At 31.3% G+C, this 72089-nt stretch overlaps 2 protein-coding genes across 2 annotated transcripts; both read right to left on the reverse strand.

Moving 5' to 3' along the window:
• Positions 1–18257: 18257 nt before the first annotated feature.
• LOC129315028 (leucine-rich repeat extensin-like protein 5) lies at positions 18258–20116 on the reverse strand. Its single transcript, XM_054958527.1, has one exon. The coding sequence runs from the start codon at positions 19487–19489 to the stop codon at positions 18380–18382; it is 1110 nt and encodes a 369-aa protein (XP_054814502.1). The 5' UTR covers positions 19490–20116; the 3' UTR covers positions 18258–18379.
• Positions 19671–20534, reverse strand: LOC129316541 (extensin-like). The gene has a single exon (XM_054960961.1). It carries the CDS (start codon positions 20532–20534, stop codon positions 19671–19673), a length of 864 nt encoding a protein of 287 aa, XP_054816936.1.
• Between the last annotated feature and the right edge of the window lie 51555 nt (positions 20535–72089).

Consider the following 72089-nt stretch of genomic DNA (forward strand, 5'->3'; position numbering starts at 1 on the left):
TGAAACTTTTTCAGGAATTTTTCCCTCATTTCAATCACGATAACAACATCATCAATAATAACAATATGTATTATTATTTATCCAACAAGAATTTCAAACCTACCTATCACAATAATATATTCTTTATAATCCAAAATTCATATATATATATATATATATATATAAGTATGAATTTCAAGTAAGCACAAACTACTCATAAACAATTCCAATCACTACGAATTTTCATACATTACTCAACCATCAATCAAATAATCAAATGATAAACAATTTTCAATCAAATGCGTTCAACATTGTTCATCCCAAAAAATGCACAAAAAATAGGCAATAAATTCAGATAAAAAAAAAATCTCATCTAATTAGAGCAGCATTTGCATATCAGAATTATGGATGATATTTCAGCCTAATGCAACTTAGTTCAAATATTGTTATCAAATATTCAACTTAATATGCCAAAGTTGATGAACTAACTTGGAGGTAGCCATAACATTTGATAGAACAAATCCACAATCAAACGAGCTGTAGGTAAGTGATGTCTTGTGGACTTGACAATTTCTTGTTAGTTGGCAGCGACACATTGCAACACTATGAGGTTGAATAGCGACAAGGTAGCGTCGACCAAGCATGAGGGCTCGATTCGGTACTGATTTGGGGGGTTTTAAGAGAAGGAGGGATCACAAATTCAACTAGGTTGTCAAATTATGGGGGTTTCACTATAGATAATAGCCTCGGCAGTGCAAAACACTATGGAGGTAGAGAGAGAACATAGAGGACGAAGAGGAAGAGGAAGAATACAATGACATGGTAGGGATTATGCTGTCTGTTAGAGATTTAAAAGCTATCTATATTGGATGGTTGTCTCAAACAATCGTCCAATATATAATTAAATTTATTAAAAAATAATTTCAAACACATATTGGACAGTTTTAGATTAACCATCTAGTATACAGTACTTGAAAAAAAAAATTTCGTGAGGACGAATTCCTCACTAAATGGCACAAATCACACGGTAATCATAGCAAAAAAAGAAAAAAAAAACAGACTTCGTAGTTTTAGCAATAAAAATATTAAAAATGTAAAAGCAAATGGTTTTTACATTTTCTATATGCATAAAAACACAATACGGCAACAGCTATTAAATGTTGCAAAAAAAAATTTAAAGGGAACAATATTTATGTTATTGTTGCTTGTTAGAAAAATGAAATTCAATAGTTTAAAATTGTTGCTTATTCCAATGATTTGAAACCTGGATAGGACTGGATGGTTGAATTGGTCCAACCATCGACCAAATGTCCAAACAACTCGTACTAATAGTTTAAATTGTTTTGAGAGTTAGACCAAGTTGAGCCATTTTAGATCAGATTTTGAGCCAAGAACCGAATTTGATATGGGAACTAGGGACGATTTTTGAAGAACTGGATGGGTCATGAATTAAGTTTCACCAACATTTTTTAACCCAAAAATTAGTTGTTCTATAATTTTGAAGTCAATAGAGAAAGAAGGAGTAGAAGAAAAGGAGTGGGAGGAGGAGAAAGAAAGAAGGAAAATAAAAAACTCCATATGTACACTGATTAACGTTTTGCTCATGCGAATAAGACACTTCACTACTATAAAATTTTTTATTTAAGATGCCAAAAAAAATACGTCATATATGAGAGAGACAGGTGATGGTCGGGAAATAAATGACAGATTTTTTAAATACCCGTCATTTATTAAAGTTTAAAATTCAGTTTATTACAAAAAATTTAAACAATAAATGACAGGAGGTGGGTGAAGGTCATGAAATAAATGAAAGATTTTTAAATATCAATCATTTATTAAGATCTAAAATTCAGTTTATACAAAAAAATTGAACAATAAATTGAAACACCCATCATTTATTGTGAAGGCTTTAAAGGATAGACGTTTTGGAAAGCCCATCATTTAAATTTAATAACGTTTTAGATTTCTATTAATAAAAAAAGAAAAAAAATTAAAATTAAAATAATGAGTGTTTTAAACATTTTTCATTTAAATCCTTCACAATATATAGCTATCATATATTGTTGAATAAATGATGGTCTTTTAGAAAACCATCATTTATTCCTTTTTATACTCTGTTCAAATTCATTTTTGTCTTCGTGCCTGTTCATCTTCCTCTTCTCCTCTCTTTTCTCTTCTCCACTTGCAAACAAAATCGATAAAACTCTCACAAACTTCCTCCATTGTTGTCGTTGGCCATCATGGATTGCTCTAATGTGAAGTTGCCACCTCCTACACCATCATTCACTATCATTTGCCATCTTGAGTTCTTCCTCTTCGGTTTCAATCCTCTTTGCTTAAATGTGTGATTTCTTTGTTTTTTTCTTCATTTTCTTTCAATGTCCATTGATTTCTAAGTTATGGGAATGATTTATTTAATGATGTGGATTGTTTTACTAGTTCATTTTTCTTGTGTAAGTTTTTGTTCATTTGTTGCCTATTTTGGAATTGTGGGGTGTCAAAAATTGATAATATTTGAGTGTTTATTGACTTGAGAATGCTAATAGATGATATAGGTAGCCTTAAGATGATTGCTAGAATGAAAATGAGTGATTAAAATGGGATATTTATGATGATTGTATTTTTCTAAAAATTTTAAATGATCTTTTTGAATAATTTTTAATTTGAATTATGTGCCTTGTTTGATCAGAGTAGTTTTATTGTTTAAAACTACATATTGAAATGTACTAGTGTACCAAATTTTATTAGAATTGAAGTTGATTTAGGTGATTAAAACTAACGCGAGATTTCTCTAAAAATCATTGCTATTTTGTTAAGATTCTAACATTTGCTAAAGAATAATATCTTCTTGGCTTGGGATTACTAATGTAGGATATATGAAACCTTAGAATGATCAATGAATAAAAAAACATTGATTGAAAATGATGTTTATAGTATTTTTCTTTTTTTTTGTGATTTTTAAATGAATTTTGGATGTAATTTTATGATAATTAGAGTCAATTTAAAAATTCTATTGTGTGAGAATTTTGTTGCCACTGAGATTGTATATGGTTGAAATTAGTTAGTTGAGTGAGATGCTAGTTTTAAAAAAGAGGGTTGGATATGTGACACAGTGAGGGACATCCTCACAGTATTTACACGATTCTTCTAATCTAACATATTCATTCAACATACCAATGAGTCAAAACACTAAACTGCCACCCAAAATTCTAATCACTCACTAATTTATTAATACACCCTAAATTAGCAATTAGTTTTAGAATTAGGAAATTAAAATCAAGATAATATAGTTGGCACAACAAGAGAAGGGAAGTCGCACATTTCTTCGTGCAGTGGCTCATACACTATTTAGAAAAGATAAGAAGACTTTTTATGAGTCACTTGCTACTGTTAAATTTCTAGAGGGGTACTCTACAAACATTAGAAACCTTGTGTCATTGAAGGATTTTAAGTTGAGGTGTTTAAAATTGCATGATTGCCATGTGTTAATGAAAAATTTTATTTCAGTAGCTATACATTCTATTTTTCTTGATCTAGCTCAAGCCATGATCATAAAATTACGTTTCTTCTTCAAGTCTATATGTAGTAGAGTAATTGACCTAACAAAATTCCCAAGATTGCAAAGCTGAATTGTGTTAATATTATGTAAACTTGATATGTATTTTTCACTTGTATTCTTCGACATAATAATGCATCTAACTATTCATTTGGTTAAAGAGATACAAATATGTAGCCTAGTTTTCTTAAGATGGATGCACCCATTTGAGCATTACATGAAAATACTAAAAGGCTATGTAAAAAATCAAAGTTGACTTGAAGGTTGCATTGTTGAATGATACATTTATGAGGAGGTAGTTGAATTTTATACTGAGTACTTATCAAATGTCAACCATATTAGGCTTCTGACTTCTCAGCATATTGGTAGAACTAATGGGGAAGGAATTATGGAAAAAAAAGTAGTTACAATGTCCAACTTACAATAGGAACAAGAACATTTATGTGTACTACACAACTCTATAAAGGTTGAGGAGTATGTACAGATGCACATGGCCAAGCTTAAGAAGGATAACCCTAATTGATAGGATATTTGGTATGCAAACAAGCATAATTAGAGTTTTAAGTTTGGCTGAAATAGCACATTCTCGAGAAGTTGGTTGCCAATTCTAATTTAGTTTCTGAAAAATTAAAATGGTTGGCAAGATGTCCAAATAAACAAGTTCTTTCCTTCATGGGCTATCTCATTAATGGGTACATGTTGCCTCGAATGTTAACAAAAACACTCCACAACCAAATAATCTAAGTGTGGTTAAGGAGTTGATTCTAAAACCAACTTAAGAAATAAACCATTTAAATTGCCAAATAATCTATATAACAATAAAACAAACATTTAAAACCTCTTAGAAAATTTTGAAGGATTACTATATAGCGCACGGAAGCAAAATGGACAAATGGAGGCAATTAGTTGCTGTCATGACAGCATTAGACAGCCCTCCTGGGCAAACTTTTTAGAGGTGTTGATTCACTATTTGACATCTGATTAAAGTAATTTCAAAGCTCATGTCACTTTTAATAAGTACTAGTAGTATTCTAAATTTTGTAAAAAATCCAACGAACAACTTAAAATTTGAACATGTTGCAAGTTTGGCATTTTTTGTTATCATGATAGCACATTCGGACCAACTTCTAGAATGCAACATTTTGTCATCTGACTTCTTATTGGAGCGATTCCAGAGCCTACACATCACATTCAAAGAGTAATACAATTGTACCAAATTTCAAAAATATCCAACGATCAAATCAAAATTTGTGTGCATCCCAACCTCAACAATTGTTGCTATCATGACAGCATGATATTATCGTAATGACAGCATCTCTGGACTAATTTTCGGAGCGCATTGTTTCTTTGTTCGACACTGATTGAGGTGATTCCAAAGTCCACATGAAGATTATAAAAAATTTTACTTGTGACCTAAATTTTAGAAAAATCTAACGGTCAGATTGAAATTTGAACACCTAGTGGCAAAAGTGTAGCTTTTTGGTAAAAACCATTTTCAAAATTATTCAAATCTTATCCTAAGGGTCACAAATTTACGTGAACACTTTGGACACATCAAATATGATTAAAAGTACTTGATAGAAAATTTAAATGATAGAAAACATCATATATCAAAATTTGACTACCTAGGTGCCATTTCCCAAAATGGACCCTAAACTCTTAAAATTTACAAATCCCACAAGAGTGATCAAATACCATTTCAAATACTATATACTCATATAAATACACACTACTACAAAAAAAATACTTTTTACACATGTTAAAAAAGGCTTTTTACACCATTTCTCTAAAATTGATGTAAAAAGAAAGGGTGCTAGAACCGGTGTAAAAAGAGAGGGTGTAGAAAGTCCTAACTTTTTACACTAGTTTTTCAACCGGTGTAGTAAGTAGGCTTTCTACATCGGTTGTAAGTAGAACCGGTGTAGAAAGTCATTTTAAATATTATTAAAATTATGTAATGATTAGAATTTATTAAATTTACTATTTATGAGGACATTTATTAGAATATCTGAAATGTTAAAAATTGCCCCCATTTTTTTTTTTAAAAAAATTATCACTTTCTACACCGGTTCTTAGAACCGGTATAGAAAGTAGAACCCTATCAACTACTTAAATCACCACACATGCTTGATCTTGTAATGAAAGAATACATATATAAGTGAATGTTAGAAGAATATATAAACAAATTCCAGATCATTAAGAATAACAATAATATCAAAACATAAAAACTAGCTAATGGCAGGTAAATATCAATAAAAGTTTAAAAATGTTAATCTGTAAATATAAATAGTAAGAAATCTAGGTTGTTCCTTAAAAGAGCATAGAGATATTTCAGGGATAAAATGAGGAGCATGATTCAGAGTATATCGACTGATAAAAAATCAACTATATGATCAACCCAATATACAGTGAGCATGTTTCCATGAAACTTATCTCAAATATGGGGATCAATTAAACAAACGAACTTAACCTTCATCATTACATGTCGAAATTCAGTCAGGAATAACCTTTCCATTCCATATAATTAAAAATCTTACTAAGACGTCCAATTTATTCCCAATACCTTCTAAAAGTCACCTACATTAATCAAAGCGTAGTTGTTCAAGCAGAAAAAATTAATTTCTCCATACCTTCATCATCTCTTGAAGTTTGTAGAACAAGTTTTTTCTTCCCAACAGAAATACTTGACAACCACTACCCAGCACCTGAAGTTCATGTAACAAATGTCAAACATTCTCCCTAATAGAGAGGTCTACTTGAAAACACAATAAGATCTACCTTGCTTCAAAGAACAGATAATGCCCCTAATAGAGAGGTATACTTGTTTTTTGGACTTGCAGACATTAGGAGATACGAAACCGATATTGGAAACTGCTTTTGATCATCTAAAACCAAACATCAAAACCGATAATGCCTAATCTTTCACGCTTAGGGGTTATGTGTACACATCAAAACCAAACATCTATGTGACCGGCAAAGTAAATGAAATATGCAAAATGCAATGATGAACATGATGCAAATGCACAACCAAAAAAAATACAAAAGTCGCAAGGGACTATACACTAGGCGTCAAAATTTAACTGAATTATTTAGTTAGCAAATAAATATTTGGGAACAAAAAATGAACCTGATTTGAACATGTGAAGCATCTTCGTAGGGCAGAAACAGAGGCATTCCATCATACACCTAATTGGCACCCCCATCAGCACAGTGATAGGTACATGAATCTAACCTCAAACACAAAACAAGGACTATAATCTTTTATTTTTAAATCAAACACAAAACAAGGACTATAAATCTTTTATTTTTATCTCAAACACAAAACAAGGACTATAAATCTTTTATTTTTATTTCAAACACGAAATAAGGACTATAAAATCTGGAAATCAAGATGAATAAAACATCCATGACATCACTAAAATAATACAAGCAATATGGCTTTTCTATCATGTAAGATCTATGAAAGAAAAGTGGAAAACATAAAAGCTACAGTTATTTTAACTTGCTACAATAGGTATTCTTTACAAATATCCACAGGTCAAAGTGAAAATTAGAAACACCAAAGAAATTAACCTCCCATTTTGTAGAAATATACTATGTGTTTTATCTTTAACTTTAAAAAACATAGAAGCCTAACAGATAATGTTGAAATAAATTTACTTCTATCTTATTTGCTGCACATTTAAAAAAATATTAAAATAATTGCCAATATCCTAATGTCTTAATTGGACAGTTCCCAATACTCCATTTGCATAAAAAGCACTCCGCATGATTACCATCTCCAGTGGATTGCAGCTGCACTGCTGCACAAATAAAAGTCAAAGTATCGCACAAATCATAATGTAAGTGCATGCTCTCCACACTATTCATTCCATTTCTTTCTTCCCCATATTATATTCCATGCAAGCCGTTAGCTTTATTACTAACCCCATCAAACACAATATGCAAAATTGCCAATTACTAGAAAATCATTAACGTATAGTTGGGCATTTCACAAACAACTGCAAGAGAAAAGAGTTTAAAATAAGCAAGCTTGAGACACAATCAGGTGATCAATTTTTAGTTCAAATAATTCTATCAATTAATAGAAATATGATTCTAAGCACAATGTTTCTAAACTTAATTTAATTTAATGCTAAGTTTACCTTTGCTTGCTTCCCAGGGAGAAACATCAGTTTAGATAACTCTAACAGCAAATATAACCTTATTTTCCACAACAATCCAGTCCCTAAACAAGTAAAGCAATATCAAAACAGCATATATGATCAAAAGGGCAAAAGCAAAACACGATGTAAGCTACGCCCTATTCTCTAGCATAAGATTTCACAGTAAAAACACCCAACCACTTCAAAAATTAGAACTCTAACTTAGAATACTATAAATAAATGTAGAAAAATAGAGGGGATTTAACCATTGCCATAAAACCATAGAACTGTACAGCATATTTAAAGCATTTAAGGAATGAGAAATTATTGGGTATGGAAGAATGGAACGTTACCTCTATCACCACTAATCATGAGCGACAGCGAGATCCGTGAAGGACGAGAACAACATCTGCATATATATATATATATATCTCTACAGACACAGGCACACACAAATATTTAGATAATATTGATGGATGATGAAACCTGGTGTTTGCATATTCACGGAGCTTTCTAGTGCCAGAGAATACGACGAGTCCAACTTTTCTCTCTGCTCCATACCATCGCACACAAAGAACACACAAACACTGACAAATTAAAGTTCTCTGTGTATGTGAGTGTAAAGGGAGTGGGGACGACGGGAGCAAAGGGGGGTGGGGGTTGGGGGTCCGAGATGGTGGGGCAACAGGGAGTGGGGCGAGGGAGCTGGGGGCCGAGATGAGGGTTCAGGGATGGGCAGGATTTTTCTAAAAAAGAACAGATACACCACCCGATGTAGAAACTAACATTTTATTTTTTAATTACTTTCCACCCGGTATAAAAATTGATGTTTTTTTTTAAAAATATTTCATTTACTTTTTACATTGGGCGAGGTTTATCTGATGAAGAAACTAAAAAAAAAAAATTCATATACTTTTTACACTAGGTATTATTTCACTCGTATAGAAACATTTTGATTTTATATATATATATATATATATAAAATATAACTATTTCCAACATTGGGCCATTTTACCCAGTTTAGAAACATCTTTATTTTTTATACAATTTTTTAAAAAATAAATTTTCAAACCTTCTACAGCGATTATAGGTACAACTGATGTAAAATACTTTTTATACCAATTATATGCAGAATTTGTGTAAAAAGTATTCTATCAAATCTTTTTATTTACAAAAGTGTCACCGTTCACACTTTTTACACTAGTTCCTTTTTAACCAATACAAAAAGTAGGTGTAAAAAGTATTTTTTGTAGTAGTGACACAGGCTAAACATTTTAACTTAGCTAAAAGATCCCTGTGGGGTTCATGCACCCACTCTCTCTATCCAAAGTGTATGTTTGCTCGCAACACACCATTCGTAATGCAACTACTTTTCATTTACTTGTACAATCACATATATATCAAAACAAATATTTGCTTGTAGTGGAAATATGGTTTACCAAATAAATCCATCAAAACCACACACCATAACCAAATTTTCTAGTCATAAGTCTACAAGTAGACAAAAATTAATACAAAGGTATACAATGCACACATATTCACACACATATACATAATCACATTTTACTGACACCCTAATGCTAAATATACTATAATAGATTTGCTCACAAGAAAGGGGCTGTAGTTCTTTACAATCCACAAACAACCCCTAGCTCTGCTTCTTTTTCTATCCACCACTGGATCCTTTGCCTGGATATGAAAATATTGAAAAGAAAGGGTGAAAATAAAGGGGTGAGACAACCACAGTCTCAGTAATAGAGAAATTGATATTTCTTATTATAAGAAAAGCTATAGTCAAGTAAATAAATAATAAATTCAAAATAACATATAATTAATCAATTAAAATGTTAGAATGCATGAGATAGGCCAATATGGCCTTTCCTAACCAACAAAATACTTGTTGGCACTCTTTAGCTTGTAAGTAAACTTTATACCCATTGTACCTCCACATACACAAAATACAAACAAGGCATGATCTGATCCACTGAACTACCTATGCCCCTTTGACGTGAATCCTAAGCAATCGAAGTTAACTCCCTTCCAGAGCCAGCCTAATTTACTCTCCATGTGAGGGCTACCTTGGCCTAGGCACTCAACCTTACACTTTATATGCCAGATTCCCTCCCCCACTAAGAGGTGTCGAACACTTAATCTACTAACCACTTTAGTATACTGAGCCCACATTATGAAAGGCAACACTGAATACTGACAGTGAGCCATAGAATATCACAAGACCACATCTTCCCATTGGTGAACTCCTACCAAGATCATGCCTCTTACCCTTTTCTACCTTTCTCGATATTGATCACTTCAATACTTTAAGATAGTATAACACTCATAATTCATCTCTTAAGGGGTTCCTTAGCCTATCCAAGGTCTCAAAGACAGCTAAACAAAGCCAAGATTTGAACCCTTTACCTCTCCCACTTCCAAGCCCTAAGCCTCCCTTCTTTGTTTGTTGAATTGAAATGCACCTATATTTATCATATGCAAAATTAAATATATATTATGTAACTGCATATACATATATCAAATAATATATTATTAAAAAGATATAGATATATTTTATTTTATTTTCAATTATTAATATGACAAAATGATTTATATGAATATTTAATTTATAATTTTAATAAAATATTATTTTTTACTAGTAAATATTATTTTTGTTAGGAAAATGAACTTAAAATAAACAATTTTTAAATATTGAATAATATTCTTATATACATTGTAACCAATTTTTAAATTTTATTTTTATTTTTTAAATGGAAATTATTAAGTATATAATTTATTTATAAATATATATTATATTATTTTATGTTAAATATCTTTTAGTTTTTTCTTCTCCAGATTTTTCTCAAAAATTAATAAACTAAATGATTAAATTTTTATCGTATCTCAAAATAGCTAAATGTTTCCCTCTCTTTTATTAAAAATGTATTTTATCAATAAGTTTTCAATATCTTAAAAAATTATTTTAATAACAAATTAATTTTAACCATATAAATTTTGTTAATAGTCATTTTGAATAATTTTGAAAATGAATACTGATAACTTTTACAATATATGATAATTACAAGAATCTCATATGTGATCAATCTAGTTAACATCTAATCATCCTCAATCTCATAACAAGGTAGATTTGAATAGTTATTCATATTATTTTTAGTAATAATTAGTTATAAAAATGTTTTTAGTAACTTCTTTTTTATAACAATGGAAACCTAAATATACTAGGAGAAATTATATAGAATCCTTGTCCAAAAGCCATGACAGCTTAATGGAAGAAGTAGACACCATATGTATATCAAGCATAGTATCAAATAAACAATATACCAAGTAGTCTACAATATCATTTGCATCTTGCGACATTTATACGACTGTAATATTTGTACAACTGTAACGTCCCAATGCCATTTATATATTTGTATGTAAGTAATAATTTATGTATAGCTTAACCTAATTATAATTGAAAGTAATAAGCCATCAAGATTTTAATTTATCATGTTAAAATACTAGCTTAATAACATAATTCTTAACAAAATATGAGCTATATATGTCTGAAAAATAGATTATGAATAATATAAAATTAGAAATAATTCAATAATCAAACTTAGCACATCTTGACTATTATTTTTTGTTTCACGATCCTATATATCATTTATTTCTAATTCTATACATAAAATAAGAAATTTAATTTTATAAATATATTTTGAATGATTTTATTTAATTTCAAAATTTTAAAACAATTCATAAATTTTTTTTCAAAGGTTAAATTATAATTTTACAAATGTCACCGTCAAAGGTAAATTATATAAATTACTTTTTATAAAAATTTGTCACTGCCAAAAGTCCAATTTTGGCAGCAACATTTAATTCTCACCACTAAAAGTATAGTTTTAGTGATGACTTTTGGCTGTGACAATTTGTCACCACCAAAAGTTCACTTTTAGTGGCAACTTTAATTTGTCACCTTCTAAAAGTTTACGTTTAGTGGTGATTTTTTTAGTTGCTACTCAAAGTCAATATCAAAATTTATATTTTTTGTAGTGTGTGCACTTGATCAACTTGGTGTGGCTTCGACACTTCAAGAAACTGCCCTACAAATGTATGGGTGCACGTCATTTGTTTTTAGCATTTTGGTACATTATTTTTGTCTCAATTCTGTCCCTAAAATCTTCTTCATTCATATTTTTATATCTCAATTCAGTTCCTCACACACCTCTTCAGTTACTAGGACATTAAGAAAATCACTTTTAACGTCCACTTGAAAAAAATTAAAATCTTTGATACATATAAATGTAAGTAATGGCCAAATGGCTTCAATCCTTGTAACTAAAACAAATGTTTCATTATAATCAATATCCTATTCTTGATTATAACATTTTGCAACCAACCCAGCTTTATTTTTTACCATTATACCAGTTTCGTCAAACTTGTTTCTAAAGACTAATTTAGTGCCAATCACTGGATGGTCACTAGGCTTTGGAAAGAAGTCCCAAACTTGGCTTATCTCAAGTAGATTAAGCTCTTCTTGGATCAGGCAAGGCTTCTTCAATATGTGGAGTAGTGATGGACCTCAAAGCTGAAGCATGTGGGGGCAATTTTTTTTTTTTTCAGTGAAACACAAATGATATATAATCCAGTGATAGAAACATTTAATTTGATCCATGTATTCAATGCGTGAATATAGAGGCATATGAACCTGGTTTCTTTTTAACATGTGCAACAATTGATATTCAAACCCCAACAACTTGGTTAAATAACAATGAGACCCCTAGTACATATGTATACCAACTTGATTTGCTAAAAAAAAAAAAAGTTAAACAAGAAATTAAACATATAAAGGTCAAAATTATTTAAAACTATAATAAATGATTCCACTAAAAACGTAAGAATTATACCATTTGAAATACAAGTTTTTTTTTAAAAAAAAAAAGATTCATAATACTTAAATTATTCTAAAATCTCAATTATCTCTCATTACCCATTGTTCTAAATTTTAATAATCCTATCATCAACTTCACTTGTCCCAATATTTTTAATCTAAAGTAGTTCTATATTATCTAACTAAAGTGTGATCCTTCTAACAAAATTGCACCCCAAACCCCCACCTAGATCGAGGCGACTAACATCTCTTTCCCTCTTTTCTTTCTCTTCTCTTGATTTTCTTTTAATTAGTGGGTTCAAAATTGACATATCAGTGGGGGCAAATTAAAACATAATCCATATTTATATGGGGCCAGTATCACAAAATTGAGAGGGGGCAATCGGCCACCCTTAACTATACGAAGGACTATCCCTGATCAAAAGATTATATCTCATTATATTCAAATAGCACAATTATAGTTAAATCAATAGGCTTAAACTATTAAAGAGCAAAACTCAATCCCTTAAGGTTTAATTTTTGGCCTAAAACTCTCTTTTTCATCTAATTACCCACTCAAAATATTACAGCACCATATAGAAACTTAAAACAACCTCCCTTAGACCCAAATAAACCAAAGCTTATAAGAATAGAGCCTTTGAAATCAAAATCCAAAATTTACCTCTTCTAGAAACTCTAAAAAACTAAGAGGGAAGGAAGAAGATTGAAATAGGGAGTTTACCTATCATATAATTGAGGTCGCACCAGCCACAAAGCCTCCCAGATCCCCTCTCTTCCTTCTCTCTTCTCCTTCTCTTTTCTCTCGTTTCCTTGCTCTGGCATTTCTTTTCCTTTGCTTTCTTGTTTCATTTTCATTTTTCCATGCTGTTTTGCTCTTTAAAAACTGATCATAATGCTTTAGGAAAAATTACAAAGAATGGCTCAATATTTTTTATTATAGCACAAAAATCCAAGTCAACTTTAGTAATTTTTTCCTCTCATTAAAAAAAAAAATAACATCATGTGTAGGACATTGTGTTGTTATTTGTTAATACATGAAAATTAGAGCACACAAAATATGTATAATAAACGGACATTATATTGTTAATGTCTAGACCTTGTCATGTTATGTAAGAACATTTTGGTACTCATATACCTGTGAAACTTGTAAATTATGATTTAACTAAACCATATAGATTATGCATGATAAACAAACATTATGTTATTAATGTATGGATATTGTCATCTTATATATGAAAATTTTGTTGTACATATATCTGAGAAACTTGTACATTTCAAATGAGGGGCGAATGAATCCTTTCACTTGAAAACATATCTGCATATAAGGCCTTTGAGCCAACAAAATAAATTCAAAATGTATGGGGTTTTATGTGCAAATTACTTTGATTTGGGGCCTTAGTTACCATTCTCCGTAAATTATTTTTCTTCAAATAATTATCTGGTAAATTTAAATTACCATGCAATGATTTTGTTAAATTCGAATCAATATTAATAAATATTAAAATTTACCAAGGAGGTTAGGTCTAATAGAAGGAGACACTAGGAGAGATGCCCACATTTAGTGTTTAATCATGCCTCGAACATGATTTCTTTCAATAGGAGGTAACTTGTGAGCAATAAAAAAAATATTTACTACAATTATTTTTTAAAAAAAGAGACAATTTCTAACACCACTTAAATTTAAAATCAAATATCTTTACCCATAACCTATTTAAGCGAGTTAAATTTTAGAACTTATTAAGCAGAAGACTGACCCATGATTATAAAATTCCTTAAAGATATTTTTACAATTCACCTATATGAACGAATCCCTTATATATATGATAAGAATAAGAATTAAATTTATGCTAGCTTTTGTCAAAAATGGGACAAGACAAGTTCTTACCCAGTCCGATCAACCAAACGATGCAATGTTAGTTAACAAGTTATAATTAGTTATAAGCTATTTGACCATTAACAAAAAATTCAAAGTGCTTTTATTGCTGTGAATTGTTGATAAACCAGCCCTAATATCACCCCCCCCGGGGTGTCGGTTCATTAATTACCTGCAAATTATTCTTGGTGTATAATGAATAGACTCACTCCAGTACCCTAAATCTCAATTCCATTGAGAACCAGGGACCCTCAAGTTTGGAAAATTTTAACGGTGAAACCCACTGAGAACTAGAGATCTCTCTTTAATTTTTTTTAATACTCTACTTTTTCTTTTTTCTTTTGGGAAAAAAATTCCATTTTGCATTTTATATTTATATATTCTTTTAAAAGTTTAAGACAACGTTAATTATTATATTCTAATGACATTATTTTCTTTTCCAACTATAAATCAAATAATTATGGAGAGAATATATAAAAAGAATGACATATTAAAATTAATGGGGTATTTTGTTCATCATCAACGCCATAGTACTTACATTTGAACCTTAAACACAATAGTTAAATTACCGGTGTCCTACCATGAAGATTATTACACCTTAAAGGACAAATGAACCGCAACAATGGTGATCGGATGTTGTTGCTGGCAAAAGTGATTAGATAATCAATGAGTAGCCAGTTAAAGTGGCTAGTTAAACTTGTATTTTGATCTTTTACATGAGAAAGAGAAAAAATGTCTCTTGATATTTATTTGTAATTTAGGAAATTTAATCAGTATTAATTTTTTTATAGTGTACTTATTTGTGATTTTGTAAGTTATTTTTTATCAAATGTAGTAGACAAACTATGCGAGGCGCACAAATATATATTATTTTATTATTTTTAGAACTGTATAAATAGAGCTAGATTTTTTATTTGTATTATTTTTTGAGCATTATTGAATGGAGTTTCCAAAAGTTTGGGTATTCTCCCTCCTTCTTTCTCTTTCTTTCTCTTCCCCTCTCCCCTTCTTGTTTTACATCACTCCCCCCTCCCCCGCTCTCCCCTTCTCTCTTTAAGACCTCATCCAATAGAAAAGACCGAATGGATACTAGTTTAGTAAAGCGAACACCTGGATTAGCTAGCACGCAAACCACCTCCTGAATATTTAGAGAGCTTAGGAGGAGTGAAGCTGGTTTGCAATCAAGATGGCCATAATTAGAAAGAATGTCTAAAGCAAATTTATGTAAGCAAACAAATATATCAGATGATGTTTGAGCTATTTTCAAACCAAAAAAACAGCAGAGTTGACCAAAATCCTTGATTCTAATAGATTTATCAAGACTTTTAGTATTAGCAATTTAATAGAATCTTTATCAATCAAAATAATGTCATCAATATAAACCCATAACACTATAAATGAAGAACCAATCTTCTTGACAAATAAAGAACAGTAGCTTTAGACTGGAGATAACCATATAAAGTAAAAACAATTGTAAGCTTAAAAAACCATTGGTGACTAGCTTGTTTCAAGCCATAAAGAGGTTTTTGAAGTTTGCAAACAATGTTGGGTGATGGAGAAAAAATAAATTCGGTCTCATAAAAAATGACAACATTAAAAGTATTTTTAAATTTATCTAGTTAATAATTTAACAAATTAATTATTCAATTAACGAAAATATAATCAAAATATTAAAAATGTAAAAGCAAAGGGTTTTTACTTTTTATGTATAAATAAAAACACGATACGACAACAGTTATTAAATGTTGCAAAAAACTTTAAAGGCAAAAATATATATGTAATTGTTGCTTGTTAGAAAAATGGAATTCAATAGTTTAAAATTGTTGCTTATTCCAATTATTTGAAACCCAGACTGAACTGAATTGTTGAATTGGTCCAACCGTTGGCCAAATGTCCAAATAACTCATACTAATAGTTTAAACCGTTTTGAGAGTTAGATTGGGTTGAGTTGTTTTAGGTCGGATTTTGAGCCAAGAACTGATATGATCTAGGAATTGGGGACTATTTTTGAAGAACTAGATGGGTCATGAATTGAGTTTCACCAACATCTTTTTAACCCAAAAATCAGTTGATCCAGAATTTTAAACTCAATAGAGAAAGAAGGAGAAGAAAAAAAAAAGGGGGAACGAGAAGAATGAAAGAAGGAAGATAAAAATTTCCACATCTACAATAATTAACGTTTTGCTCATGTGAACAAGACACCTTGTTGTAGCGTCATGAACTAACCATGAAGAGTAGTAGACTGTAGACTTGAAGGAGATGAAAAAGAGCAGGGAGGAGCGACTTGAAAATAAAAGAAACTAGAGGTTGTGGATCATTGAAGTGCAGACATACAACTGTGAGAGGTGGAAGTGGAAAAGACATGCTCGCAATGTCGCATAAAAGGAGAGAAGAAAGGAACTGTTATATTAAATATTAAATGTCATTTTGAAAATATAATTTCACATGCCACATCTCCCAATGTGAATTTCACATCATCCACGCAACCACATCTGCTATGTTGTGCTTTCTCATGTCTCTATTTCGAGAAATTTCATGCCAGCCATATCAATATTAATGTAAAAAAAATAAAAAAGATAAAAGTGTACGAAATTTTAAATATGTTCATATATAAAAATTTAAAAATAATGTCATATAATTTTTCTACATTTATGAAGGATAATTTTAAAAATATATTTTAACTATTATTTAAAAATCACACCATGACTTATAAATAAAATCAAATAGATATTTTAAAATTTCTCTTATAAATAGGACCCAAAGGAGTGTAATAAAAAAAATCAAATGCAATTTCTTTTATGTGAACTTGATAAAATTTCATTTATTGTTGTTACTTAATTTAAAATATTTTTTTATTTTTATTGTTATTTTGTTTTAATCTATTTTTATTAATACAAATTGAAGATTTAATATTTTAATAAAGATTTGTATGACCATGTTTCAACCTCACTTTGACCATTAAATGGTGAATCGATGTCTTATCTTGTTCAATGTCTAGTTTGGTTCTAAAACATCGATTTATACTATGTTGGGCAACATTTGTAATGTAATGTCAAATATTCGTTGCTTCAAGTAGTGATCAATTAGATGTGGGCCAAAAATAAGAAAGTAGTGATCAATTGGTTCACTTAGAAAATGTTGTTTGCTTACATATATTAGGCAATATGTTTAGAACTGTTGTAAAGTGAAGTGTTGCCAAAGCAAAATGTAAGGTAGTAAAATAAACTTAAGGATCAAAAGTAGTTTTATTATCTATTTTTTGTTTCACGTATCCACCCATGAGATGCAATCTTGTTTGAAATGCTGTTGGGCATTAAACGTGAGCACTTTTTCTAACAAAAATTTGAATCTTGCTAATTTTTGTGTGTCATAAAATTAACAATGATAGTTTATGTTAATATCAAAGCGCATATAACTTTCTTTCGATAACGCTACGCTAGTACTAGAAACCTCTAATAATGTGGGGCCAATATGTAAGTGAAATCTTTCTCTCTTATTTTGGCCAAATAGTAAAAGCTAATTTCTTTTAATTATAAGCGAAAAAAATCCCCATTTAATCTGGGCCGCTATTGTGATATAAAATGTAGGAATATTATAAGCATTAAGAAAGGCTAAAAAGTATTAAAAGCAAAATACTTATGCTTTAATGATGGAGGTATTATTCATATTCATATTACATACAGCAAACATGGCATAAAATAAAAACTTTATTTGATCATGCTATTACATTGTTCCACATGAACATATTATTGTATGATAACATTGTTGTACGATAATACATTATTGTAAATGACCATTGAGATGCAAATATGCCTCATGGGATACAGCGATTACATGTTTGGTAGGCCAAAGAGGAAGGAGAATTATTATGCAGCGAAAAAAGTGGTACAACGAAATCAAGACTCTGAGTTTATAGGATGGAGTAAGGTGGTGGGATTTGATCATATGCAGATACGCTTTCTTAAAACAGTGACGCATACACTTGACGGAGGTGGCGGAGAATGAGCATTTGGTGAAGGGCGTGTAGAAGTTGATGGGGGTGGTGGGGGACTTTTTTGGCTCAGTGGTGGAGGAGGTGTGGATGTTGATGGGGGAGGAGGTGAACTTCCAAGGCCAAGTGGAGGTGACAGATGTTGGGAAGAAGGAGGAGAAGTTGGTGGTACTAAAGAGCATGGTGGCTTTGAGGGTGAATAAGGAGAAGGATATGGAGTTTTTGTTGGAGTAGGAGGAGGCGGAGAGTTGATTGTAGTTGAAGGTGTAGGAGAAGGTGAATGAGGAGAAGGATATGGAGTTTTTGTTGGAGTAGGAGGAGGTAGAGTGTTGATTGTAGTTGAAGGTGTAAGAGAAGGAGGAGAAGTTGGTGGCATGGAAGGGCGTGGTGGCTTTGAGGGTGAATAAGGGGAAGGATATGGAGTTTTTGTTAGAGTAAGAGGAGGCAAAGACTTGATTGTAGTTGAAGGCATAGGAGAAGGAGGAGAAGTTGGTGGCATGGAGGGTGAATAAGGAGAAGGATATGGAGTTTTTGTTAGAGTAAGAGAAGGCAGAGACTTAATTGTAGTTGAAGGTGTAGGAGAAGGAGGAGAAGTTGGTGGCATGGAAGGGCATGGTGGCTTTAAGGGTGAATAAGGGGAAGGATATGGAGTTTTTGTTCGAGTAAGAGGAGGCGGAGACTTGATTGTAGTTGAAGGCATAGGAGAAGGAGGAGAAGTTGGTGGCATGGAGGGTGAATAGGGAGAAGGATATGGAGTTTTTGTTGGAGTAAGAGAAGGCGGAGACTTAATTGTAGTTGAAAGTGCAGGAGAAGGAGGAGAAGTTGCTGGCATGGAAGGGCGTGGTGGCTTTGAGGGTGAATAAGGGGAAGGATATGGAGTTTTTGTTGGAGTAAGAGGAGGTGGAGACTTAACTGTAGTTGAACGTGTAGGAGAAGGAGGAGAAGTTGGTGGCATGGAGGGTGAATAAGGAGAAGGATATGGAGTTTTTGTTGAAGTCAGAGAAGGCGAAGACTTAATTTTAGTTGAAGGTGTAGGAGAAGGAAGAGAAGTTAGTGGCATGGAAGGGCGTGGCGGCTTTTAGGGTGAATAAGAGGAAGGATATGGAGTTTTTATTGGAGTAAGAGAAGGTGGAGACTTGATTGTAGTTGAAGGCATAGGAGAAGGAGGAGAAGTTGGTGGCATAGAAGGTGAATAGGGAGAAGGATATGGAGTTTTTGTTGGAGTAAGAAAAGGTGGAGACTTAATTGTAGTTGAAGGTGTAGGAGAAGGAGGAGAAGTTGGTGGCATGGAAGGGCGTGGTGGCTCTGAGAGTGAATGAGGAGAAGGATATAGAGTTTTCGTTGGAGTAGGAGGAGGCGGAGAGTTGATTGTAGTTGAAGGTGCAAGAGAAGGAGGAGAAGTTGGTGGTATGGAAGGGCGTGGTGGCTTTGAGGGTGAATAAGGGGAAGGATATAGAGTTTTTTGTTGGAGTAAGAGGAGGCGGAGACTTGATTGTAGTTGAAGGCGTAGGAGAAGGAGGAGAAGTTGGTGGTATGGAGGGTGAATAAGGAGAAGGATATGGAGTTTTTGTTGGAGTAAGAGAAGGCAGAGACTTAATTGTAGTTGAAGGTATAGGAGAAGGAGGAGAAGTTGGTGGCATGGAAGGGCGTGGTCGCTTTGAGGGTGAATGAGGAGAAGGATATGGAGTTTTTGTTAGAGTAGGAGGAGGCGGAGACTTGATTGTAGTTAAAGGCGTAGGAGAAGGAGGAGAAGTTGGTGGCATGGAAGGGTGTGGTGGCTTTGAGGTTGAATAAGGAGAAGGACATGGAGTTTTTGTTAGAGTAAGAGGAGGCGGAGACTTAATCGTAATTGAAGGCGTAGGTGAATAAGAAGTTGGTGATATAAAAGGGCGTGGTGCTAAGGGTCGTGAATGTGGTGGTGGTTGCGGCAGCTTTAAAGGTGATGGTGGTGGTGGTGGTGGTGATTTATCTTTAGGTCTCCCAGGATGATCAGGTGTTTGTGGCAGCCGCTGATTTGGCCGAGGTTGGTTTTCTTGAGCAGCCACCCCACTTATAATCAAGCATAATATGATAAGGTAGTAACATAGAGGCAAAAACCTCTCCATTTTTGATCCTTTCACCATATTATGCAGAATACTTTGGTAAGGGAGAGCAATGCAACAAACCCTTTTATACTTGTGCTTGGACCTAAATGTTTAAAAGTTAGGTATTGAAAGATTGAACAAGTAAATTTAACATTAATGTTTTCTTTTATTTTTCTGTCTATCATTAAGTACATATACTTCTCTTGTAAAGAAATGGCGGAAGTAAACTTTTCTTAATTAGCACAGCTGGATATTCCAAAACAATAAAGCTTGTATTTATGCATACGCAGTATTTTTCGGACTAATTAGTTACTGCTTGAACGAACAATATTTTTGCGCTTTATTAGATTATGAAATAAGAAATATTTTATAATTAAATGAAAACTTTCTATTGTGCCTTTACCGGACGTAATCATGCGTCCTTATACTCTCATATTCTTTGTGGGAAAATAACAGTGAGGTGTTAAGGAAATCAATTAATACAAGTTAAGTCTTAATTAATTCATGTAGAGTGCCAACACAGTTCGTTGTGATCCTTCAATGATAAATATCAAGTCTAACTCTAAAGATTTACAAGTTTAATTCTCAATTTTGCAACTTAATTATGAAAAATTTGGAACTTATTTTTTCAAACTTTAACAGGGTTGAAGAATAATTAATTTTTATTAAGGCTTTTATTTTTTAAAATTAAAGGTGAAAATTTGTGTTCTTTTTTAAAATTTAAAAAATAAGTTACAAATGCATCACAATAAAGTTTTAAAATTAGAAGCCAAATTTGCAAATCTCTAGAATTGTTAGACTTAATATTTTGGTAAAATAATAATCAAGGACCTCTATATAAAATTTATATCAATCAAGGATAAGTTATTATCAAAATCTGACTAGAAAACAAGTCCGAATAGACTATTATTAATTTAAAATTAGTTGTTGTTAAAAACTCAAATAGATACTTATTGATAAAAGATTAACCCAAATTGATAAGTATTCATTTAGGGTTTCGACAACAACTGATCCTTGCCTGATATAAATTTCATACAAAAGTCTTTGATTTCTATTTTCCCTAATATTTTTCAATATTAAAGATGAATATTTGTGTTCTCTATTAAAATTTGGAAAAAAATTTCAAATGCATCACAATAAAGTTGCAAATTTGGGAACCAAACTTACAAATCCCTAGAGGCTGTTAAATTTAATATTTATAATTGAGGACCAAGTAACTTTGAAATTTGATGGGATTTAATTTAAATTAATTGATTCCCTTAAGACTTAATTATCATTCTCCCATTCTTTACACCTGTTAATAGTAACAAATGAGTGATTACCATTTGTGAATATTCACTGCACAAAAAAAATGTCTTTCAGTGGCGACACTAAAAAGTCACCGCTGATTTTCAACTTTTAGCTGCGACAGAAAAAGTTGCTGCTGAAAGTGTGACTTTCAGTGGTGACTTTCCAGTGTCACCGCTGATTGTCAATATTTTTATAATTTTTTTAAAAAAATTATGTTGTAAGTTTTGGCGGCAACATATAAATCGCCGCTGAAAGTTGAGAATCAGCAGCGACTTTTTAGTGTCGCCGCTGATTTTCAACATTTTAAAATTTTTTTTAAGGAAATTATGTTGTAACTTTTGACGGCAACATACAAGTCACTATTGAAAGTTGAGAATCAGCAGTGACTTTTTAGTGTTGCCGCTGAAAATGAAACTTTTATCGGCAACTTTGAATGTTGCAGCTGAAAGTTTGATTTTGTATTATCATCATAATTTGTTATTTTTATTTATCTAATATTTAACATTTTAAGACATTAATTTTGTTGTATTATTGTAATTTTATAATGAATATATAGACTTTTAGCGACAACGTTGAATGTTGCCGCTAAAAGTTTGATTTTGTATTATCATCGTAATTTGTTATTTTTATTTATCTAATATTTAACATTTTAAGACATTAATTTTGTTGTATTATTGTAATTTTATAATGTATATATAAAATATCATAATGAGTTTTCATTTAATATATTCTATGGTTAAATTGTAACTTTAATATAAGTTTAAAGTATTATTTAATGCTAATGAGCTAAAGTAAATAATTAAACCAAACCATATTATTTTACATGTGTGTTTGTATTAAAAAATGTACAATTAAGGTTAAGATTCAACCGAGTTTATCAAACTAAGATTAGAAGAAAAGTCAGTAAATGTAATATAATTTATGTTTGGATATGTTTTTTTTTTAGAAATCTGTTAGATAAACTAAAATTTATTTGGATAATTTTATTCAAAAGTCGGTTAAGATGTTTAATGGCCAAAAGAAGCATGAAATTTTTAATATATATTTTTTGACTAATTAATAACTAAAACAAATTAAATTTAAAATTATAACTAATAAGTAAAAAATCTTAAATATTCAAGATAGAAGAGAAGAGAGAGAAAGTATAAGTCATCATATCAATATAGATGTTAATAACACTACTTGTTTATAATAATTAAACATGTAATACTTAAATTTATTCATTCATAGAATGATATTTCATCTAATCTAATTTTTCAATTTAAATTCTACATTTAACACCAGTAAATTTAAAGCTTAATGCTAGTTTATAAACATAAATAATTATAAACTAATATATAATCATAAGTGTTTTTACTATTAATTCTTAGATATTTTTTATATTATAATTATAAATATGAATATTAAAATAAACAATATAACAACCTCAAGAAGTAAAAAAAATTAAAATAAATAATACAAATGATATTGTATCAATTACATTTATTGTTTACTGTAAACAAAATAAATAATATAATTTGTAATTTTATAAATTAAAAGAATTAAATTGAAGTATTTAAGATAGTAATGATATTTTATAATATTTAATATTTAATATATATGTGTGTTTGTATAGTTTAATAATATGTGTGTGTGTGTGTTTGTATATTTAATTATGTAATAATAGACTACAAGTTCATTCTAGCTCAATGGTAAAATGGTTGGACATAAAAAGAGAGGTCACAGGTTCAAACCTTGAAGGAGACAACTTTTAAAATAAAAATATAAATTGGTGACATGATGACACTTGGCGTGTGGTGAGAGCGACACATGAAGAGTGACATGGTGCCACGTGGAGTGAGATGGGGGGACATGTGGAGGATGATATGGCACCACATGGTGCGAGGTGGGGCCCTACGTAGAGGGTGACATGGTGCCACATGGCGTGAGGTGGTGCCATGTGGACGGTGACATGGTGCCATGTGTGTAAGTGAACCAAATTACTTTTCAGCAGCGACATTGATACTTAACATTCAGCGACGACAAAAATAGTTTTCGCTGATGTGTGGTTTTTGCGGCGACAAAATGTCACCGTTGATTTTTAACTTTCAGTGACGACTATCATTTAGTTGCAACAAATTTTCTATTTTGCGGTGACATTTATCACCGCCAATTCTCAACTTTCAGCGATGACTTTTATTGTCATTGTAAATTAAATTAGCGACAGGAGCTCTCGTGGCGACATTGTGCCGACTATTTGTTTTTTGACTTTCGGCAGCAACAAATGTCGCCGCAAATTCTTAACTTTTAGCGACAAATTTTATTATCACTGCAGATTGAATCAGCGACAGGAACTCTCGCGGCGACATTGTGGCGTTCAATGACAACTTTGACTTTTAGCGGCGACATTGAAAGTCAATTTTTTTTTAGTGATTATACCAATTGTGAATAACTTGGACTGGTAACCATTTCATTCGACGGATATTGATTTTAGACGGATATTATTAAATTTATCTTTCAGTCGTATTGGTTTTTTAAGCTAATTTAACTTGTATTTCAATTGTTTGTAAGCGTACCGTAAAGTTTCATCCCTATTATGGCGCTGGGATATGAGATCCATGTTGTTTGTTGTATCAACTTTTCGAGAAAGGAGTTGTGTGTCCTGATTCAGGTGATCCATCTTTGGAGAAGGTGATTCGTCTTTGGAGAATCTAGAAGTGGTGATAGGGGGACCAATAGGAGTGATGGCCCCTTAAATTTAAAATTTTTTCTTAATAAAATGTGGGGGTTATATATTTTTGGCCTCCTAATTAGCATATTATGAAAGCCTTAAGACACTAGATAGAATTATTATTTCAATTTTATATGTAGCCTTTTACACGATCTACTTATTTTTAATGAAATAATGTTACAATTTCTCTTAAAGCATTAATGTTATTTGATTTTGCTTTCATTTTATATTTGATGAAAAAAATTATGAGAATTATTACTAACAACTTTGTCAAGCTTTGCCAAAAAAAAAAATCTCAAGATATATTAAATGTTGTGTGCTAGATATCTATAAGAGGTTATAATTAAGATATGTTCTTTTAGGAAAAAATTGTTCATTTTTTTTTGTAATAACCAAACTATTGAAAGTGAAAGAATTCAATAATAAATTCAGTAAGCAAATAATAGAGTTGTTTAAATTAAACAGAATTTTAAATCTCAATAATGCATTTAAATCATTCAATGTTTATGGGGGAAGATAAAATTAAATTTTTACTGATTTAATGATAGTTTATATTGAGAAAAAATTGCTAAAAAGTTTATTGTAGATATAATAATTAATTATTTTTATATCATAAAAAATTAATGAGAAAACTTAAAAAATGAAATTATATATTTATTTTTTTATATATTTGTAAAATTGAATATAATATATATATATATATATATTATATGTTGAAATATTTATGTTATGTTAGAGATATGAATAAATCTAACTTTCCTTATATTATCTTAGATGCTTTGTCATACTCTCTTAATAAAATTTTATGGCTCCGTCTTTGATTGAATTGGTGTTTCAAGATGCTGATGCAAGTCTTTGCAACTATTGTCATTTGCAACTATTGTCATGCATGAAGTGTTGCCAAGTTCGACTATCTGCAACTACAGGCTCCATCCATCGACATGGCCTTCATTTTGTCAATATTCCAATATATGAGTGCAACTCATGGTAATTACTTTGTAAATATGCCATGAAAAATCTTTCACCCCATTTAATGACATTCTCTTTCATCTACTACTTAAAATAGCTTATCACAAAATAATTAGAAAGTAACGTCTTAAAATAATTACAACTCTTTTTTTACCAAGAAAAAAATATAGGTCTGAAATTTAATTGGATTCACGTGTAATTTTTTTCATATTTTAATAAAATTATGTACTGAGCAATGATTTTTTATTTAGTCATTTACTAAATAAAATCTATAAAATAGGGTTTTAATAAAATAGATAAAATATGTTTTATATACAATTTATTAAATTCTTAGCGTGCATTTTTGTTGGACTATCGTAATCACATTGACTTACTTTTTTCAAGAATGATGTGATTGAAAGGCTAAGAATTTGGAAGAGCCTATTAAAGTTGTACAATAATAAAAATAGATTAAAATTCTCCTTGAGGATGAAGATCAGAGTAATCTATAAACAAAGTCTATATAAGTTTCTTCTTTGACCAAATATAATTTTCGTAATATTTAAATCATTATAAACTCTTAACTTACGAAATAATTTACATAATTTAATTTACTCCACTTAATCATATTAATTTTTCTTTTATGTAAAAATTATGGCTTGGTACTATATCCTTAAAACATATTGGGTAAATTATTGGGAGAAGGGCACATAAGGCTCCTAGATCAAATAAATTAACATTTAAGGCCTAATACATTTTGAATTTATTCTGCAGGCCCAAAGACCTTACATGCAAATATGTCTTCTAGTAAAAAGCCTCGTTTTTCCCTCATTTTAAAAAAATAACATCATGTGTAGGATATTGTGTTGTTATCTGTTAATACATGGAAATTAGACCACACAAATTATGTATAATGAAAAGACATTATGTTGTTAACGTACAGACTTTGTCATGTTATATACGAACATTTTTTGTTCATATACCTATGAAACTTGTATTAATTGTTTAATTAAACTATATGAACTATGCATAATAAATGGATATTATGTTATTAATATATAGACATTGTCATGTTATATATAGACATTTTGTTTTACATAAATTTGGGAAACTTGTACATTTCAAATGAAGGACAAATGAATTTTTTCGCTCAAAAACAAATTTGCATATAAGGCATTTGGGCCTGTAGAATTAATTCAGAATGTATTAGGCTTTATGTGCTAATTTCTTTAATTTTGGGCCTTAAGTACCATTCTTCCTAAATTATTTTTCTTCAAAAAATTATTTGGTAAATTTCAATCACCACGCAATGATTTTGTTAAATTTAAATCAATATTAATAAATATTACAATTTACCAAGGGGGGTTGGGTTAGATTTAATGGAAGGGGCCACTGGGAGAGATGCTGACATTTAGTACTCGACTGTGTCTCAAATAGAATTGCTTTTAATTGGTGGTAACTTGTGTGAGCAATAAAAAAAAATATTTACCACAATTTTTTTAAAAGTCAGTTTCTAACCTCACTTAAATTTTAAAATCAAATATCTTTACCCATAACCTATTTAAGCAAGTTAAATTTTAGAACTTATTAAGCACAAGACTGACCCATGATTCTAAAATTCCTTAAGGTTGTCTTTGGATGGGTGGATTTAAATTTAGAATTTGAATTTAAAATCTCATATTGGAAATCTCACTTTTGAAATTTATAGATTCTAAATTTTTTGTTTGAATGATATAAAAAATTTCAAATTACAATATTAAAATCATTTATTTGGATCTAACATAAAATTTTAAATTTTAAATTCTATATTTGAATTTAAAAAAGACTTGAAAGATTGGTCAAACTTGATAATTCAAATGGCCAACTTCCAACAAAATTAAACAAACAAAGCCAATTGGGACAGTTGCATCGATGGCGATCGAGATGGGACCTTTGACTTTCACTAAGATCTAACCATCATGATGACGGGATGGGATGGCCAACTTCCATAGGAACCAGACTGACAGCAAAAATCGAGATTGGATTACAGATATTAGACGGACAAGACGATAGGGACCGAACAGAGGGGAATGATGGGGACCGAACGGCCAATTTCCACCAGGACCTAACTGAGGCAACAACAAGGATAGGATGGTCGAATTCTACCACGATAGGAATGACAATGATGATGGTGACTAAGGGGGATGATGGTGACCTGACAGTCAACTTCTAACGGCACCAAACCAACAGTGACGAACGGGATTAGACAACCGACTTTCACTGAGACTAAACCGATGACAGTGATGAGGACTGAAAGTCAACTTCTACTGGGTGAGGACTAGACTGCGACCATTGCTTTCAATCTAGTCGGCATTGCCGTCAGTCCAGTCCTGTGCCAATAGAAATTAGCCATTCGATCCCTATCATTGCCATTGATCCGGTCCCAATGGAAGTTGACTATTCGATCCCTATCATCCCCCTCAGTCCGTTCCCTATCATCACCACTAATTCAATCTCGATGGAAGTTAGTCATCAGTCCCCATTGACCCCTTCAGTCTAGTACCCATCATCCCTGTCGATTCGATCCCAGTGAAATTTGACCATCTGGTCCTCATCGTCCACCTCTGTTCTATCCCTTTCATCGTCATCAGTCCAATCCTAGTAGAAGTTAGCTGTCCAATCCCCACCGTCCTCCTCAGTCAGTTTCCTGTCCTCACCGTCAATCTGATCCTAATAGAAGTCAGCCATCCAGTCCCCATCGTCCCCCTCGATCCAGTCCCGGTCATCCCCATCGATTCGATCTTGGTAGAATTCCACTATTCAATCCCCATTGTAACTGTCAATCAAGTCCCGATGGAAGTTGGCCGTCTGATCCCTATTATTGCCATCAATCCAATCCCATTGGAAGTCAATCCTCAGTCAGTTTTCGTTGTTGCTGTCGGTTCGATCCCGGTGAAAGTTGGCTGTCCCATCCCAATCAACGGCGATAACTTGTTTCTATAAACTTTGGCAGTTTGGTCCAATTACCATTGGTAGGTTGATCAAGCCTTCATGTATTTGGGTCAAATTACAAAAGAGTTTGAGTTAGGATTTGAAATAATAGGGTTTAGAAAGAATTTCAAATTACAAAAAAATTAAAAGAGAACTTGGATTTAGATTTGGGTCAAATCCAAATCTTTACATTTTTAATTATCTAAAAAATGAATTTAACTCAAATTTAAATCTAAATTCAAATCTATGTGTATCCAAGCATAGCATAAAAGATATTTTTACAATTCACGTATCTTAACCAAGCCCTTATATCTATAATAAGAATTAAATTTATGCTAGATTTAATTTGTAAAAAATGTGACAAGACAAGTTTTTACCCAATCAGATCAACCAAACGATGCATGTTAGTTAATAAGTTATAATTAGTTATAAGCTATTTGACCATTAACAAAAAATTCAAAGTGCTTTTTTTGTTTTGAATTGTTGATAAACCAGCCCTAATATCTCTCTCTCTCCCTGCCCCGATGTGAGTTCATTAATTACCTCCAAATTCTTCTTGCTATTTATGAAGCACCGATATTTTAAATTGACTCACGTGTCCGTATCGGTATCGTGTCTGATATTGATACTTACTAATACTTTTTTAATACACATTCATAGTATATCAAAATAATATTTTTTGTAATTTTAAAATTTTAATTTTTGATACGTATTCAATACTTTAGAACTGATAATTCAGTGTTATTTTTAAGAAATTAAATTTTATTAAATGTTACATTATTAATTTTTTTAATATATTTCTGTGATTTTCTTTAAATTCGAAGGTTAGATTTTCTCTAAAAAGATAAGTTTTAGACATAATAAAAGGATAAAAATAATTATTTTTATTATAAAAATGTAGGAACACAATATTTTGGCATATAAACCCTAAATATGAACCTATTAGCAGAAACTAGGCCATAGGAAATTAGATAGAGTTGAAATAAAAGTGATTATGTTTTGATTGGTATTACTATAAAGAATTATATATGTATGCTAAGTTGGATATTTTCTAAATTGAAATTATATTTTTAATATTTTTATGATTTTTTTATAAATATATTTGTGCATATAGAAACATATCGTATCTTATATTTTAAAAATAAAAGTATTAATGTATCATAAAAGTATCATATTTGATAAGCTTATTAGTATCTATACAACATAGCTGGTATATAATGAATGGTCTCACACCAGTATCCTAAATCTCAATTCCATTGAGAACCAGGGACCGTCAAGTTTGGACAATTTTAACGGTGAAACCCACTAAGAAGTAGACATCTTTCTTTAATTTTTTTTAATACTCTACTTTTTTATTTTTTTGGAAAAAAAAATCCGTTTTGAATTTTATATTTTATATTCTTTTAAAAGTTTAAGACAACTTTAATTATTATATTCTAATCACATTATTTTCTTTTCCAACTGATTATGGAGAGAATATATAAAAAGAATGACATATTAGAAAATTTAAAAAGATTTTCAAAATATTTTGTTCACATATCAATGCGATGGTACTTACATTTGAACCTTGAACGCAATAGTTAAATTACCCGTGTCCTACCATGAAGATTTTTACACCCTAATGGAAAAATGAACTGCAACAATGGTGATCAGATGTTGTTGCTAGCAACAGTGATCAGATAATCAATCAGTGACGAGTTAAAGTGGCTTGTTAAAATTGTATTTTGATCTTTTACATGAGGAAAAAGATGTCTCTTAATATTTATTTATAATTTAGGAAAATTAATTAGTATTAATTTTCTTACAGCGTACTTACTTATAATTTTTTAGGTCATTTTTTATCATTTTTAATGTCATTCTTTATAATGGTTTGGCCAATCCACAAAAGGTAAAATTCAACTTTGTTTAGGGGAAACAACAAGTGGTGGAGCTAGGATCTTGGCTTAGGGGTGTAATATAATTAAAAATGAAAAATTTAAAAAAATTAAATTATTAAAATTTAATTTTATATCTTATAATTGTGATTTCATGTTCTAAAAAACACTGAATATTAAATTAAAATAAATAATTTTAAAAAACTGTGAAAATTTTTATTTCATATATGAAAAATAAAAATAATAATGTCATATTCAATATAAAGTTTATTAGGAAGTAGGTTATAACACACATCTATATAGTATATGTTAAAAAAAACATATTAAAATCAAATATATTTAGATATAAATCAACATTAGGTGGGTTTAATATAATTAGATATAAATCAAGATTAGATGGGTTCAATTATAATAAGTGTAAGGTCAGCAAAAAATCAAAAATAGGAGATGTAGAATTTTAAATCTTACAAAATCTAATTGTAAAATGAAGTATTTGTATTTTTAATATAAAATAAAGAGTGTTTTGTAAAATAAATAGAAAGGATGTGATTATTGTAAGTGGCTTTCCTGTCAAACATAGTAGACAAACTATGCGAGGTGCACAAATGGAGACTTCTTTCCTACGTGGCTTGACTTTTAGCGTTTGAAAACTCTTTCAAATTTCTCTCCTCCTCATTACCCCCAAATGAGGGGTGCAGTTATCCTTTTTAATGTGGCTCTGCTATCAAGGGCACTGCACCGTTTTTAAATATTGAATAGAAAGTTGAACCCAAAAAAATAAAGTTTATAATTTTTTTTATATACTGTTGGGTATATTGTTTAAAAATAAAATTACTCTTTACCTCATTAATCAATGTAGGAACACGAGTACCTCCATTAATAAGGGCATTTTTTGTTGGAAAAAAATGAGGGCATTTTTATTAAAAACTAAAAAATACAATAGACAATTCTAATAAATGGGGTATCATAAATAGGAATAAATCAAACTTGTCAAAATGGTTCTATTATAGGAACATAGGTGGTACATAGGTTGGTTATGTTTTTCCTTCCATTAGTTTGTATAATTTGAAAATTCAAATATACTGTTCACTACTTTGAAAAGTGGGGCGTGTTATAAGAGAATTTTTGGGGAATTGAACAGGAAAGGGATCAAAAGTTTGGTGTTAGAAAGATTAAAAGAAAATCAAGAGCCATAGTAGCATCCATCATCATTCAAACTAATGGGTGGCGTGCACTTGATCAGCTTGGTGTGGCTTCGAACTTTCGAGAAACTGCCCTGCAAATGTATGGGTGCGCGTTATTTGTTTCTAGCATTTTGGTCCATTATTTTTTATGTCTCAATTCAGTCCCTAAAATCCTTTTCATTCATATTTTTTTATATCTCAATTCAGTTCCACATACACCTCTTTACGTACTAGGACATTAAGAAAATCACTTTTAACGTCCACTTGAAAAAATTTAAAATCTTTAACACATAAATGTAAGTAATAGCCAAATGGCCTCAATCCTTGTTACTGAAACAAATGTTTCATTATAATCAATATCTTACTCTTAATTATAACATTTTGCAACCAACTCAGCTTTATTTCTGACCATTATACCAGTTTTATCAAACTTGTTTACAAAGACTAATTTAGCGCCAATCACTGGATGTTCACTGGGCTTTGGAAAGAAGTCCCAAACTGATTAAACTTTTTTTACATTGCTATAGACCAATATTCATCAAATAAGGCTTCTTCAACGTCTAGAGTAGTGATGGACCTTAGAGTTGAAGCATGTGGGGGCAATTTTTTTTTTTTTAAGTGAAACACAAATGATATATAATCCACTAATAGAAAAATTTAATTTGACCCATGTATTCAATGCGTGAATATAGAACCATATGAACGTGGTTTCTTTTTAACATGTGCAAGAATTGATATTCAAACCCCAACAATTTGTTTAAATAACAATGAGACCCCTACTACGTATGCCAACTTGATTTGCTAAAAAAAATTAAACAAAAAATTAAATATATAAAGGTCAAAATTATTTAGAACTATAATAAATGATTCCACTAAAAACATAAGAATTATACCATTTGAAATACAAGTTTTTTTTTTTAAAAAAATCATTCATAAAGCTTAAATTATTTTAAAATCCCAATTATCTCTCATTGCCCATTGTCCTAGATTTTAATAATCATATCATCAACTTCACTTGTCCCAATATTTTAAATCTAAAGTAGCTCTATATTATCTAACTAAACGGTGATCCTCTAACAAACTTTGCACCCGAAATCCTCACCTAGATCGAGAACGACTAACATCTCTCCCCCTCTTTTCTTTCTCTTCTCTTGATTTTCTTTTAGTTAGTGATTCAAAATTGACATATCAGTGGGGGAAAATTAAAACATAATCCATATTTACATGGGGCTAGGATCACAAAATCAAGAGGGAACAATTGCCCACCCTCAACTATACGCAGGATCATCCCTGGTCAAAAGATTATATCTCAAAGAAATGCACTGAAATAACATATTTTTCTTAAAGAACTTTTGATCTTTACTCTATCTCCAACTTTCCCTATAACTTAATCAAGAGGATGAGTCTTATTGTATTTCCGATCTTTTGGAATTGAAGAGTCTTGGTATGATCATATTCTATCTCAATTTCAGGATCCTTGTTGGATTGATTTTCCTCATTGTCATCAAATGAAAGATCACCAAGAGGGATATTGACAATTTCCTCTTTGCTTTTAGTTGGAAAGGATTCCTCAAATTTGACATGTATTGACTCTTCAATAATTAAAGTTCTTTTGTCAAAAATTCTAAAGGCTTTTAGCCAATTTGAATATTCAAGAAAAACATCTTCATCAGATTTTGAATCCAATTTGTTAAAATTCTCTTTTCCATTATTTAAAACAAAACATTTACACCCAAAAATATGCAAATGATAGAGAATGCGTTTGTGCCCCTTACAAGGCTCATAGGAAGTTTTACCCAAGAGTGGTCTTATATAGGCTCTATTAGTAATGCAGCATGATGTACTCATTGCATTAGTCTAAAAACACTTTGGGAGCCCCATTTGATTCAACATTTCTCTAACCATCCCCTTTAGAGTTTTATTCTTTCTTTCAACCACCTCCATTTTGTTGGGAAGTCCTTGGTGAAAAGTTGAGTTTGGAAAAGTTGTGCTTTATTAAGATATTTTGTGTGAAATGTATAACAGTCTTGCTAGACTAAGTGGAAATATATTAGCTTAGCTTATGTGTTGGCCACGACTCCGATTCTGGGTCATGACATTGGCCTTAAATTGCTTATTATATTTGATTATTTGTATTTGAGCAAAAATTAGACTTATTTTGGATATTTGACTTTTGAGTTTATCCATTTCATTGAACTAAGTCTTTGTAATTTTATAGGCTAGAATTAATTCATTTTGAGTATTAAAATTTATGTTTCCTAGATAATTAAGTCAGATTTTGAATGTATTACTTAAGATACATTGCACCCTTATTCTATAATCAGACTTGAAGACTTGACTATTGAATGAATTTCATCGTTTTGTAATTTCAAGAGTTGTGAGTGGATTATCTCTAAAGTTCTTCATTGAACTAATAGACTTATCAAGGGTTGATCAACCTTGTGGTGTCTTCCAGTGTTGAACCATGTATTGTGATGATTATAAAAACAAAAAAAAAAAGGAGTTTGTTACTTGTGTAGATCAAATGTTGAATCATGAAGTGATAAAACCTCTAAGAGCATAAAGATCAAGAGAAGAATTAGTTTTTATAAGTGTAATCTTTTTATTTCTTCTCTTAGATTCAATGCTTTTGTTTTTTACTTTTGGTCACGTTTGCTCTAACTTTAGAAAAGTATGTACGCATATTTTGATGTGTCATCCTATAATAATTAATGTGCTCTCCTCCCTTCATCTATAAAAGGGAGCCTCAATTGTCTTGTAAGGTAGAACTTGTTTTAGAACTTGTTTGACAAATAAAATCATTGTGTTCTCTATCATGTTCCTATTCTAAAATTCTCTCATCTCTCTTGAAAGCTTGATTTCAACAATACCTTATATAACACTTGCCCCAAGTTTTATCTAAAAATCACACAATTCAAATAAACTATGTGGTTAAGGAGTTGATTTTAAAACTAACTTAGGAAACAAATCATTTAAATCACTAAACAAATACACCATGGAAAAATAAAAATTAAAACCTTTAGAAAAATTTATAGTTTCTATCTATAGCATGGAAGCAAGTTTGGCAAAAGCAGGGTAAAAAAATGCTGCATGATAGCATTAAATTGCTGCCATAACAGCCCTCTCAGGCCAACTTCTGGGAGGCACCGTTCCGCCCTTCGACCTCCAATTGAAATAATTTTAAACTTACACGTCATTTTATCAAATTTCAAAAATATCTAACGATCGGATGAAAATTTGGACACATTGCAAGTTTGTCATTTTTGCTATCATGACAGCACATTTAAACCAACTTCCGAAGCATACCATTTCATCATTCGATCTCTTATCAGAACGATTCCAAAGCCCAAATGTTAAATTCAAAGAGTACTAGAAGTGTACCAAATTTCAAAAAGATCCAACATTCGGATCAAAATTCATGCGCATCCCAACCTCAGCAATGGTTGTTGTCATTGCTGTCATGACAACATCTCCGGATCAACTTTTAGAGAGTGTCGTTACTTCATTTGCTGTCCGATCGAGGTGATTTCAAAGCCCATACAAAGAATATAAAAATTTTACTTGTGACCCAAATTTCAAGGAAATCCAATGATCGGATTAAAATTTGGACACCTGGATACGAAAGTATAACTTTTTGGTAAAAATCAATTTCAAAATTGTCCAAATCTCATCCTAATAGTCATAAACTTGTATAAACACTTTAGATGCATCAAATAAGACTAGGAGTGCCTGATAGACCATTTAAATAATGAAAAAGCCCCTTATATTAAATTTGCCACATGGGTGCCATTTTTCAAAATAGATCCTAATCCCCCCAAAATTTACAAATCACACAAAACCATTTCAAAGACTATATACACATATGAATACACATGCTAAATATTTTCACTTAGTTCAGAGATCCCCAAGGGACCCACGCACCCACTCTCTCTATCCAAAGTGTATTTTTGCCCATAGCACACCATTTGCAATACAACCACTTTGTATTTGGTTGTATAATCACATATATACCAAAATATATATTTGCTTGTAGTGAAAACTTGGTCTAACAATAAATCCATCAAAATCACACACCATAACCAAGTTTCCTAGTCACAAGTCTACAGGCAGACAAAAATTCATACAAAGCCATACAATCCACACATTCATACACACATATATATGATCACATTCTACTAGCACCTGGCCTAATCCTAAATATATTACAATAGATTTCCTCAAAAGAAAGGGGTTGTAGTTCTTTACAATTTACAAACAACCCTTAGCTCTACTTCTTTCCCTATCTACTACTGGATCTTTTACCTAGACCTGAAAATATTAAAAGAAAGGAGTGAGATAACCACAGTCTCAGTAACAAAGAAATCTACATTTATTATTACAAAATAAGCCTTAGTCAAGTGAATCAATAATAGATTAAACATAACATATAATTTAATCATTTAAAAAGCTTGAATGCATGACATAGGCTGGTATAACCTTTCCTAACTGATAGAATGCCCCCTAACACTCTTTAGCTCACAGATAAACTTTATACCCACTTGTTTCTCCATAGGCACAAAACATAATGAAAGGCATGATTGAATCCACCTAACCACCTGTGCTCCTTCGACATTAATCCTAAGCAACTGAAGCTAACTCCTTCCTAAAGCTAGCTTGACTTACTCTTCATGTGAGGGCTACCTTGGTCAAGGTACTCAACCTCACACTTCATATATTGGATTTCTTCCCCTACTAAGAGGTGTCGAACACTCAATTCACTAACCACTTTAGTGTACTAAGCCTACAATATGAAAGGGAACACTGAGTACTGGCAATATGCTATAGAAAATCACAAGTCCACACCTCCCTATTGGTGAACTCCTACTAAGATCATGCCTTTTACTCTTGTCTACCTTTTCCCGAGTATTAACCACTTTAACACTCTAAGATAGTATAACAAATATCACTCCTCCCTTAAGCAATTCTTTAGCCTATCTAAGGTACTTAACCCAGTTGTACTTTCTTAAGTGCAACTTTCATTCTCTATATTTACAATGCATGCAAACAACATTGTTTCTATAAAAACATTGTTGTTAAACAAATAGAAAACATATAAGCACTATTATCCAACTAGTATCCCATAAGTCTTTATAAAATAGAATTAATTGCATTTAATCATTTCAAACATGTAATGTATGATGTCTAGTTATATTTATTCAAAAATAGCTAAACAAAGCAATAAGAAATATAAATTTCCTTGTTATCTCAAACTTTTTATACCAAAAGGATTTTCCCTTGTACAAAATGAAACTTGTCTTCTTCTTTATCCTCCAATTAAGTTTCACTAATAATTTCCTACAACATATCACTTTTTATGGCAAATAGCATTAATGAAGATTATAACTCATGCCACACAACTTGGGTCAATGAGCTATAATCCATCCTAATAGTCTATATATTAAACTAACCATTCACATAGTATCATTTTACCATCAAAATCATTTATTAGCCACCACTAGGCCAATTTCCAATTCATATAATTTTTAATCAATTAAAAACCTTTACTTTGTGTCACCAACTTTCAAAATTAGCCCTTCTAATGAAAACCAAAGCTTAATTTAAATCTTATTGAATTCAAATAGCTGTGCTACAACTAAATCAATAGGTTTAAACTATTGAAGAGTGAAATCCAATCTCTTTTGATTTTTACCTTAAAACTCTCTTTTTCATTCAATTTTCCACTCAAAATATTAGAGCACCATATAAAAACTCAAAACAACCTCCATAAGACCCGAGAAAATTAAAAGTTTACAAGAACAAAGCCTTTGGGATCAAAATCAAGAATTTCTCTCTTCTAAAAACTCAAGAAAACCAAGAGGAAAGTAAGAGGGTTGACGTAAAGAGTTTACCTATTGTGTAACTGAACTTGCAACGGTTGCAAAGCCTCTCAGATCTGAGTCTTAGTTCCCTCTCTTCCTTTTCTCTCCTCCTCTCTCTCTCGTCCTCTTTGTCCCATTTCTTGCTCTTTTGTTTTTGGTTTCTCCATGTTTTTCCCTTTAAAAAACTGACTCAAACATTTTGGAAAAAATTACAAAGAAGGGCCTAACATTTCTTTATTATAGCACAAAAGCTCAAGTCAATTTTGATAATTTTTTTCATAGTTAAAAATTAAATAAAACCAAACTTTTGCTTAACAAAATTTAAACTCTAGACTTCTATCAAATTGTTCATAATTTTAATTTAATTATAAATATTTTATATTAAATTAAATTTAGCTCTTAAAAATTTTCAGGATGTTATACCTTATATTTGTCATACTAAGATTCAAGTATGCTCTGCACTTGCCTCTCTGAGAAACCTATGCATGAAAATGAATTTGACCATGATCTATGAGTGTGAGCTCATGTCACTACACTTGGAGATCCATTGGGTTGAAGTATCAAGGGATTGAGGATCCTAAAGTGGCTCGAGTTTGCCCAAGAGAGATGTTAAGCATCCTTACCTGAATCAATATACCCTAAAATTGAGTCTGATCGAGTATGAGATCCACCCCCTTGTACTAATTTAATTAGAACACAATGATTGATTTGGGTATCATTGAAGTCCTAATGGTTTCTTTAGCAAAGAAGTTCTAGCGGTTTAGTTTTGGGGTTTAAGCTTGAAATTAGAAGTTAGAACTTTAGTGAAACCTTAGATTTGAGAATTCGGGAATTTTCTAAAGTTAATTATTACTAGTAACTTGGATAATTAATTATAGATAAGTTATAAATATTTGTTAGAAATTGATTGTGGGATTGAATCACAAGTTTGCGTGGATTTTCTATTTATGGAAGAATTAACATGAATTTTTTCAGGCATTTTTTATATGAGTAATTTGGAAATTGTTTGGTTGAGAATTTTTTTTTTTCGGTTGAGAACTTTAGGTCATAGGGTTATTATGTTTAAATTTTCATGGCAACTGGATTTAATTTGAGTTATCATTAAATACTCAAGATTCGCTCAGAAAAAAAGAATATTTTGGCATAACTTTGAAAAGTGTTGGCCTTCTAATAGTTTTTAGAAGTGATTTGAGAATGAATAAAAGGTCAAGGGAAGTTTACAATTGTGAAATTCATTTGGTATTCGTGTATTAAAAATTCTAAAAGAATAATTGGGAATTTGAGGATGAATTTGAAGGTGAATATATTGGGCCTTGAATCTCAATTTGAGAAATTGAGGACTTTGATAAATTAGATTTTGTACCAGTAATTTATAATTATAACAAATTGGTTGAGGTTGAGATAACTTGAATTTGAATTTGAACTTAAAGAATTGACATGTAGATGAATTTTGGGAGCTCAGGATTTAGACTTAATTTAATTTGACCTTTTTAGCTTTGTTTTAATTAATTGTTATATGAATTATGTCCATTTGCAATTGTAAGAGATATTTGGCAGAGGTAACAATGGTTCTTTTTGCATTGGGAAACTGTCATTTTATACTATTATATATATATATATATATATATGGCTATGGTAGGATTGTTGTGCCCACTAAGGGTCGTTTGATTGATTTCTGGACCAGAAATATATGTTGTGAACCATCTAGCATGCTTTGTGATATTTGAAGTGTTATAGAGTTATTTGTCTCTTCCAAGCATGCTAGTTTGTTTTGAGTAATAATTTGATCATGGAAATTATTTTTAATGTTTTGGGAATTGAATGTGATATGGTTTATTCTTTTTAAGCATACTTGTATGTTTTCAAACTTTGCTTTTGGTGTACAGTTGTTGTTGTTGTTCTTGCAATTGTTGTATTAGAGATTGAGAATTTCGTATCCATTGTCATGTGGTATGCCACCACTAAGCTAGTGGTTGGCTTTTCTGTAGTTCCTTATTACCTTAGTCTGGATTTTGGGACAATGAGCACCTCTTTTTAAGGAGGAGAGTCTAGTTCTAAAGGCAATGCACTTTTGCCTAGTGTGACCTCAATCTAGACTCTAGCTAGCAAAAATAAGCTGCAATAGCTAGCAAAAATAAGCTGCAAGGGGTGGGACATAAAGATGAGTAGGGTTATGGATCACTTGTTATCTCATATTTTTTTCATATCTCTATTGACTGTAAACAAACTGCATTCCCATGTTGAGAAATGATTTTGCAAATTGATATTGTGAAAATTAATATATATGTAAATATATATTGTGAAATTGAGTTTTAAAATGATTTGTTAATGTATTCAGAATATTCATTTGTTATTAAGACATTGGATCATTTGTCACTTTTTAACATCATCGGGCAAGGATTTTGGTAAGGCACAAGGGAAGTACTAGAGAATAGATTATAATTGCTCATATTTCTTTTTTGGTTGGTACATGTAGAGTTTGTTAATGTATATTGCCATGACTTAGGACTTGCAAGCTTTAGGAATTGTGTTTTGGGCTTTGAAAGCTTATTTTGTATTGGGTTGGCAAAACTAATTTTTTTCTTACGTTATGAATCTAATTGTGAAAGATTTATAATTCAACGGCTATATTGATATGATTTCATTTAGAAATGTGATCTAGTGATTTGTTTTGTAATTTTTGGGCTGAGCTTGTTTACATTAACTATGATAACCATGTTGTATTAGAATTTTTATCGGGCTTGTTGGGCTTTAAAGGCCCTAGGCCTATGGATTGTCACTTTGGAATCCCTAATGTTTAAATTGAGTAGAGTTTTGTTAAACTACTTTGACAAAAATGTGTTCATTTTCAGGGTAGTTACAGCAACAACTATGGCAAAGGCATGAACATAGAAGGAGACATTGGTGATAGAAGGGAGGCGAGGATTTCCAATGCACTCATATCACTAGCAATGACAGCAGATAGAGGAGGGCAAGGACCAAGATCGCAGGGTGGAGGGTTTGAAATTTCTCGCTAGTAAAGATGTTGGGTTGGGGAAAAAGGAAAAGAATATGATTGAGGCTGGGGCAATAAGGTACTTTCCAAAGGCTAAGAGAAATAAAATCCTCCTTTGAGCTGGAATTTGAACGTGCGACATCGCTAATGAAAGCTCAGCTCAGCTACCACTGAACCAACTCTCCTTTACTCTCTCTCTCCCTCTCTCTCTCTCTCTCTATATATATATATATATATATCATTAAAATATCATACCAATAATTTTAATTTTAACTAAATTCTGGTTCATTACAGCCAAGAAACTTTAGCAATAAGGACACTGAAATCTGAAAAGGGTCAAGGGGAGAAAGAGAGCTTACCGATCAACATTGCCAAAATGAGATAAAGGAGGTGTTGAGAAGGGCTATAGGAAGAGAGGGAAGGGAAGAAACCAGAAACAACACTATAAAAAAAAAAAGACTTTTAACGACGATTGTTAATGATGATATTTAAATGTCACCACTCAAAGTATAGTTTTGATGATGACTTTTAATAGTTGCCACCCAAAGTGGACTAAGTATTTTTATAAAAAATAATTTAAAAATTAAAAATAATTTGTATAATTATTTTTGGTGATAACAATTGTCTCCACTAAAAGTATTTTTAAAAAATTAAATATAATTTTAAATTATATGAAATAATTTATAAAATTATCATTTAAGTTATTAAAAAATTCCTTATGAATTATTTTAAAAATTTAAAATTAAATAAAATCATTCAAAAGATATTTATGAAATTAAGTTTTTTATTTTATATGAAAAAATAAAAATAAATGATAAATTGGATTGTGAAACAAAAATTCCTTGTGGCATGTGATGTGGTATGAGGTGACAACATTTGCAGCTCACAAGGCATGTGATGTGGCATGCATGAGGTGACAGGGTGATGTGGCATCATTTGCTGAACATGTGGCGTATGACGTGGCACAACATGGCAAGTGATGCAATATCATTTGTCATATATTGCAAGTGGCATCACGTGATTTCAAATGGCAAAGTAATGTGACATAAAATAAATAATTATTTCTTAAAAATGCTAAAAATAAACTTTTAATGGTGAAAAACTTATGGCAACGACAATATTTGTTATCGCCAAAAACTATTAGAGATGATAGTTATAGCAATGACTTTTTCTTTTTGCAATGACTTTTGAATTTTTGGTGGTGACAAAAAATTTTTTTTTTAGTGTAATTAACTAGAAAGCATAGTTGAGGTCCCCCTCCCCCAACAAAAAAAAAAAAATTACTTGACAATTTATGAATGTAACATTTTTTTGGGTAATGTTAAGAGCAATATTTGTTAACACGGAAGCATTCTTTTAGGAGCGATAAAATCCCATTTAATATGAATCAATTCCATTGCAATAGAAAATGTAAAAATATTAACGAAATTAAAGCAGGCCAAAAATAGTAAAATCAAAATACTCATGTTTTAAATAGACGAATTATTCAAATTCAAATTAAATCGGACAACATAGCATAAAATAAAACTTCGTTTATTCATATTGCATTGTTCCACATGAACATATTGTAGGATAATATAAAATTGCATGATAATGATCATAAATGATAAGATCAAAATGACCAATAATTAACATGTAAATATTCTTTAAGGGATATAGTGACATTATGTGTTTGGTAGCCCGAAGAGGAAAAGGAGGACTATTACGCAACAAGGAAAGTGGTATTGTGAAATGAATACCTAGAGCATATAGGATGGAGTAGATCGGATTTGATCATATGCAAATACGATAGCCAAGAAAAGTGAAGCATGTAAAATTTGGTGGAGGGCGTGTAGATGTTGATGGGGATGGCGGTGAACTTCTTTGACTAGGTGGTGGAGGAGGTGTAGATGTTGATGGGGGTGATGGTGAACTTCTTGGACTAGGTGGGGGAGGAGGTGGCAAGGAGTTGGCTCCATTTGAAGGTGAAGAAAATGGAGGTGAAGTTAAAAAACTAGAAGGATGAGGTACCACAATTAGATTTGAGGATGATTGAGAAGGAAAAGAGGATTGTGGAGAATGGGGAGATGGAGAGTTAATGGCATTTGAAGGTGAGAATACAATTGGCTTTAAGGGGAAAGGAGAAGGAGATTGAGTTTGGGGTGAATGATGAGGAGGTGTAAAGTTAACTTCATTTGAAAGCAAAGGTGAAGGAGAAAAAGTTGATGATATAGAAGGACGAGGTGCTAGAATTGGTTTGAGAGTGAAGGAGAGTGAGATGAAGTCTGTGAAGAATGATGAAGCAAGGTGTTTAAAGGAATTTAAAGGTGAAGGCGAGAAGAGGAAAATATGATGATTTAGAAGATCAAGGTGTTACAATTGGCACTGGGGGTGAAGGAGAAGGAGACTGAGTTTGTTGTGAAAAATTTGGGAGGTAGGGAGTTAATTGCATTTGAAGATGAAGGGGAAGGAGGAAAAGTTGATGATATAGAAGTGCTAGGAGTGGAGACAGCTGGCCTTAAGGGTGAAGGAGAAAGAGATGGAGTTTGTGGTGAAGGTCGAGGAGACAAAGAGTTCACTCCTTAGAAGGTAAGGAGGTAAAGTTGATAATATAAATGGATAAGTTTTTTGCAGATGGATTTGAGGGTAAAGAAGAAGGAGAAGAGGTTTGAGAAGAATGAGGAAGCGAGGTGCTAACTACATTAGCAGGTGGCAGGTGAAGAAGGAAAAGTTGAAAAAACAAAAGGGTCAGGTGTTAAGATTTTTGGTTTAATGTAAGGGGAAGGAGATGGAGTTTGTGGTGAAGGTCGAGGAGATGGAGAATTAACTCCTTCTACAGATGGATTTAATGGTAAAGGAGAGGATGAGAGGAGAAGTAGAAGTTTGTGAAGATGGGGTAAGCGGGTAGTTAATGACATTTGAAGGTGAAGAAGGAGGAGGAACAGTGTATGACGAATGATGAGAAGGTGCAGAGCTAATTCCATTTGAAGGCATAGGTGAAGGATGAGGAGTCGATGACAAAGAAGGACGACGTACTAAAATTGGCTTGAGGGTAAACGAGAAGGTGATTGAGTTGTGAAGAACGTGGAAGTAAGGACCTAATAATATTTGAAGGTGAATGGCAAGGAGGAAAATTTGTTGATTCAAAAGAAAGATGTGCTACAATTGGCATTGAGGGTGAAGGAGAGGAGATTGAGTTTGTGTGAAGAATGAGGAGGCAGGCAGAGAGTTAATTGCATTTAAAGGTGAGGTGAAGGAGGAGGAACAATTGGCATTAAGGGTGAAGAAGAATAAGGAGATGGAATTTGTGGTGAATGATGAGGAGCCAAAGAGTAAACTCGTCCTGAAGAAGAAGGTAAGGGGGTAAAGCTGATGATGTTAATGGAGGAGGTTCTACAGTTGGATTTAAAGGAGAAGGAGGGAAAGATGATGATACCGAAGGACCAAGTGTAACGACAATGGCCTTGAGAGTGATGGACAAATTGATGGTCTTTGTGTTTAAAGGTTGAGGAGGCAAGAATTAATTCCATTTGAAGGGGAAGGTGAAGGAGGCAAATTTGATGGTGATTTTGAAGGATGAGGTGGTACAATTTGACTTGAGGATGAAGGTGAAAGAGATAATAGAGTTTGTGAAGAGAGTGGGGGCGAAGCGTTAATGGCATTTGAAGGTGAAAGTGAAGGAGAGAGAGTTGATGATATAGAAGAGACCCCACTCAAGGTGAAGCATAATACAATGAGGTAATAAGAACATAAAAGAAAAAATCTATCCATTTTAGATCCTTTCATCATATATTATGCAAAATGCTTTGTTTTGATTTGAGAGAGTACCACGATAAACCCTTTTATACTTGTGCTTGGACCTACATGTTTAAAAGTTAGGTATTGAAAAACTGAGAAAGTAATTTAAAAATTAATGTTTTATTTTATTTTTCTTTCTATCATTAAGTGTATACATATATACTTCTCTTGGTCAAGAAATGGACCATATGTAAAAGTAAACAACTCATAGCCCAGCTCGAGATACTTACTAATAAATATATAAATCTTGTATTTGTGTATTCACGTTTTTTTTTTTTCCTGACTAAGTAGTGACTTGAGCTAATGTCAGATGAACATGAATATGCCATCAAAAGAGCTGAAGAACGTTTGAACTTTGCATTGCACAGAACCATTTTACACTATAACATTCTTAAACAAAAAATATATAATTTTATGATTAGATGGAGATTTCTTTTGTGATTTTATTTCTCATGCGTCTTGTTTCTCGCATCTTTAATTACCTGTTAACAACAGCGATTGGAATATAATTTAGATTGAATGCATGATCTCGTATGTTATGGGTTAAAGGATATTTTTGCCTCTTAATTATTTGTTATCACTCAAAAAGATCTAGCTAGTATCATAAACTTTAATGTGATACAATTTTCCCTTTAATATTTGAAAATAGTACATTAAGAACTCACTAGAAAAGTTTACTTTAAAAGGACCTTAAAAATTACAGAAAATGACCCATAAAATTACATATAAGTACTCTAAAAGAAAATTAATATCAATTAAATTCCCTAAATCACATATAAATAGCAAGATAAAATGTTATTTCTTACCTACATAAAAGGCCAGAATATGATTTTGAGGTCTTGATCAATATTAAATTTTCATATAGTACTTATTTATAATTATATAGGTCATTTTATGCAATTTTTAGATAATTTTTTATAGCTAACTATCAAGGTTAACTTTTTTTACAACAAGGTGCCCTATGCACCATTTTTAAATGTTAAAAGAAAAAATTATATCATATAAAATTTTAAGATACCAAGTACTCCATAGCAAATAATTGTGTGGCAAAATGTCCTTTAATCCTTATATAAAACTATAATCGGCAACACTTGTTACACATGATATATTTTCAAATGAAGAATTATGAAACAATTAACAATAATATATATAGTCATAAAATTAATTTTACTATCAAATATTTAAATTTAACTTCAAATAATGTAAACTCAAATTAATAAATCAATCAAATTTATAATTAAACTCAAATAATAACCAAATGGTGCAGTCGAAAAAGTGCACATTCTAGCTAATTTAAAACGCTTGGCTTCCAATGCATGCAATGTTATATATTAATAGATAGTATATTCCAAATCTATTTCATATTCCACAGGTCTTCTTATGATCAACTGATTATAGTTTAACGACGATGAATTTGACTTCTTCATCAAGCAGTAATACTTTTTGAAATATTTATAATAATTATAATTATAAGTTATTCATAGGATGTCTCAGAGGGATAATTGCATGGTCTCTCCTAAATTTAAAATAAATATTGTCACTTAGAACTAAATCAGAGGCTAAAAATGAGGTGAAGTATAGGCAAACTTTTAAATATTATTGGGATAGATTAAAAAATTTTAAGACTATGAGAACCAAAAAAAAAAACGAAGGTATCAATCCATTCAAGCAATTTACTTTTTTCTTAATTTATTAAATACCTATAAATGCAACTTTTCCTATACAGCTGAATTCTCAATTTATTTTTGTACATTTTTAAAATTATTGACCTATCAGCCATAATAGCAGAGGACACGAGTTGCTGGCCCTAATTATGACTGTTTATGAAGAGGTTCCAATCCTAATCTTAAGAAGTTCATAGGATTGTTTGGAACAAATTAATATGAGTGCCTTTCTTGGGAGATATATATAGAAGTTAAAGAGATTTAATAAAGGGTAAAAGAAAAAATTTACCCCCTAAACTATAAGTCCAAAAAGGTCTAGGGCCCTAAACTTATTTTTTATGCAATGTTTCCCTTTAACTTTAATTTTAAAAACAATGTAATTTAGACTCTACCATTAATAAAAATCAATTTTAACAATTAATTGATTAAAAAATAACAGAAAAGAACCTTTTTCAAAAATAAAGAATTAGAAAATTTTCTTAGTCCTTTTCTGTAATTTTAGGGTCTTTTAATTTACTAAAATTTTTGTCATTTTTATAATTTTTAAGGTTATTTTTCTATTATTTTCTGGTCAACTAATGATCCAAAGTTAATTTTTTATTAATGGTAAGAATTAGATTGTATCATTTTAAAAATTGAAGGAGGAAGGATTATAGACATTTCTACACCTAAAAGCCAATTTACTCCTCCACCACCACCACCACCACCACCACCACCACCACCACATATCACCTCTACTACAAATACTACTACTACATATCACCTCTACTACAAAGCCCTCATGTTGATAGGAAGACAAAGTTATGCATTTGTTAGGCATGTTACATAAATTGTTGCCCAATTAGGCCATCCATAAAAGACATATAATTGTACATCATAAATTATAATTAGTGCTATTTGACTAGTAATCAACATTTTAAAAGTTTTTTTTTAGTATATGGAAAAGACTCCACCAACAGCAAAAATATCTCTCCCGAAGTACTGATAGCAATAAATAGACCTCTTTTAACTAAATTGGTACGTATACAATGGTTGGGATCAAACCCCAATCACTACTTGCTTAAATCACATGAGTTTTTATCAATTATGCTAACTTAGACTAAAGTATACTTTTAGTCTTCTAATCACATGAGTTTTTATCAATTATGCTAACTTAGACTAAAGTATACTTTTAGTCTTCTAACTTTATATAAGGTTTCAATTTAGTCCTTTAATTTTGAAAAGTATTCTATTACTACTGCTGCTGCTGTGCTGCTGCTGCTACTACTACTACTGCTACTACTACTACTAATACTGCTACTGCTAATACTGCTGCTGCTGCTGCTACTACTATTACTGCTACGACGACGACGACGACCACCACCACCACCACTACATATCGCCATACTACTACATATCACCTCTACTACAAATACTACTACTACATATCACCTCTACTACAAAGCCCTCATGTTGATAGGAAGACAAAGTTATGCATTTGTTAGGTATGTTACATAAATTGTTACCCAATTAGGCCAACCATAAAAGACATATAATTGTACATCATAAATTATAATTAGTGCTATTTGACCAGTAATCAACATTTTAAAAGTTTTTTTTTAGTATAAGGAAAAGACTCCACCAACAGCAAAAATATCTCTCCCGAAGTACTGATAGCAATAAATAGACCTCTTTTAACTAAATTGGTATGTATACAATGGTTGGGATCAAACCCCAATCACTACTTGGTTAAATCACATGAGTTTTTATCAATTATGCTAACTTAGACTAAAGTATACTTTTAGTCTTCTAACTTTATATAAGGTTTCAATTTAGTCCTTTAATTTTGAAAAATATTTTTTTAATTCTTTAATCCTAATATTGGTAATTTCAAATAATTACTTATTGTTTCAATCATTATTATTTTACAAAAATTAAATTTAATATGTTAACGTTTGAGAACATTTTATCACTATTTGAAAGTTTAATAAAACATTTACTGAAATAAAACTAACAATTTTAGAATTAAATAATTAAAAAGATACTTTATAAAGTTAAGGGACTAAAATGAAATGTTAATTAAAGTTAAATAACTAAATATGTACTTTAACCTGCTAACTTATTATTGCCTATTGTTAATAAATTATCCTGCCCTCCCTGTGTGTGTGCCTACAAATTTTTCTTGATATACAATGACCAATGGTTAACGTGAGACCAAGTGAAAATTTCGAATAGAAAGGATACCAAATTTACTCCAACTTTAAGATTCTTCAACCTCAAAGCCATCACCAAGCTTCTCACACCTATGGAACCAAAAGACAAAATGTCAAAAGAAAAATAAAATAAAACTAAAGGAAATGAATGCAATATAGCAAAAACTTCCTTGATTTATCTCAATGGCTGCTATGTCTTAATTAAGAAATTTGCATAACTTTACTTGCATGTTTTTGGTAAGTGTTCTAGGCTCAGTGTTCAAGGGACATTAAGATTAATTTGAACAATTTGTATTTTAAATTTTTTATTTGAAATTTAATTGTATACTCTACTTTAAAAATAAAATTGATATCCACTTAAATAAACACGCATACACACGATGATAATTATATTGCTTAATATATTAAACAAGATGCAACAAAATGAGTAGAGTGTTATCATTTTCTCAAAAGTTTACTCCCTTGGTCTTATATATTTATAGGACAAAAAGCGAGTAGTTGTTTCAATTCTATAATCTATTCACAGGGCACCTAAATAATTATTGTATTTACTTTATTATTTTGTTACTATTAAATGTTAAAAATATTATTAAATGATAGAATTTGTATATTTAAGTTATGTATATATTCAGTAGGAGTAAATTAAGTTGAAAAATTGTTAAATTTTTAAATTAAATTAATGAGATTTAATATTTTTTTTAGTTCCGGTAAAATACATTTATAAATAGGACTAGAGAGAATAGTTCTAAAACCAGTCTAGTAAATTTCCCATGACCTAAAATCACATACAAGCCGACCGGGATTAATGCATAGAGTAAGCTAATTTAATACAGCTCAACCTAACAAACATAAAAATTTTCTTGATTACATGCTCTATACTTTTATTATAGGAGAAACTGTCATATGCTTTACATATAATTTTTCATAAGTAAAATTAAAAAACTTAAGAAACATTCATCACACATTTTCAATAAATTGCCCATTATCAAATCAGAATTTATTTTCTCGAGACAATATAATTGATTCTGTCACATGCTAAAGATTAATTACAAGAGTAATTTCGTTAAATCTTTTTAATTTTTAACATAATTACTATATTTAATCAACTTTCTTAAATTTTGTGAGATAGTTAAAATTTGCTTACATTTGAATACAGAAGCAGAAATTTGCTACCAAGTTTGACGACTGTCCATTATTTGACATTATATAACGGCTACACCTGGTCTAGAGATTAAACATTGACGTACGTACCTAAAGCATTAGGATGTGATCTCAGAATAAAACTATAGGTAAAACTCAAATACTTATCTCCTTATACTTAATATATTTTTATCCAATCAAATCAAGACAAGTGAATTTTAACATGTTAATAATGATATTAATAACAAGAGATTGTTATAGAATAAATAATCTATAAAAGATCTACATGTCTCGGTTTAATTGAAAATAAACACTTGAGTACATAAGTTTTTCCCTACAAAAATTAAAATTAGTTTCACCAGTGTAAATATATATTATGCTAACAAACCATGCATCTGGGTCACTAATCTCAGTAATTAGTATTTCTCTAAGTATATGAACACCACACGTACTCATATGTATGTATGCATTGCGTTTGAATAAGTAGCAAGTTAAATAAATAGGAATGAAATTGGATATGATGCCAATCTGATAAACACAGAAGTTTAATTGATTAATTAATCATATATATAGGTAAACTCAAAAATAAAGTAGAGGAAGTTAGCAAAATTTTTTAAATTTAAAAACAATGACAAATTATTTACGGTGTTATGCATATAAACCAGATGCCCATAATAGGCTTTCCAATATCTACTGAACAACTTCTAAAATAATTGAGTTTCAATTTTACAAAAATATAACTTTTGGTCCTTACACTTTGCTCAAATTTTGTTAAAAGTCCTTGCATTTTTTAAGTGTTCTAGGTTCCTACATTTTTGTTTTTCGGTATTATAGATCCCTATAATACTGAAAAATAAAAGTTTAGGTACCTAGAACACAAAAAAAAGTACAAAGACCTATAACAAAACTCAAGCAAAGTGCAGAGACTCAACACTATGTTTTTTCTTAAATTTTATATAAACTTTAAATTTTTAAGGCACCCAGTACAAATAATACAATTACTCATCTAGAGATACATGATCGATATAATATTTCAAAATCTAATAGTAAAACGTAAAAACCTAGAGCCACCTTTTAACCTCTTTATTCTTCCCATCTACCTAACGCTGCCAGACCTATTATTATTAGTATTGTTATTCATTAAAATCATGAAAATGTCTCTCCTGTTGCTTTTCTTCATATTCTTTCTTCTTTCCCTTTTTAATTAACTCCCTATAACATCATACATTCCTAACCCAACCATAACCCTACTCTATTCTTTCCTTCTTTCCTATATTAGAATATCTTCAACAACAACAACAACAACAACAAGAATACATGGTGCTCTAAAGTGATGGTGTAGAAGTGAAAAGCTTATTTATGAGAAGAAAGTTATTTAAGATCTTGAAGTAATTAAGGGTGAAGAAAGTTCTGCAATAATTTTTAAGACTATATATCAATCAAGCGAGGTTGCATATGATAGTGTAAATTATTAAAACTACAATGTTTTGATGCACGTGTTTCTATAAATTAATTAAATTAGAGAGTTAGTAGAAATAGTAGCCTCTATTAGTGTATTTGATTCTAAAATATAAAGTTCAAAGGAACTAAACGGGTGTGTATGAATTTGATAAGCAAATATTAAGAGAAAAGTAAGTTAATTAGTTAAGATCATAAACTGATTAATTCAAGAGATTGTTAAACTTCTGATATTTGGTCTACTAAAAATCTGAAGGGGTGTATTTTTTTTCATCATATATTATTTTATTTCTATATATTGAAAGTAAGATCGTGAATAATCTTCCTAAATAATACTTGCAGACAGTACATGATGTATCGATGTGTGTAGTGTAACAATGGATATATCAACATATCTATAATAATAAAATCTAGAACAAATTTTACATATAAATAATAATTTATCTATCATATTTTAAATAATATACAGAGAAACGAATATAGTTTTCCTTCCTCAAAATCTTCAGAGTTCTTGGAGATATTTACGAGAAATTTCACCTTTCTGTAGGTGCTTCCGATTACTAGCATCTTTCTAATTATCAAAGATAATGTGAAATGTTTTTTTGTCATTTATAGTTTCAAAATTTAATAAATTAAAAGGACTGCTGACAAGTAAACATTAATTTCATAAAAAGGACTGCTGACAAGTAAATATTAACAATTAACCAGTAAAGTTTTTGTTTTAACAAGTATCCAATCCTCCAAGTCCTTATCAGATATTAAATTATTCCAAAAGTCCTTCATTGGTATTCTTCCTAATTTGTGTTTCTGGACAAAATTACATCATTTAAACAAACAAAAAAACAAACGAAAAGCACATCAAGTTGGAATGTAGCAACACAATATTGTTAGTCTTAAATAACCACAATTAGCCTGCACACGCACAACACACACACACTCTTATATACTCCTCTCATACTTATTATAAGATGTTTAAAATATTTTATTAAATTAAGGGAAACTAAAGTGTACATTTGATTATCTAACTTTATATAAGATTTCAATTTGATTCCTTAATTTTATAAAGTATTTTTTCATTTTTCCGTTAGTTTCAAATGATTATTTTTTGCCAATCATTATTGTTTTTAAAATTAAACTTAATTTGTCAATATTTGAGAATATTTTTTCAAATTTTTAAAAGTTCAAAATACAATTTTTTTTTGGTTGATGAAACTAATAGTGTTAGGGTTAATGTACTAAAAAGATAATTTATAAAACTAAATGACCAAAATAAAACCTTGTGTAAATTAAGTTAAAGAACTGAAGATACAGTGTGACCACTAAAAAATTATTATATGAATTTATTTATCTAAAAAAATCCAAGTATTCCAATCAACGGTGGAGCCATATTTGGGTGAGGGTAGGCAAATGCACCCTCTCACCTTGGAAAAAGATTACAAGTAAGGTGTGTAAATTTTTCAACTTTGCACTTTCTATCCTTGATCTTTTGCACCCTTTGAAATAAATAAAAAATATTGAGGCTAAAAAACTTATTAAGTATGTAATATTTTATTGATCAAGACAAAATATTGAGAGAATATTTACTTGAAAGAACATATCAATATAATTTTCTAAAAAGAAAAATGATGATCATCCACAAACATCATGGAACTACATGTTGGAGGTTTAGGTCTTGGGTGATGCAATGATAGTAAAATTGCTATCATGAAAATGCACTATGGGCCACAACACATGACACTCATGCCATGGTATATGTTACAAAAGCTATAGGCCGTAGCGCATGGCACGTTTAGCTGTGGTCAATACTCTCTATGTCATCAACCTCAGTGGACATGCTAGTTTGTAGTAAAATGATTATTTTGTCCTTTATTTGATATATCATGCTATATTTAGGATTTTGGTAACATCTATTTGTTAGGTTACTCTGATTTTGTATACTTAAGCTCAAGGATTTTGTACTTTTGAGTTTTAAAACATAGGATCCCATTTTCAAAAGTACTTCCTATTAAATTTATGTTTGACTTTCTTGATCATGGTTAATTCTATCTATCTTGGTAATGGCTAACATGGGATTTAATCCTTTATTACCATGGTTGTAAGGTTATTGAGTGGATTAATTGCAATGAATATTACAATTTGGTACTAGAGCCTTAGCTTTTAAGGTCTAGTGTATTTTTGTGTGAATTGTGCATCATGAATCTAGAATGTTGGCAATATATATATATATATATATTCTCTACATATATTCTTTTTCCTTTGCATAGTTTTGATTTTACCTTAATTTTAACTTTTGCGTATCTAGTTCTATCCTTTAGGACGGGATAAATGATATGAAATTAGGGTTTGTGAGAGTTTGGAAGTTAGAGTTTGCTAGAGAAGTTGATTTTTTGGACTTATGGAGCTATAGATCTAACCCTATTGACTTAAATAGAGTTAATGGATTTTTTAAGGTATTTAAACCCTAGCAAGAGAAATGAATGCGTTTTGTTAGTTGGAGACCATAAATACCCAAAAATCCACAATAAATGTGATAGTTGGCATAATATGATGCTATTAATGGTCAGTTAGGAGTTTATTGAAGTTAATATGACCTAATGGAAATTAATGAACACAATGGGTATGTTGAAAAGTGAATAAGTTATGATTTCAAGAATTTTAAAGTGTTGAGTTAAGGAGTGAGAGCTATAGAAATCATAATATTGATGATTTTGGTATGTTAAATTGTAGATTAAATTACATACTGGCACCATTTAAGCTTGAGAAGCTTTGAAAGTGTGTAATGGAAGGGTAAACCTTTGACCTCTCAAAGGTTTGAGATAACAAAAGAAAATCTTCTTATGCTTTTGTGTGTTAATTAGTTATTTTAATTTGTAAATATCAATGTAACTTGTCAAAAAAATGTTTGCAATTAAATTGTGGCAATATTATGGTTTAAGCATTGTGGTACAATGAATAACTTTTGTTTTGGTAAATTGCAAGTTGTGAAATGATATATATATTTATACATGTGTGTGTGTGTATGGTTATATAGTTATGTGCTATGATTAAAGAGAGTAAACTAATAAGTGAGTTCTATGATGAAATGACAATGTGTGAACATATGTTATGTGGAGTTCCATGATAAATTTCTGAGATAAGTAAGTGTAGAGTACAATGAAGTTACTTGACATGTTGAGAATGTTGAGTCATATACATCATACAAATTTCTATACATGTGCATTGCATAATCTAAGAGGTTGTAGTTCACCTAGGAAAAGGAGCAGTGATTTTAAATCCACATGGTATGACTACCATTCAGATCTTGATGACTTTCGTGAATATAATTATATTAATTGTCCCACTTGTTTGACGAAGGACTATCCCATTATTTATAAAGGGACTTCAACCTACTATAGTTTTTAGTTGTTTGACGAGGAGGCTAGTTTAGGAAGAATGACACCCATAATGTGAGATTTAGGGAAAAATGTGACCTACAAGTGAGTTAAATAATGTTGGCCCAATAACTTCTCAAGCATGAAAGGCTAGGATAGTTTCATCACATAAACGAGCTCATTTTGAATATCCCACATTTTCATGTCTAACATTTAAGGAGGATATAAGGGAGGTAGTAATCATGCACATTATTGTTATTAAAGGCATATGGTTATCTGTACTATGACCCTTGTGATGAAATTATGTGAAATGATGTGATTAACATTATATAATTGTGAAAATGAGCTATTGTGATGATACTATATGAATTTGTGTGATTAATGATGTAAAATGAAAATATGCATTTTGGGAATGAAAAGATGACATGAGTATGATAATGAAAGGCTACCTGTACTCTAATTAATCGACATGCATTAGTATAAGTTAAATGTACATTAATTACTAAGTAGTTATACTTACCCCTCTCTTCAATATTACAAGATCTAGCTCATTAAGGCAAGACTAAGGGAAACTACTTGAGGCTTAGGATATTCATCCTAAATTTATCTACCTCACTCATTTTGAAAAAAATGTGTATAAATTAATGTGACATTGCCAACTAGGAGATTTCATGTTTTACTTACTTGCACTATGTGATTGGTCTAAGTTATGTATTTTGAGCCCTAAGTGGTATATGTATTAAATTGTGAAATTTAGAAAGGGCTAAAATACTAATAGAAGTGAGAAGTAATGAATTATGTGATTTATGATGAATGATGAGATGATTTATGTAGTTGAGACTCCCCCTTTTATTTTGTTATTAAGGGGTTAAGCATTAAAAATGTGGTAGATATGCTATGTGTATGTTATGGTGCATTTCACAGGTGTCTTATGGTCCATTGACTGCAGTCAAAGGTTAAGTTTAGGCTTTGGACACTCGAATTGAATATTGGGCACCCAAGTTGTGTTTTGATTAAGAAAAAGAGTGAGTATGGAAATGGATTTCCTAGTTTTGGTTGAGAAATAATTTGAATATAAAACAAGTGTCATTAGCTAGAGATAGAAGAATGATTTCTATAAACATCTAGATCAACTCAATTGGATGTCGGATAAAAAAATGAGGCACATTAGAAGTTCACCCTGGGAGCTACCATTTGATGACTTTGATGCTATCAAAATTGTGTAATGTGCAATAGGGCATGGCACAAAGAGAGATGTGCCATGGCGCATTAAGCACATATCATAACACACCTCTTATTTCTTATATGAATGATGTTTCAATACCTTAAATGCAAATACTTTGAACCATTTGGTATCCCATACTTCCAAATTATATTTTACTTTGATATTATTTCATTAAATGCTATTTAAGAGTTTTAAAACTTGGGATCCCTTTTGATGAAATTTTACAAACTTGGTAATTTAATTGGGTTAGCCCTATGATTACCTTAGTTTTTGGAGTTAGTTGTGAATTAGTAAATGATACCTTATATTAAATGTGTTGCATGATTTTCCTGTGGTTATGGATGTTTCTACACTAGCTGGTGCTTCTATCAAAGCCCATCATGCTTGTTTGAAAATTAAGTTAAAGTTTGATAGTTGTGTGACTACCATCAATCTAATTTTCTTACCCATGTTAGGTAATAATGTGATTATGAGGGTAGATTAGCTGTTAGTAAATGGTACTATCTTAGATTGTAATAGAAAGAGTGTGTGTTTATCTATGTGTATTGCACCTGCAACTTTAGTTGCTTTTAATGTTTGATCTAGATTCCTATATGTTATGTAAGCAAAGAGTTTTTGAGATAGTAAAGGAGTTTGTAGATAGAAGATATTAAGGTATAGAAGATATTGAGGTAGTAAAGGAATTTTGAGACATGTTTATAGAACAAGTAACCGAATAACCACTGGAGAGAAAAGTTGAATTTTCTATTGACTTGGTGCCAAAAACCAAGCCAATCTTTAAGACTCTATACTGGATGTCCCCATTTGATTTGGCAAAGCTCAAGAAACAATTAAAGGTGTTGTTAGTGAAGGGTTTCATCAGACTTAGTACATCATCGTGGGGATCACTGATCTTGTTTGTTAAGAAAAAAGAGCATGAGGCTATGCATTGATTGCCAACACTTGAACAAGGTAGCTATAAAGAACAAGTACCCTGTGCCAATAATAGATTACTTACAAAACCAATTATTCAAAGCTTAGGTATTCTCTAAAATTAACATGAGGTTAGATTATCACCAATTAAAGGTAAGGGCAAAAGATATAGCTAAGACAAAGTTCAAAATGCGATATGATCATTATGAATTATTCTTAGTAATGATGTTTGGGTTAACAAGAGGGATAAATATCAATAGAAAAATTAAAATTTCATAAACAAGAAATTAAGCTCAATAGGAAAAATAAATAAAACTAAATAAAAGAGAAAAATCCATCTTAGCTAAATAACTCCCTACCCTAACTAAGAGTTTAGAAACAACTAATAGAGTTCAAACTAAAATCCTAAATAAAACTATAACCAAAATCTAAAGAAGAGGAGAAGAGTGAAGGTTCCTAACTTGGAAGAACTCTTCTAGATTCCCTAATAAGCCTAAAAAAATGGGATCAGGCTTGGGCAACTTGCAAAACCCATTTCCATTTCTTTTTTACAAAAAAAAATCTCATGAAAAGCACCACATAAAGCCTTGTAAAGAAAACCTTAGAAGCTAAACTCACTCAAATGTCACTCCTCAGATCTTGCTACCTCTCCTCACTTTGTAACTCCACTCTCAGGCGGCCTTTCAATCTCTGCAAGAATAATTGCACAAGTTAGAATCTCCTTCTTAATGCATGGCCTCTCTCATTATCCCTCAAATTAGACAATCATGGCATTCTCCATTTCTCCCACTCACCTCTTAGTGATTGCATCAGGGAATGCTATTTTCTTTTTACATTATAAATGTATTTAGCTCTCTTTAACATTGTTGATTTCTTTTCTTTTTTGATAACCAGTCATTCTACTTCTTCTTCTACTATTAAACTACTACACTTTTGTTTTTCTAAGGATGCAAAGATTCAAGATGTTCTGGGACACTTTCAAAAATTTTTTAAAGGTGGTGTTTCTTCAAAATATGGGTAAATAACCCATTCTAATAGGGGCAAAATTTGGTCTCATCCAAAGTTCATGGTCAAAATATGCCCAATTATTCAAGCAATTGACAACTGGAGGTATATTAACTCTAACAATAAAAGGCTAGCAAAAATGTGATTGAACAAGTAATTGAATTGATTGATGATTGTATATGAGGTTTTATGACCTACTTTTATATCATTTTTATTTTTGGATTTTGTTAAAATATATAATGTACTGCAAATAAGAATGTTGTATGTTCTTCAACTATAACTCATTTATGAGTTGTGTCAATTTAATCCCTTTTTATGAACTAATTTTATTCTCTAAAAAAATCCTATATTTTAGTTTTAATCATGTATATTTTCATTATAATATTGAAATTTATTTTTAAAAAAGTATTTTTTTAAAAAAAAAGGCTTACAAGCTAGGCATTGAGTCCTTTATATAAGGTCCAGGCTTCAACAAAAGACTAGTTTTTAGAAAATTTGATTTATAGGTGCCTATAACTGCCAGGCCTAAAAAGGTTAAGCCTATATAGGCCAGGCCTACCCGTTTCGTACCTCTAGCTTTTAGAAAGTTTATTTGTAATTTTCTCATCCTTCTTTGGATTGGAATCCATCCGAAACACACTTATCTGATTATTAAATATTTAATTGATAATTCTTGAGCATCTAGTCCTTCTTTCTTTTCTTCAATTTTTTTCCTACAAGACATAAAAAAAGAAGATATAATTAGATTTTGTAGTAAAAAATCTTCTTTATCTTATAAGTGATAAGAGGAAAATATTTAAAGATTAGTTAAATTGGTATAAAATAGGGAAAATGACAATAAAATACTACTGAAATATATAAATGATAATCAAGTTGCTCGAAATGCCATAATTTATCTCAAGCCCTTAAGGACTTCTTTGTCAATAATTTGTAAAGTAAAAAGACTCTTTTACCCTTATAGAAAATAAAAGTCCCTAAGCTCTAAACATATTCATGCACATTCTCTTCTTCTTCTTCTTGTCTTCATCTCTCATGCAACTTTTTTTAGCTTCTAAAACTTTCCAAATGATGGAGATATAAGCAACCATTTCACTAAAATCTTCCCTTAATAGCTCACATTAGGGTACATCTCTTTTGCTCTTATGTTGATTTTCTCTCATTGGTAAATTTCTTCTCCCATTTGTAAAAGTTAGGCTTTAATTTTATGTTCGTAATCATAAATGTTGGAGGTCAATGTTTTCCCCTCTTCATAATCTTCAATGTTTGATATATACTGAATCACATGGTTATATATTGGTTTTCGTGGGTATGGCTGAATTGCATGAATATGGCAGAGTGGCAGTATAGGTAAATGATGAATGATGTCACTTTCAATTGTGTTCTAAATACATAAACCAAAGTTTTAAATAATTAATATAAAGTTGTGAATATAAGAAGATTGGTTGTTATTAGATAAAATGTAACAGATATGTGATCACATTGTTTAAGAAATAGACATGTTGATGAATGGTGACCTCTTGCATGGTAGCATAAGAAATGACTTCTACTTTTGCTTCTTCTTTTGGAAAAGAATTATTTTATTATTTTCATGTAGAGGGATATTTGTAAGAAATATTAAAGGTAAAATACAATATTATGGAGGGAGTGTGAGGGGGCAAAAATGATAAAAGAGGGGATAATACTTGAAAGATTGAGAATAATGATATCATCTTGTTTTAGCATTGACACTAATTTAGTGACATGAAATAGACTGAGTTTTAATGAAATTACCCTTATAGACCTTATTGGTGATGGTGGAATTGCTATCCTATTTAAGTGTAAATGTTAGAACTAGTGTATATTGGATGTAAAGGAAATAACAATGGACAAGCAACATTTGAAGAAGCACAAATGTAAGCTACTATGTTAATTCCTTTAAAGAAAGTTGTCATTTGCTAGAGGATAGTTATTTTTTTAGTAACCGAAGTTGTAATTGTCAATGCAAATGACTAATGAATTTGGATGGATTGTGAGTGTAGGATGGAAAAATTCTATTCACTTTTTTTAATAACCCAAAAATTATAAGTAAAAAAATAAAAAATTATTAATTAATTAATTAAATATGTTATAATGTGTGTTGATTGTAAATATATCAATTCTTAGGACAAATATGACAAGAAGGGAAGTTGGTGTCATGGTGGCTGTGCAAGTATCCTCTTAATAAGTCCCAAGTTCGAATTTGATGAAGGCTAAAGGAAGAATTATTTTTGCTTTTTGCTCTATGAATTACCAAACTACCCTTCTATCAAGTCTGATATATTCTCCTCTCCTTCTTCAATTTTTCCAAAGAGACCCACGACAGAGAGAGAAGCAGCTTGATTCTATCATTACTCGATCCTTCTACTTCATCTCCTCCTTCATCCTTTCCGACTACAATCTTCGCCGATGTGTTTGTGGTAGATTCGTCTGACACTGATCTAGCAACTCGTGGCTTCTGTTTCCTTTCTTCTGCTCTGTTCTAACCTGCCAAAGCTCTTTCTTTTGTGCTATTGGTGACAATATGGATGAGTGTAAGATGGTTTACTTTCTTTTGCTTGCTTTATCAGTCACTAATCTATTCATCTCTTTTCTGTACTCAACAACAATCTCCTTTCCCTCCTCTGTAAAGGCACAACTTTCTCTTCCTCTCCCTGTTCGTGTGCATTGGTTTATATGACTTGAGAAGCTTTGATCTCTTCTCCTTTCCTTGGATAATTTTTGTGCATGTGAGTAGGTGAAATGATGGAGATGAACTTTCAAATTTTTCTTTTGGTTTTGCCTCTATGCATGTTGTGTAGGGGAAAGAAAAAAAATTGAAAATTCAAAGTTGAGTTAGAAATATATCTTAAAGTTTCATGATGGTATATATGGGTGTGAACTTTATGCTAAAGTAATTTTATTTCGATTGATTGATTTTGAGGATTTGGTGGGATGAAGTTGGAAGGGAAGTGCTTAGGCATGAGATTGAGATCAGTGCTTATAAGGTGTTCGGTGAAATGCTTGTTTGAAGAGTTTTGCTAGATTTAGATTTTTTTTTAAAATTCTATTTAGTGGGATGAGAGGCATGACTGATTCAAATTTTATTTAGGTGAGTTTTAACTTGAGCATTGCAAAGAATTTGATTCTTGAGTTATAGTGTTAGTTGAATTTTTAAAAGATTTATGTTGTGTAATTTATAAATTCATAAGTACAGTGGTGTTTATCATTTGATTTTGAGAATACATTTAAGATGTTTGAGAAATGGGTAAAATAACCATGATAAATTTAATTATGGGTGATTGGAAATTTTGCATACAAGGTGTTTGATATAAGGTATAAGAAAATCATATCTTATATAAATACTAGTTATGATTAAAATAATATGAGGTAAATTGGTGGTAAGTGATGATATTTGATAAACTATTAAGATATGAATTTTGGTTTTTGAAATTTTGAATACTTGAGTTGGTTGAGATTGTGTTAGTAGTGGAATGAAGTTTATATAACTATAGGAAGCAAATTGAGGTTTCATTTATTCATACAGGGTGTGTGGAAGATGAGTTCCTTGACAGAATTGAGGAAGGAAATCACTGGATTTGGAATTTAGTAGGTAAATGAATAGCATCCCATTATTTTTTCAATAAAAGTATTCTGTTTTTAAAAATATTACATTTTCATGTAAATCATTTTAACAACTACGATGATTATTATGTACTTTGTTAATTAAATTATTTTGGTTCTAGAAATTTTAGAATAATGATGAAAATTAATTAAATTATGGTATATGCATGTATTTTCTTTATGAAATGTATTTTCAAGATCGATGAAGGCATCTTTGTTTATTTTACTCTAGAAATTCTTGGTTACTCAATTAATACAAACTTGTACATTTGCTATGAAATATTATTTTGGCAAGCTTTGAGATTTGAAATGATTCATGCGAGTTTGATATTGAGAACACAACTTATATTTTAGAAATGATTATTCTCACATGTTTGAAAAGTGATTTCACGAGGACTTTAAGTAGAACACTGTCACTAACGGCAGTTCCGTTAGCCCTTACTGCACCTTAGTTAATGACTAGCTAGCTTGATTTTCATAAACTTTGTTCTCACATTTGTTATTCGCAAGCCTCGCACTCTCTTTTGTTTTATGGCTTCAAGCCGCATTTAGTTAGCCTTATCCTAATAGACTGCATATCCATGTTTGTTTTGTGGTTTCAACCGCATTTGGTTATTTTACCCCCGTAGACTATGTGTCCACGTTTGTTACTTGTTATGCAAAAATCCTTAAAAATATTAGCTTTTAATTGGTTTGTGAATACACACTTTATTAGTTTTATTTAATAAAGGGTATTTTTTATTTATTTATTTAGTTAATTTGTTTTACAAGAACAAAGTGTTGAACTATTTTATCATTGTCAATTTAGTGGTTTAGTACTTTGAAGTTATATGGAACTTCTAAACCTTCAAATTCATGAGTATATTATATTAATTATTCTCAGCTAGTATATTTAAATTTTCAATATTTGTAGTTAGTATGTTTGCTACTTTTACTCAGTTATGAATAAATTATTCTCCTTTAGCATATGAAATTCAAGTAATTTTAACTCATTCATGTTTTATTATCATAATTAATATTTCTAGATCTTGTGAGTTATTATTCTGAATTATTTTCCTTTCAATTATTTCATATAATAATAAGTTTATTATTTTTCTATTTAAAATTCTATTTTTTAGGGATGCTATTCACTGGAAAATATTTTGGTCTCATATTCATTAATTGATATTGGACCTCTTGCCAACCTTTAAGGGCTTGCAACTATGTTGGATAAACACTTATCTTTGTAAATCCTTTCTCTTTTAATGTAAATATTTAATTATATGTTTTATTTTAAAATTTATGCTTTAGGTGATCCACGTTAACTATAGCTAGGATCCTAATTTTTTTAATTATGTTGACTATTTGTGTCTAGGAAACATAGTTCCAATCTGTTAAATGCATACTATAATAATTTATATTATAGAGATTTTTGGAGTGTAATAACCAAAGAATTTTAAATAAAAATTTAATAAATATTATTGTTGTATTTTAATTGTAGTCATATAAATGCATAGGATATATGTGATGATAAGGATAACTGGTATAGTGGAAGCTACGTAGGTACTACTCCCATCATGTCTTGAGCTCAAATCCTAGGAAGCTGATGTTTTATTTTTTTCCTCTGCCTTTTTCATTATGAAATTACAAAATAGCCCTTCCTTTAAATCTGATGAAAATCTTCACCTTTCTTTTCAATTCCTCTAGAGTTCATTGACAGAGAAGAAGTTCTGACTATCCTCTTAACTCTGTAAATTCGTCCATCCCCTCCAGCGTTCCAGTGTTGCCGACATGGATCTCAATTCCACCGTGAGTTTGTTGTTGTTTTCTTCTTCTGCCATTTTCTTGTTTCTATACTGTTTCTTTTCTAATTTCTATTACCATCAATCGCTGATGTGAAGGCCATGGGTGGTCTGTGTGAGAGGTAGAAAAGTTTGGTGCTCAAGGTTTTCGAACTTTTGACCGTCCTCTTCCTTTCTGAAATAGCTCGTCACTACCGTGGGGAGAGTTTCATCTGTTACTTGAGCATCTTCTTTTCTAATCCTTTTCTCAGTTCAGCTACCTTATCCTGCTCTTTTTGTTCTGTTTTGCTGGGTTTAGGTGAGGAGATTCAAACCTTTTCATTGCTGGTTTTGCTATGAGTATAAGTGTGCTCTATTGTTGTTGCGCGTGAGATTATAGTGTTTTTTTTTTGTGCCCTACTACTACCGTTCTATTATAGAGAGGAGGAAATTCAAATTTGATCTGGAAATTATCTTAAAGGTTGATAATGATATACATATGGGTCAACTTTTGAGTTAAATTTATTTTGTTTAAATTGGTTGATAATGAAGAATTGGTTAGGATTATGTTAGAAGAAATGAGATATGAAGCTTGAGAAATGATGACTATAAGATGGTTATTGAAGTGCTTATTAGCTGAAGTTGAAATTGATTTTTGAGTATTCATGGAGATTCATTAGTTATTGTGGGAAGTATGAAATTTAATTCAGATGTTGCAAAGGATATTTGTCTATGGAATTTATAATGTGATTTTTTTGAATGTTTGAAGATCGATAGTTGTTGAGGAAATACTGAATGCTAGCATTTTTATAAGGAGATTGAAAATAATTTATGTTTGGTGCCTTGGCCAAATGCTAATGAGGATTTGTTTTAAAACAAAATTCAAATGTATTATAGTTTAATATTGGTGATGAGTGAGCTTGGAAAAAGAAATTATTGTATTGGTTGAGAGTTAAATAAAATTTTAATATGATTTATAGGGAGTTTGAAAGGGGAGGAAATTAATTAAAGATGAGAGGAGAAATTTAAATTTTAGAGATTTCAGGTAAGTGAATAGCATTCCTTTTAATTTATTTTATTAGTATTTTTATTTTTAATCGAATTTTCATCGAGATATTTTATTCTTGTGAATTACATTAGTTTTGAACTTTGTGATATCGATGCGAGATGTTTAAAGGAGGATATATGCATTTATTTCCTCAAGGAATATGTTTCAAAGAGTTATGGAATTATTTGGTCTATTAAACTCTTGAAATCCTTAGTTATTTAGATAATACAAGCTCGTATATTATTTTATGAAAGACTATTTTTAATAGGTCTTAAGTTGAAATTTCAAATGATGCATGCGAGTTTGGTATTGGAAACTCAGATTATATTTTAGAAATAATTATTTTTCTCGCATGTTTGAAACACGATTTTTGAGAGGACTCTAAACAGAACACTGCTGCTAACGGCAATTCCGTTAGCCCGCAGCGCGCTGTGGTTAAATACTAGCTAGTTTGTTTTGTGAGTTTTATTCTCACATTTGGTATTCGTGGGCTTTGTACCCGCGTTTGATTTCGTGGCTTGAGCCGCGTTTGGTTACTTACCCTCATGGGCTGTGTGTCCACGTTTGTTTCATAGCTTCGGATGCGTTTGGTTACTTACCCTTGTAGACTAATGTGTCTGTGTTTGTTTTCGTGGCATAAGCCGCGTTTGGTTATTTACCCTGATGAACTGTGTGTTCACGTTTGTAACCTGTTCTGTTGAGTTCTCTGAAATTTAAATGTTGATTAATATGTGTTTTCAAAATTTACCTGATTTTGACTAGTAATTTGTATCGTTTTGAGTTATATGAGAGTAGATTGACTTCTTTTAGCATGATAACATAATTGTTTTCAATTTATTCTTATTTTACAAATATGATTATGAGTTACATGCTTACAAATTTTGGTGGAATTACTTTCTATTACCTGATACCATTATTAGAGATTGTCAATTTAAATTTTAAAAATTTTATCATGGGAATGCTATTCACTAAAAAAATAATTTGGCCTCAGATTGGTTAGCTAACATCGATTCCACCAACGACCTCAAAAAGGGCAAATAGCTACAGTGGATGGATATTTTGATTGATATTGTTGCGTTAATGTAAATATATAATTTGTATGTCTTTTTTATTCGAAAGAAAGAGTAAATGCTCCATGTAAGTTATTGATAAACCTTATTTTTAATCTGTATATTAGTTGCTGGCTGGAAGGAGCTACGCTCCTGATTTATACTCTTATCTGTAAAAATTTTGTTGTAGAATTTTCGGGAGATCCTAGTTACAAAAGAGGTTCTGTCAAAATTTCTACAAAAATATCGAAACTCTCTTATAATATTGAGTTTAAAGAAGTTATTTTAATTCTCATAAGATTTGATTAAATTTTGTTCCTTTCTTTTGTAAAATGAAATAAATGTTCATTTTGAGGCTTACGAGAATGTGTAAGTGACTCATACCCGTGCCAGTCACCCTCTATTTTGGGGCGTGACATGGAGATTCTATTTATAAGGGAGGTTCTACCAAAATTTTTATAAAAATATTAAAACTTTCATTAAAACAAATATTATTAAAGATGTCATAATTTCAACACAAATCTAATTATGTCTTTGAAAGTGAAAATTTTTCTTGATTTAAGACTTAAGGGATGTATGATATAATTTATATCATACGTTAGTCACCCTTTATTTTTGGAGCATGACACTTTTAGATCCAAACTCTCCTTCTCTTGGCATGCTTGATCATGATTGTGAACATGTAACTTTTAAAGCAATTGAGAATGTCTAACCTACCAAACTCTTAGAGAACCTTTAAAATTTCCATGTTGAGGATAAAGTGCACATACATTGATGCCAAAGCTTAATTCTTCTAAGTAGAGAGAGTTTTTTTTAGCTGTAGGGCAGACATTTCCTCATGCTGAAGCTTTTAGAAAAGCATTGTACAAATATAGCATTGCCCACAAGTTTCCATACAAATATAAGAATAGTAAAAAAAAAAAGATGATTGTGACATGTAATATTGAAGGCTACCTTAAGAAGATCATAGCATATGCCGTGGAAAAGAAAAATTCATTTTTATGTGTGAAGATGGTTCAAAATTACCGCATACATTATGACAAGACAATCTATAAATTACACATAGGGAAAGTTCAAGTCTAACATCATTTGTTGTAATTGAGGATGCAAAGTCTCATGCAAAAAAGTGTCCTAATGACATTGGTGGTGTTAATCTGACATATTGACAAGCATACAAAGCCAAAGAGAAGGCGTTGGAAGAGATGCATGGTAGACCGAACCAATCTTAAATGTTAATTCCATAGATTTATGATCGGTTAGTGGGAATAGATCTATAAACTGTTGCCAAGTGGGTGGCAACTGACAATAATAGGTTTAAGCAGGTTTTTATAGCTTATAGCTATTGTATAGAAAGGTTTATACATGGTGCAAGACATATAATATACATAGACGGTAGTCATATAAGTATTCCTTGTAAAGAGATCTTGCTTTCAACATATGTGTATGAATTATGATGTTGATAATTATGATCGCCCTAAATTTTAAGTCGAACAAAGTTTTTTTTTAAACAAATATTTTTATTTAAATAAGTCTCATAGAATAAAAAGGGGGCATTTATAGAATAGGGGGCATTTATAGGAAAAAAATCTGTTAGAATTTGTGAAAGGATTAAACTTTCAAAGAAAAACCTTGCTTTTAAATTATAGAAAAATTTTGTGTTCCTTATCGTAATTTTCTTGTGCCTTTTATTGTAATTTCCTCGTGCTCTTCTTTGTAAATTTTTCCATGCTCTTTATGTTCTAATTTCAGTTCTTTTGCTTGAGGAAAAATAGAGCACTTTGACTCATTTTCTCACCACCTTCCTATACTCTTCTAGATCATTTAAGTCGGTCCATTTCTTTAATCCTTATCAACACACTTAACTCACTGTTAATTGACTATTTTGTATGGCTGTTGTTGCTTCATATCACCTCACCTTCTCGTCCTCGTCTGTTAGTCACATTTAAACCAAGTTGCTGATTTTTTCCCACTATATCGTGCTGGTTCGTGTCCACAAGAGTCTGTCAATAGTTTGTGATCTTAGCTGCCACCTTCCTCTTCTTCTCGGTTTTCATCCGTCAGTCACAATGGATAAGTATATCCCTCGTTCTCTTGCTTTGTTTTGTGCTGAATTTGGATGCACATGGTGGTCGGTCTTTCTTTTCTCTTTTCTTACTTCCCTGTCGTCGAAGTTCAATATGGGTGTAGGTGGTTGTTGCTTCTTTTATTGCTGACTGGAATCACAACTTCTTCCTCCTCATATGTTGATAGATTTGAACCCATAGCTTTTTCTGTTTCAACACTGTTCTATGGCTGAATCAAACTTGCTGTCATTAAGACTTGTTGAGGTGAGATATTGTTTTCTTTCTCTTCTCGTTACACTGTACGGCACCGTTAAATCATTCCGTCCTCCTTCCAGCTGATTGATATGATCTTTGTTCTTTATTCTTGATACTCAAATTGTTATAAGGACTAAATTGTTGCACTGAAATCAGAAGTTCAGCCCAGGATTAATTTTTCTGCCTTTTATATGTGATAGGGACGCGGAAGCAGAATCGTGCTAGTTTAGGGACAGAACCTTGAAACAACAAAAACACAAGAACAAAAAGAAAGGGACAAAATTTATGACGGAAATAAAAAAAAGGTATGAAGTAAACAATAGGATAATGATCAAGGAGAAGATCCCTAGAGCACCTGCCTCTAGGAACCTCAACCTTCAAAGACACCACAAGAGTTGATCACGCTCTTGATCACGTCTGTTTCTCACACGGGATACCACCACAAAGCACTAAGGCTCACAAGAGTTATAAACTCTAAAATGAATAATTTCATTCAACTTCTGTGTGTTTACAATAGGGAGCATGCCTAATTTATATAGGCTCATAGAAAAAAATATTTCCTAAAATTAAAACCCTAATTTCCTAATACTAAAAGGAGAAATAATATAAAATAATGATAAAATATTCAGCCCCATAATTTAGGAGATGTGATCCTAAAATTATGAGATTACAAAATTTAGAAATTAATACTATAATTAATTCTAACCTTTGACTAGACTCAAAATAGAAAATCAAATCAAAAGACCATTAAAATAGGAAATAATTTAGGAGACAATCAAGGGATCATAAAATATTTAAAATCACGCCACCCTTAACCTCTTTACTAGGGTTTCATGCCTCCTTGCTTGCAAGAGGCTCAACTTGTGGTCTTCCTTGCATTGGGCTAAGGTCTGCATCTCTTGGGCTTGACTCTTCATGAGTTTGGATCTTAAATACATTATACACGTATAGATGCTCTCCTTTGGGCTTGAGAGGAGTGTCCCAATGCTCTTCAAGCTCTTGAACTTCTTGCACAAGACTGAACAAGGCTTGCTTCATGGCTTTAGTTCGGGCTCTTGTCATTGGACCTCCAATATGTTGTAATGGGTCTTTAGGTATGTTGGATTGGAAGTATTGGGCTCCTTCTATGTCACCATGCTCATGATTACCATCCTCAAGCTTCGTTGCCATTAATGCTATGTCACCCGTGCCATGGGGTCCATCATTCCCTCCCAGTTGGAAAGGATTCGTCCTCGAATCTGCAGAATCATATAAAGATAAATCAGAAACATTAAATGTGGCACTAACATTGCCATAAGAGCTAGGCAAATCAATCTTGTAAGCATTATCATTAATTCTTTCCAAAACTTTAAAAGGTCCATCTCCTCGAGCTTAAAGTTTGGACTTCCTTTGATTAGGAAATCTCTCTTTCCTTAAATGTAACCAAACCCAATCTCCAGGCTCAAAGATCACACGTCTCCTGCCTTTATTAGCTTGCTTGGCATATTGCTCATTCTTTCGCTCTATGTTTGCTTTAACCTTAGCATGTAAGTCCTGCACAAACTTAGCTTTTTTCTTGCCATCAGTATTAGCATGCTCAGAGAAAGGCAAAGGTAAAATATCAATAGGAGATAATGGATTGAAACCATAAACAATTTCAAATGGAGAATAAGAAGTAGAAGAATGAACAGCCCTGTTGTAAGCAAATTCAATATGAGGTAAACAATTCACCCAATTCTTCAAATTCTTCTGAATTATTGCTCTTAATAGTGTAGTCATAGTTCTGTTAACTACCTCAGTTTGACTATCAGTTTGTGGATGGGCAGTAGTGGAAAAAAGTAACTTAGTCCCTAATTTATGCCATAGGGTACGCCAAAAATGACTAAGAAACTTCACATCTCTGTCACTCACAATAGTCTTAGGTAAACCATGCAAACGAACAATCTCTTTAAAGAATAAGTCAGCAATATTAACAGCATCATTAGTCTTAGCACAAGCAATAAAGTGTGCCATCTTAAAGAACCTATCAACAAACAAATATGGAATCTTTGCCTGCAGAAGATTTAGGCAATCCAATTACAAAATCCATAGAGATATGTTCCCAAGGGTGAGAGGGGACGGGTAAAGGAGAGTAAAGTCCATGAGGTTGGATCTTAGATTTTCCCTGTCTACATTTAATGCATTTATCATAAACAGATATGACATCTTTTCGCATGTGAGGCTAAAAGAAATGATCAGACAAAATAGCCAAAGTTTTATCTACACCAAAGTGTCCCATCAAACCACCACTATGTGCTTCCTTAGTAAGCAACTCACGCATAGAACAAATAGGAATGCATAATTTATTTTTCTTAAAAAGAAACCCATCAAATTTAAAGAAATCACCAGATCCATGATTTTCACAAGATTTCCAAATATTTTCAAAATCAGGATCAGTTTTATAAAGATCTTTTAGAATCTCAAAACCAAGTAATTGAGCATGCAAATAGGAAAGTAATGTATATCTTCAAGATAAGGCATCAGCAACGATATTTTCTTTACCTTGCTTATGCTTAATCACATAAGGAAAGGTTTCAATAAATTCCATCCAGCGAGTATGTCTCTTGTTTAACTTACCTTGAGACTTGAGAAACTTTAAACTTTTATGATCAGAATGAATGATGAATTCCTTGGGCCACAAATAATGTTGCCATGTTTCTAAGGCCCTCTTTAGAGCATAAAGCTCTTTGTCATAAGTGGAATAATTCAAAGCTGCGCCGTGAAGCTTTTCACTGAAGTAAGCTATGGGCTTAGAATCCTGCATTAAAACAGCACCTATACTAATACCAGAAGCATCACATTGAATTTCAAATGCTTTAGAGAAATTAGGCAAAACAAGTAAAGGGGCATTAGTCAATTTATCTTTTAGGGTTTGGAAGGCCCTTTCTTGTGTTTTACCCCATTTAAAGGTCGCATTCTTCTTAACAAGTTCATTAAGAGGGGCAGCAATGCCAGAGAAATCCCTAACAAATCTCCTATAGAAGCTTGCTAAGCCATGAAAGCTTCTCACTTCACTTGCATTCTTAGGGGTTGGCCAGTCACGAATAGCCTTAACTTTCTCCTCATCTACACGAATTCCCTGTGATCCAATAACAAATTCCAAAAAAATAACAGAGTCCATGCAAAAGAAACACTTTTGAAAATTAGCATATAACTTATATTCCCTCAAGATGTCAAACACATTTTTAAGATGATTCATATGATCAGTCAAAGATTTATTATAAATCAAAATATCATCAAAGTAAACCACAACAAACTTGCCTATAAACTTTCTAAAAACATGATTCATTAATGCCATAAAAGTGCTAGGAGCATTAGTCAAACCAAAAGGCATAACTAACCATTCGTATAATCTAAATTTAGTTTTAAAGGCAGTTTTCCATTCATCACCCTCTTTCATACGAATTTGATGATAACCACTTCTAAGATCAATTTTAGAAAAGATAGAAGCACCATGCAATTCATCAAGCATATCATCAAGTCTAGGGATAGGGTAATGATACTTTACAGTGATTTTGTTGATTGCTTTACAATCAACACACATCCTCCAAGATCTGTCTTTTTTTGGCACCAAGATAACAAGGACAGCACAAGGGCTAAGGCTCTCACACACAAAGCCTTTCATCATCAATTCCTCTACTTGGTGCTGGATCTCTTTAGTCTCTTCAGGGTTAGCCCTATAAGCAGGCTTGTTTGGAATAGCAGCTCCAGGCAAGAAATCTATCCTATGCTCAATTCCTCTTAAGGGAGGAAGTCCATCAGGAATTTCATCAGGGAATAGATCTTTATAATCCTGCAACAAAGAGACAACACTAGAAGGCAAAGTGGGGTCAAAAGTGTTAGTAGAAAAATAAATATTCTTGAGAATTACAATAAGGGCTTGCTCACTCATCAAAGCCTCTTGAATCTTACTTTTCCCACACAATAATATTTTTTTTTCACTATTTTCCTTCACTCCCACCATTCTATTTTTTTTCTTTTCTCACCTTCTCACCACTCTTTTTCCTCTCTTTTGATTGATTTTCAAGTAAAGTAATACTCTCTTTCTTCTCTCTCTCACTCATGCCACAATCAAGGAGATCTCTCCTTTGCTTGTAATCTTGAGTAATCTTTAGTTGATCTTCATAGGCTTGGATGGGTCTAAGAGCATTTAATACAACAGTCTTGCCTTTAAAAGGCACCTTGTAACAATTTCTAAAACCATCATGAGTAGCCTTACTATCAAACTGGCAAGGCCTACCTAATAACAAGTGTCCAGCAAGCATAGGGGCTACATCACATAATACATCACAAGTATAAACTCCAACAGAGAAAGTAATCAACACTTGCTTAGAAACCTTAATTTCAGCAGAATCATTCAACCATTGCAATTTGTAGGGCTTAGGGTGTGGAATTAAAGGTAAAGATAATTTATCTACAAGTAAAGTGCTAGCGACGTTAGTGCAACTACCACCATCAATTACCATGCTACACACTTTCTCTTTGATGAAGCATCTAGTGTGAAAAATATGCTCGCGTTGCTCATGTTCATCATCCTCCTTTAGTTGAATATTGAGAGCTCTTCTTGCCACTAAGATAGAGTCAACTACACCATTGCATTCAAGCTCATCATTTGATTCATGGGAGGTAGAATCATCATCAACATTATCAGCATCATCTTTATCACTTTCATGCACACTATCATAGCCACCATCATCTCTCAAGATCATAACCCTTTTATTGCTACAATCTCTCGCCATGTGGCCCACACCATGACATTTGAAACACTTAATAGGAGAAGTGTTAGATGAATAAGAAGAAGGTTTAGGGTTAGAAGTTTTACCCTGATACTTGGTCTTTATTTCTTCCTTGGCCTGGAATGTATCTTTGGCTTTGGAATCCTTCCATTTAGAAGTTGTCTTAGAGTCTTTCCAAGAGGACTTGGAACGTTTGTTCTTATTTCTCTGCTCCAACTTTATAGCCTTGTGTATGAGCTCTTCCTTGTCCACAAAAGTGTACAAGTCAAGCTTATCTCTCAACTCTGGCCTCAAGCCATCCATAATTCTTGACATTGCTTCACGTTCATTTTCTTGAATGTTTGCACGAAACTTCAAGATATTCAACTCATGCACATACTCCTCCACTGTCATAGATCCTTGAGAAAACATTCTCAATTTTCTATTCAGCTCTGTATAGTAGTAGCTGGGGACATA

The sequence above is a fragment of the Prosopis cineraria genome, unplaced genomic scaffold (genome assembly GCF_029017545.1).
Source record: "Prosopis cineraria cultivar Desert tree isolate PC_DT_omini unplaced genomic scaffold, ASM2901754v1 PC7, whole genome shotgun sequence".
In the NCBI taxonomy this organism is placed as follows: Eukaryota; Viridiplantae; Streptophyta; class Magnoliopsida; order Fabales; family Fabaceae; genus Prosopis; species Prosopis cineraria.

What these genes read in the sequence shown, in the direction of transcription:
- LOC129315028 (XM_054958527.1), bottom strand. Translation starts at nt 19,489, where the DNA reads ATGCCACTAACTTCTCTTCCTTCTCCTACACCTTCAACTAAAATTAAG.
- LOC129316541 (XM_054960961.1), bottom strand. Translation starts at nt 20,534, where the DNA reads ATGGAGAGGTTTTTGCCTCTATGTTACTACCTTATCATATTATGCTTG.